Source organism: Saccopteryx bilineata, chromosome 1, assembly GCF_036850765.1.
Source record: "Saccopteryx bilineata isolate mSacBil1 chromosome 1, mSacBil1_pri_phased_curated, whole genome shotgun sequence".
Classification (NCBI taxonomy): domain Eukaryota; kingdom Metazoa; phylum Chordata; class Mammalia; order Chiroptera; family Emballonuridae; genus Saccopteryx; species Saccopteryx bilineata.
Genome location: NC_089490.1, coordinates 58179907 through 58251995, shown reverse-complemented (window position 1 = coordinate 58251995; position 72089 = coordinate 58179907). Strand labels below are relative to the sequence as shown.

Below are 72089 nucleotides of genomic sequence, written 5' to 3'. Positions count from 1 at the left end.
GAATGTCCAGTTTTCCCAATGCCATTTGTTGAAGAGATTATCCTTTCCCCAATGAATATTCTTGGCTTCCTTGTTAATTATTAGTTAACCATATGCGTATGGGTTTATTTCTGAGTTCTTGGTTCTGTTCAATTGGTTTATATGTCTGTTTTTATGCCACTACCATATTGCTTTTATTACAACTTTGTAATATAGTTTGAAATCAGAAAATGTGATTCCTCCAGATTTGTTCTTATTTCTCAAGACTGCTTTAGCTCTAATTAGGGTCTTTTATGGTTCCATACAAATTTTAAAATTGTTTTCTCTATTTCTGTGAAAAATACCATTGGAATTTTGATAGGAATAGTATTGAATCTGTAAACCCCTTTGGGTAATATCGACTTTTAGCAATTCTTCTGATCCATAAACATGGGTACTTTGCATTTACTTGTGTCTTCATCTATTTTTTTCATCAATGTTTTATAATTATTAGCATAAAGATCTTTTACCTCATTGGCTAAATTTATTCCTAAGATTTTATTGTTTTTGATGCTGTTGTAAAAGAGATTGTTTCTTTTATTTTCTCCTAAGATAGTTCATTGTTAGTGTATAGAACACAACTGATTTTTATACTTCTTTCACTTAGCATAATCCTTTCAAGGTTCATCTATGTTGTAGCATGTATCAGTACTTTATTTCTTTTTGAGGCCAAATAATATTCCATTGTATTAATATTTATTTTGTATTCATTCATCAGTTGATAAATATTTTGGTTGTTTTCACCTTTTAGATATTATAAATAATGCTGCTATGAATATTCATATACAAATTTCTGTGTGGAATATGTTTTCATGCTCTTGAATATATATCTAGGACTGGAATTGCTGGGTCATGTGGTAACACTCTGTGTAATTATTTAAGGAACTGCCAAACTGTTTTTCCAAAGTATCTGCAGAGTATTTTACATTCTCACCAGCGATTTTTAGAGTTCCCATTTTTTCAAATCCCCATCAGTTGTTATTATCTGATTTTTTTATATCAAGCATTCTAGTGGGTATGAAATGGTATCTTGTTGTGCTTTTTGATTTGTATTTCCCTGATGTCTAATGATATCAAACAGTTTTTCTTGTACTTAATGGCCATTTATATATTTTCGGAGAAATGTCCATTCAGATTCTTTGCCCAGAGTTTAATTGTGTTGTCTTTTTATAACTAAATTGTAAGAGTAGTTTATCTCTTCTAGATAAAAAACCCTTATCAGATAAATGATTTGCAAAACATATGTAGCTTTTTATTTGGCATGATTTAGTAACCATCTACATAATCATAGTCTTCTATCAGACACATTTTCTGTATTCAAATTAACTTCAAACATGTTTTGTGCCTGACCAGACGTGGCGCAGTGGATAGAGTGTCAGACTGGGATGTGGAGGACCTAGGTTCAAAACCCTGAAGTCGCCAACTTGAGCACGGGTTCATCTGGTTTGAGAGAGGCTCACCAGCTTGAGTTCAAGGTCACTAGCTTAAGCCACAACAAAGATGCTTCTCATCTCTCTTCCTTCCTGTCCATCCCTATCTGTCCCTCTCCCTGTCTTTCTCTGTCTCTGTCACACACACACACACACACACACACACACAAAACCTGTTTTGTAATTAAATCTTTCAAATTAAATGTATTAGATACATATTCAGTATAATGCTTTCCCTCATTAAAAATTTTGTATTGCTTTTTAGAGAGAGGGGAAGGGAAAAAGACAGAGATATACAGAGAGAAACATTGACTTGTTCCACTCATTCATGCCATCATTGGTTGATTCTTTTATATGCCCTGACCAGGGATCAAACCCTTAACCTTGACATGTCTGGACAACACTCTAACCAACTGAGCTACCAGTCCTGGGCCTCATTAACATTTCAATTAGGTTCAGACATAGTGTATACACCAGTGCATGAAGGTGGTAGTAGGTACGAGAGGGGTACTGAGGGACCCCTGGAGCTAGATAGAGAGCCTGACACTACTTACCAGCTATGTTATTTAGGATATTACTTCACCTTGCTGAGGCTTAATTTCTTTCATCTATAAAATGAGGTTAATGATAATATCTACCACATGGTGATGTAACAATGTTTAAATTAGCCTAATGTAGTAATGCCTTGATCATAATTTCAGATAAAAATAGTAATAGCTATTATGATTACTATTGTCGTTATGTTTACTCTCTTTTAAGTAAAGTTTTCATGTATATTATTTCATTTTCTAGAACAATATATAAAGTCAATATTATTACAGATATTTTCCTTGATGTGCAGATAAAGTTTTTAAATATTACTGTTATATAGCCCTAAAAAACACCTTCAATAACTATTTACTACCTAAATATAATTACTGAATTAGAATATTTGTAAGACATATATAAATTTTCTCAAAATCCTGATTCGTTTAACTAGTCTTATGGATTCATTATTTCAACATAGAATGACTTAAAAAATACATTTGTTTAATAAAGAATATTGACAGTATTTACTTTGACTTCCTATTAAATTCTTTAGCAGACATTCACATTTCTTTTTATTTAATTTATTGTGTTTACATCGATTCTAGTGTTGCCCCAAATGCATCTCCACCTCCCCCATATTCCCCTCAACATCTCCTTTGCCCCCTTCCCAGCATCTCCCTCCCTCCTTCCCTTCAGGTTTATCCCATTCTTCCATCCCCTTTTCCTCTGTCCTCTTTTCCTCTGGTCCCTGTGATCCCTCCTCTGTCTCGATTCTGTTCCTCAGTTCACATGGTTTCTTGGATTTCTCAAATGAGTTAGGTCATATATTTTTCTTTCTTTGCCTGGCTTATTTCACTTAACATAATAGTTTCCAGGTCCATCCATGTTGTTGCAAAAGGTAATATTTCCTTCTTTTCTATGGCCCCATAGTATTCCATTGTATATATATGTACCACTGCTTTTTAATCCACTCATCTACTGACAGACACTTGGGCTGTTTCCAGATCTTTGTTATTGTGAACAATGCTGCCAAAAACGTGGGGGTCCATTTCTTTTTTTGAGCCAGTTATATGGTGTTCTTGGGATATATTCCAAAAAGTGGGATGGCTGGGTCAAAAGGCAGTTCCATTTTAATTTTTTTGAGGAATCTCCATACTGTTTTCCACAGAGGCTGCACCAGTCTGCATTCCCACCAGCAGTGCAGGAGGGTTCCCTTTTCTCCACATCCTCGCCAGCACTTATTCTGTGTTGTTTTGTTGATGAGCGCCATTCTGACTGGTATGAGGTGATATCTCATTGTGGTTTTAATTTGCATTTCTCTAATGATTAGTGATGTTGAACACTTTTTCATCTGTCTATTGGCCATCTGTATGTCCTCTTTGGAGAAGTGTCTATTTATTTCTTTTGCCCATTTTTTGATTGGATTGTTTGTCTTCCTGGTGTTGAGTTTTACAAGTTCGTTACAAATTTTGGTTATTAACCCCTTATCAGACATATTGTAGAATATGTTCTCCCATTGTGTATGGTTTGTCTTTTTATTCTGTTCATATTGTCTTTAGCTGTGCAAAAGCTTTTTGGTTTGATATAGTCCCATTTGTTTATCCTGTCTCTTATTTCACTTGCCTGTGGAGATAAATCAGCAAATATATTGCTGCAAGAGAGGTTGGTGAGCTTACTTCCTATGTTTTCTTCTAAGATACTTATGGTTTCACGACTTACATTTAAGTCTTTTATCAAATTTCAATTTATTTTTGTGAATGGCGTAAGTTGATGGTCTAGTTTCATTTTTTTAAAAGTAGCTGTCCAACACCATTTGTTGAAGAGGCTGTCTTTACTTCATTGTATGCTCTTACCTCCTTTGTCAAATATAAATTGTCCATAAAGGTGTGGGTTTATTTCTGGGTTCTCTGTTCTGTTCCATTAATCTATATGCCTGTTCTTATGCCAGTACCAAGCTGTTATGAGTACAATGGCCTTGTAGTATAACTTGATATCAGGAAGTGTGATACCTCCCACTTTATTCTTCTTTTTTAAGATTGCTGAGGCTATTTGAGTTCTTTTTTGGTTCCATATAAATTTTTGGAATATGTGTTCTATATCTTTGAAGTATGTCATTGGTATTTTAATTGGTATTGCATTGAATTTATAAATTGCTCTGGGTAATATAGACATTTTAATGATGTTTATTCTTCCTATCCATGAGCATGGTATATGCTTCCACTTGTTTGTGTCTTCCTTGATTTCTTTTATTAATTGAAATATTTAGTCATTAATTCACCAATATTTGTTACTGTGCAGCAGGCACCATCAAGCACCACATGTTGGGCATACCACAGGAAAAAAATAAACATGGTCTCTTCCCTCAGGAGCAGATATAACTAATAACTGTAAATGCCTACAGGACATTAAACTTTAATGTTCTATAGGCATTATCTCATCATGTCCCGATTTACTAAAATCATCTTTCTCTCTCTCTCTCTTTTTTTAATTAAGTGAGAAGTGGGGAGACAGAGGCAGACTCCTGTATGTACCTTTACCAGGATCCACCCAGCAAGCCCCCTACCACGTGATGCACTGCCTGTCTGGGCCACTGCTCCATTGCTCGGCAACTGAGCTATTTTAGTGCCTGAGGTAAGGCCATGGAACCATCCTCAGTGCCCCGGGCCAACTTTGCTCAAACCATATAAGCCATGGCAGCAGGAGGGGAAGAGTGAGAGATAGAGAGAGAGGGAGAGAGAGAGATAAAGAAGGGGGGAGGGGTGGAGAAGCAGATGGCTGTTTCTTCTGTGTGCCCTTACCAGGAATCAAATCAGGACTTTCACATGCTAGGCCAATGCTCTACCACTGAGCAAACTGGTCAATGCCCTAAAATCATCTTTCTTTCTAACATTGACTTTCCTATGAGTCTGATATCAGTTAAAAGTATCATTACTCATATTGAAACTATCTGATTCCTTCCTGTCCTTTATCCCACATATACAACCAATCCTGCCAAGTCTTCCAATTTCTTCAAACACATATCTTATAGACCCTGGCCAGTTGGCTCAGTGGTAGAGTATCAGCCTAGTGTGTGGATGTCTTGGGTTTGATTCCTGGTCAGGGTTCACAGGAGAAGTGATCATTTGCTTCTCCATCACTCCCTCTTCCTCTTCTCTCTCTCTCTCTCTCTCTCTCTCTCTCTTCCTCTCCCACAGCCATGTCACAATTGGTTCAAGCACATTGGCCCCAGGTACTGATGATGCCTCAGGTGCCAAAAATAGCTTGGTTGCTAACACGGCCCCAGATGGGCATAGCATCAGCCCCAGATAGGGGTTGCCAGGTGGCTCTGCTTGGGGTGCATGTGGGAATCTGCCTCTCTTGTCTTCCCTTTTCTCATTTGGAAAAAAAGAAAGAAAAAAAAACATACCTTACCAGCATCTTCCTCCCTCATGGCCTATGTCTAGGGTACTGTTCTCATCTATACTAGAGTTGATTGAAGTATACATCAATCTTCAGTAGGTTCCTATCTTTTTTTCTATTTTTTTCCATTCAATATATCTTCACAATATTGTCTGAGTTATTTCCCTAAGATTAGATATATTGTCATATTTTTGTTTTGCTTAGAAACACACAAATAAACAAACAACACACTTTAATGGCTTCCAATTGCCTACAAAGACTAAATTCATAAAGGATACATTTAAGGTCCTTCTCAATATGGATTCAGCTTCCCTTTCCAACCATGTGTCCCAGCCACCCTGAGCTACTTCCCCAATGTGCCATAACCTTGCATTCCTCTATGGCCCTCCTGAGCTATACCTCTATGTGGAGTTACTTTATCAACATTCCTTCTCTGGTGTTATCCCACATCAGGCAGGACATAGCCCCAACGGCATTTTTTGTGTGTGTGTGAAGCCTTTCCCACTTCTCCTAACAACCCTGCTCCAAAAATAGGCAAAATAATAGCTACCTCTTTCATACTCCTAGAATATTTTGTTGATGTCACTAACAATGGATTTTAAACAACTTGAGAATAAGGATTATATTGATTCATCTGTGTATACCTGGCATCTAGCTCAGTGCTTGGCACATTAGTAGGTGTTCAATAAATAGAGGTGAAATAGATCTAGCCCATTTTAATATGTTTGGCTTCTATGTTTCAGCCATCTGGAAGCAGAAAAATTTTAAAGAAAAATTGTTCTACCTTCTATACACAGCATATTGGAGTAGGAAGACGTGAAGCTGACAAGAAAAGTAATCTTACAAGTACAGTCCTCACTGGCAAGTAATTGTGGTCTCCTGGATGACAACATATAATCATAGCTTTTCATGGTGATGCTTGTTAATCATAAAAATATTAAATTGAGCACTGGCTCAGTTATAGACTGTTGGCCCAGCGTGTGGACGTCCTGGGTTTGATTCCCAGTCAGGCACACAGAAGAAGTGCCCATCTGCATCTCTACCCCTCCCCCTGTCACTTCTCTCTCTTCTCTCTCTCTCTCTCTCTCTCTCTCTCTCTCTCTCTCTCTCTCTCTCTTCTCCTCCTGCAGCCATTGCTCTATTGGAGCGAGTTGGCCTTGGGCACTGAGGATGTCTCCATAGCCTCCCCTCAGGTGCTAAGAAGAGCTTGGTTGCTGAGCAACCAAGCAATGCCCCAGAAGGGCAGAGCATCACCTCCTAGTGGGTGTACCAGCTGGTTGCTGGTAAGAGTGCATGAGGTAGTCTGTCTCTGCCTCCCCTGCTCTCACTGAATTAAAAATAAGGAAGCAGCAGAAGAAAGTTAAATCACATTTTATATGATTTGCTTAAAGATTAAAAAAAATAGCCTAACCTGTGGTGATGCAGTGGATAAAGCATTGACCTGGAATTCTGAGGTCACCAGTTCAAAACCGCAGGCTTGGCTGGTCAAGACACATATAAGAAGCATATGAGTTGATGCTTTCTGCTTCTCTCCCCCCCACACACACACCTTTCTCTCTCTCTCTCTCTCTTTCTCTCCTCTCCTTTCTCTAAAATTCAATAAACAAATCTTTTTTAAATGATTAAGAAATAAGCTATGCTTTGTTAAATATATTTTAATAAAAATATCAGGATTTTAAAATAGTGCTTATATAGCTTAGGATTGGGTTCAGCAAATAAAGACATTCTAAAGTAGCACTGGCTTTCAAAATATGGAATTTTGGCCCGGGCCGTTTGGCTCAGTGGTAGAGTGTCGGCCTGGTGTGCAGGAGTCTCGGGTTCGATTCCCGGCCAGGGCACACAGGAAAAGCACCCATCTGCTTCTCCACCCCTCCCCCTCTCCTTTCTCTCTGTCTCTCTCTTCCCCTCCCACAGCCAAGGCTCCATTGGAGCAAAGTTGGCCCGGGCACTAAGGATGGCTCTATGGCCTCTGCCTCAGGTGCTAGAATGGCTCTGGTTGCAGCAGAGCAATGCCCCAGATGGGCAAGAGCATCGCCCCCTGGTGGGCATGCCAGGTGGATCCCGGTCGGACGCATGCGGGAGTCTGTCTGACTGCCTCCCCATTTCCAACTTCAGAAAAATACAAATATATATATGGAATCTTACTTTTTTCCCATACAGCCATTCTGACATCACATCAGGGCCTCTATTCCCAAGGCAGCAAACACATAGTGTTGGAGTCCTAGCAATTACTTGCACAGTCTCGTCCTTTCCCTTTCAGGTCCTTTCCCTTTCAGGCTTCCCGGAAATTGTCATATCACCTCTGCTTATATTTTATTGTTCAGAACTTAAGAAAGAATCACACCTAGTTGCAAGGAGGTTGGGGAAATGTAGTTATTATTGTAGGGGTCATGAGTCCAGCTAAAGATTGTGGGTACTAACACTAAGAAAGAAGAAGAAATGAAAGTTGCAAGACAACCAGAATCTTCTTAATCAGTATTTTAAGCTTCTATTTTCTAAAGTAATATGTAGTTTTACAATCTCATTCTCTAATAATTACCCATAATTGAAGTATCATCATAGTTGAAAGATTTTTGACTCTCCTACATGGGCATTTATAAAGTTTCAAAGCAGAAAACAACTTAGAGAGAACATCTACTCCAGTGATAATCTGTAAACTGCTTGTTATTAGTCCATACAGAGTAAGATAAAAAAAAATGGAGACTAGACACTTAAAAATGTACAGTAATTTGACATTTCTGTCACATTAAGCCCATGATCAGTACACTTATCTCACTAATCTGAATGTAGACCAGTTTGTCTGTCATCAATTTACCTGGTAAGTCATACATGGCATAATTTAAGTTTATGTCATATACACCAGGACCATGTGACAGCCCAAAGTCGATTGGAAATTTTTTAAAAAAATGTTCTTTGCAGAGAGTTAAAGAAGCAAGAGTCTACATAAATTTAAAGGAAGCACTGGAACCAGAACTTGGGGTTCCTGACTTTTGGTCCAACATCAACTGCCTTGGTATTTCACTGTACTCAGAAGCTGTCACTGATACCATCAACCCATATCTCTGACCACCTGAGGAGGTTCCAGAACCATTTCTAACCAGAGCCCGAGCCCATTGTGGGTACTTCTGAAACCTGATTGGCCTTTTTGTGCCTGGACTCATAGGATGGGTCTGTACATTTGGGTCCAATGGGCTATTTAACCCTTAGCATTTGCATCCATTATTATCTTATTGACATCATTCTGGATCCTGCTCCAAACTGCATAAAATATAGAAAACTATGAGCCTAACTCTCACCCAGCTTTGAAAATCTCCATTGCCTAAATGGCACCACTGCAAGGTTTTCCTTCCTCAACACACACACACACACACACACGATGGGGAAAGCTATTTAGACCCAACCCACTCTTATTTGAATCAATAGTCACTGTTTACTGGTCTGACCAAGTAGTTGAATGATTAATCCAGAATTATTGTGAATTTTGGTGATTGTTCACACCAGTAGTTCTCAGACGATCTGATAGTGAAGCTCAGTTTTCCATTTCTCATATCACTCACATTTCAGATGCTGAAGCAATTATCCAGGACTCAACATTTTTTAAGATGTGAATGGCTTAGCTTCCTTTAAACACACTTTACTGTCTTCTCTATCTCTGCAGGTGTATCCCCTGCCCAGCTCTCCTTCGACTGGTAAGAAGGTTCTTTACAAATTCTCTTTCACTTGGTAAAAGACCTATGCCTCAACTGGTAAGAAGGTTCTTTACAAATTCTCTTTCACTTGGTAAAAGACCTATGCCTCGTGGTGTGCTGCAATTGGTAATTTGGCAAATTGATTTTCAGAGAACTAATCTGAAGCCACTGAGTGCCACATCCTATGGTAGTTAAATTATTTCCATTCATATAGTAAATGATTTTAGCAGCTGGAATCACACCTTTTTTATGGAGGAAGGTGGGGAAGAACAGTCTTCAGCAAAATTACCATTTTTATATTTACTTGAGGTACCAAATTACATACAGAAAAAACAATCATTTTCACACCACCTCCACCAAAAGTGTTGTTTCCTGTCAGAGTCTTTCCTTGTGCTGCTATGGAGTCACAGTAGTGTGTGCGTGGATGTCAGGTGGGAAAGCGGATAATGCAGGAAGTAGAGAGGAAAGAGTACAGAATTAAGGCCTCTCTTTGCCTTTGCCTTAATGCAGCATTTGCCCATTTTAAAGCACTTTCAAATATACTGTCTCCCCAACCCCCGGGCCACAGACCATTACCGGTCCATGGGGCCATTTGGTACCTGTCCGCAGAGAAAGAATAAATAACATTATTTATATTTTATTTACATTTAAGTCTGAACAATGTTTTATTTTTAAAATATGACCAGATTCCCTCTGTTACATCCATCTAAGACTCACACTTGACACTTGTCTTGGTCACGTGATACATTTATCCGTCCCACCCTAAAGGCCGGTCTGTGAAAATATTTTCTGACATTAAACCAGTCCGTGGCCCAAAAAAGGTTGGGGACCACTGCTCTAACCCACATAATCAATTAATGTATTTGCCAGGGTCCATATTACTCTCTTATTCTGTTGAGGAAATGGAGGCTCATAAAATTGAAAGAACTTCTCCCAAAGTCACACAGACAGTAAATGTACCAGAAACAAACTCTCAACTCTTTCTCTTTCACTTGGCCCTGACTTCTACATGGATTTTAAAAAATATTTCTGCCTAAAAAGATATTGGCCAATTATGTTTACCCAAATCTCCTTTATTTATTTATTTTTTATTTTTTTCAAGTCTCCTTTAGATATGAGTACTGAATTAATTGCCTCTGACCATTCTTTCCCTGCCCTATTTATACAGTTAAGTTAATTTTGATTTTTCACACAGTTTATTCAGCTATAAATTCCTAGAGGTAAATGCCAGGTCTTCTCTGTGGTCAGCACAGTTTACCGGATACATCTCCTGGAATTAATGTATTCCCATTTAATCCCTCTCTTTGGCTAGAGCCTTTCTTGGTTGCTCTGAATATGGCCACTGAACATTAACCAATCATGCAGTTTCTAAGACTCTGGCCGGACTTGTAAGACCTACTCACACACAAAATCAGGAGTGAGAATAATATGTCAGGTTACTTTAAACAATAAATGTAATTGTTCTAAGAATAGACAACACAAAGTTTTTTCTAGTCTCTTTGAAGACTAGAAATACAGCTCACTGAGCAATGTACATCATCCCTCCTAGAAACTTGAGATTTTGAGCATTTTTTTCTCTTAACTATACTTTTCATCTGGAAATTTTGAGTGTGCTGGTGTTGAAACAACTATCCTAAATGGTATTACAACATACTGTTCAGTGAGAAAGTAAAATGCAAGAGCGTGTTGGGAAAAGAACTTAACCAGAAGGCAGCAACCACTTTAGAAGTGTAACCATCCTTCCACAGGGATGTTAAGAGGCTAAAACTTCCATCAAAGCACATGAAAATGACATCAGTGGTCTGTTATCCCCTCATAAATGAACCAGACCTGGGCAAAGATATTTAAGCAACACCAACCTCTGCCAAACCCATAACAAAGTTTGACATCTGTTAAATCATTAAAGACACAAATAAAATGTTAACAGAGACGAAGAAGGAAGGAGAGCGCTGATAGCATGTATTAAGACTAAAAATAAAAGGCCAGATAAGATACAATTAATTCCTGGGTTTTGGAATATCACTACAGCTTGGCTAAACCTTCCCAAGTTCCAAGTCATTGGAATTGACTTTGGTAATAAAAATACTATGGAAATCTGTAATAGATGGATTTAGGGCTTTTAATACTGGGATGGCTGTTTCCTAATAAGTATATATCCTTTGGCTCTTCACATCCTCATCTTTCTCCAGACACCCTGCTTTCATTCCCCAGAATGTAATTCTCCCTGACCTCAAAGAGAACTTTGTCCTTGACCCAGCTCCATAAGAGCAAAAACCAAATATTGCCTATAATACTCATCTTAGTTTTTATACCTAATTACACAGTGGATTCTATTTTCTCTGCACTTTTGAATCTGGGGCATACTAGCTTTGGAAATTCCCTTGTACAGAAAAGAGAGAAGTTTCTCATCAAAATTTGTGACAGAGGAAAAGCTAGGTAATTATCAAATAGTTTTATTTTTATTTCCCAGATGGAGAGGGGAGGGAAGAAATACTACATTTCCCAGATTCCTCTGCAGATATGTGAGGCTTTGGGATTGAGTTCTTCAATAATGAAATGTGAACGCAAGTTACAAGTGTCACTTCCAGGCTGAGCTAATTTAGATGAGCCTGCTCTCCCCGTACATTCCCTCTTCCCTTTCCAAAGCAAACTTGGAAGCAGGGCCTCCAACCTTCAAGGCCTAAGCACATGTGTAGTTAAATGGGAAGTTAAGTGGCATGAAGATGGTATCAATAACTAAGACAATAGGCAAGTCAAGAAACTTGGTGGCAGCCAGCAACAGCAGCAGAAGCACCAGTCTCTGGGAGGAAGTGCAGGAATGCTGTGCCAGCCAGTCCTGGCTGGATCTCTGGGTGGGTCACAGCATACACGGCTGCTTGGAGGAGGCATAGTTTAAGGAGCACATAGAGTACTGAGCTAGGGGCAGGGCTGCAGGCCCAGTGACCTAACTAGTAGAGGAAGCAAGGAAGTGCCTTTTTGTGAGAATATACTGTATCCTTCTCCCACCAGGACTGTCCTAGAAGACAGCCTACCAGTTCTGCCTGCAGCCGTATGCTGAAATCCACTGAAGGCAGAAGAGCAATTCATATAAATACACTTTAACAGAGTGTAGCTGTGTTCTCATTCCTTTTCACCTCATTTTCCCGGGAAAGATTCAGGGAGTGGTCAAAAATATCCAAGAAGCCCTGGCCGGTTGGCTCAGTGGTAGAGCGTCGGCCTGGCATCCAGAAGTCCTGGGTTCGATTCCCAGCCAGGGCACACAGGAGAAGCGCCCATCTGCTTCTCCACCCCTCCCCGTCTCCTTCCTCTCTGTTTCTCTCTTCCCTTCCCGCAGCCAGGGCTCCATTGGAGCAGGGATGGCCCAGGCGCTGGGGATGGCTCCTCGGCCTCTGCCCCAGGCGCTGGAGTGGCTCTGGTCGCAACAGAGCGACGCCCCAGAGGGGCAGAGCATCGCCCCCTGGTGGGCAGAACGTCGCCCCCTGGTGAGCGTGCCCGGTGGATCCCGGTCGGGCGCATGCGGGAGTCTGACTGTCTCTCCCCGTTTCCAGCTTCAGAAAAATACAAAAAAAGAAAAAAAAATCCAAGAAAGCCATGCTACAAGAACTAGCAAACTTTTCTGAACCCCCTTCCTAGGTCCAGCTGGACCCCATTGCTTGCTACACATGACACTGCTCAATACCCTCTACCTACCCTCATTAGGTGAGGAAAATTCCATCACAAAAAGCAATCATAAAGTCTGCCTTCTGCCATATTTGGTGCATTTGCTAAGAAAAGGAGTAGTATATTTGTTCTGGAATGTTCAGCCTATATCCCACGGACACCTTGCACAAGAGTGACTGTGCATATCCCGACTGACATAGAGACAGGACAGCAGGACTTGATAGAGAAGGCCTACATTTACCAGTCCCACACAGTGGCAGAGTGTTAGCCAGCCCTCTTTCTACATAAAATTAATGGATGCTATAAATAAAGGGTCAAATATGATTCAATCAAAAAGATTTATTGAGCCCTGACCTGGCTGTGGCACAATGGATAAACTGTCAGCTTGGGATGCTGAGGACACAGGTTTGAAACTCTAAGGCCGCGGGCTTGAGTGTGGGCTCCTCAGGCTTGAGTGTGGGCTCACCAGCTTGAGCACAGGGTCGCCGCCTTGAGTGTGGTATCATAGACATGACCCCATGGTCACTGGCTTGAGCCCAAGGTTGCTGGTTTGAGCAAGGGGTCACTGGCTTGGCTGGAGTCCCCCAGTCAAGGCACATATGAGAAAGCAATCAATGAACAACTAAGGCATAGCAATTATGAGTTGATGCTTCTTATCTTTCTCCCTTACTGTCTGTCTGTCTCTGTCTGTCACTATCTCTCTCTCCCTCTCACTTAAAAAAAGAAAAGTTTATTGAGTAGCATGGTGCAAAACAGGCTGATCTTCTGGTAATATTGATGTAGGCATTTCATTATTCATGAGGCTTGTGATCTAATAGAGAAAATAAGAAATAGTTTCTAATAATTTTAATGTAAAGTAGGATATGTTACATGCCTGAAAGAGGGAGAAATAAGATGCCATGAAGACTAAGAAAGAGGAGGATGAGATTACACTCAGCTGGAAAGTGGATTGAGGATCATAAAATGTTGGTGCTAGGTGGCACCATTGGGATCATCTTATTTAAATACTTGAGGTAAACAAAGAGTGCAGTACTAAGTGGAACAACAAACGAATGCTTCCCTCCCCCCACTTCTTTCTTTCTGTCCCTCAAAAATCAATAAAAATTAAGCCTTGGCCATAAAACTCAGTTGGTTGCAGCCTCGACCTGGAGCAAAGAGGTTGCTGGTTCAATTCCCCAACCAGGGCATATACAGGAGCTGCTCAATATTTCTGTCTCTTTCTCCTTCCCTCTCTCAATAAATAAATAAACAAAAAATACTTAGAATCAGAAGACAGTACAAGATCATGGGGTCAGCGATCAAACCAACAAAACCCTGAGCTTCTTCCGACTCCAAGTCTTTACCTATCCTGCTATGCCATGCTGCTTCTTGGCATCTTAGTCATGGGACTGCCTCAACCTGCAACAAATTATCTGCTGTTCTAAATTTTATCAGTAAATGCATAAACATCATGAAGTTTACAATCTAGTAGAACAGGTCAAACATGCACATATATATCTTCATTTTTTTTTTTTTTTTGTATTTTTCCGAAGTGAGAAGTGGTGGGGGTTGAGGGATAGACAGACAGACTCCCATGTGTGCCTGACTGGGATTCACTAGGCATACCCACCAGGAGGCAATGCTTGGCCCCTCTGGGGCATTACTCTGCTGCAGTAGGAGCCATTTTAGCGCCTGAGGAGGAGGCCATGGAGCCACCCTCAGCACCCAGGCTAACTTTGCTCCACTGGAGCCTTGGCTGCGGGAGGGGAAGAGAGAGAAAGAGAGAAAGGAGAGGGGGAAGGGTGGAGAAGCAGATGGGTCCTTCTCCTTTGTCCTTTGGCCAGGAATCAAAGCTGGGACTTCCAGCCCTGGCCGGTTGGCTCAGCGGTAGAGCGTCGGCCTAGCGTGCGGAGGACCCGGGTTCGATTCCCGGCCAGGGCACACAGGAGAAGCGCCCATTTGCTTCTCCACCCCTCCGCCGCGCCTTCCTCTCTGTCTCTCTCTTCCCCTCCCGCAGCCAAGGCTCCATTGGAGCAAAGATGGCCCGGGCGCTGGGGATGGCTCTGTGGCCTCCGCCCCAGGCGCTAGAGTGGCTCTGGTCGCAACATGGCGACGCCCAGGATGGGCAGAGCATCGCCCCCTGGTGGGCAGAGCGTCGCCCCATGGTGGGCGTGCCGGGTGGATCCCGGTCGGGCGCATGCGGGAGTCTGTCTGACTGTCTCTCCCTGTTTCCAGCTTCAGAAATATAAAAAAAAAAAAAAAAAAAAAAAAAAAAAAAAAAAAAAAAAAAAAAAAAAGCTGGGACTTCCACACACCAGGCTGATGCTCTACCATTGAGCTAACCAGTCAGGGCCTCCATACTTTTTAAAGATACAAATAATCTTGAGAAATGTAGAAACTTACATACACTCAATTGCTATTTAATCCATTATCAATACACAAGATTTAGCAGGAGGAGAGGGTAAGAGTTTAGTGGGAACTGAACAAGTGAAATATGGAATAAGGAAGAGGGACTAAAGGAGATTTCTAAGAGGCCAGTTGTCTTAAAAATACTCTTTTTAAATTTTTTTTATTTATTCATTTTGAGAGGAGAGAGAGAGAGAGAGAGAGAGAGAGAAGGAGCAGGAAGCTTCAACTCCCATATGTGCCTTAGACCAGGCAAGTTCAGGGTATTGAACCGGCAACCTCAGCATTCCAGGTTGATGCTTTATCCACTGTGCCACCACAGGTCAGGCGAGGCCAGTTGTCTTAAACAGTGGATCCAGGACTGAGAACTTGTTTCCATAAAACCTAGAACCACTACTGAATCCTTTGCAAATACTTAGTTTAGAACAGTGGTGGGATTCAAATAATTTAACAACTGGTTCTCTGCCCTAATGACCCTTTTAAGTATAAAATAATAAATAGAAAGGTAGTTTATTATTTCATGCATCTAATACTTAAATAAGGACAATAAAAGAGATACAGAAAACTAGATTATAAGAGTTTTAAAATATTAAATAATACTTGACAAAAATAGTAAGACTTATTTACGATATTTCCATATTGTTGACTGGCATCCTTAATTGCAATTCTTTCCACCTATGGACAGAATGAACATTACTACAGGCACTTAGAATATGCTGTTGCACTGATGAATGTTTAAAAAGAGTAAGAAATGTAAATTTGTGATTTCCACATTGGGCAGCTGCCCGGGCACCCACCTGAGAGAGAACCCTGATTACAAGTGCCATGTTAACAACTAGTTTGCTGAATTTAACAAAACATCAGGTATAGGTTTTGCCAAATGGGGGCGAACTGGCTGTATCTCAGTGCTGGTTTAAAAGTTCTACCCTGTAAGAGGCAGAGCAAGAGAAACATCACCTTGTATTTAGCTCCTGCTCCAAATCTCCTATACTCAATGAAAATACTGACTTTCTGTAGTGACCTGCAAATCCATAGTGCTCCTGACCCTGACCTAAATAATGCTCAGTGATAGAGCTACTTCCTCTTGAAACTCACTCATGCCTTGACTCATCTCAATATCAAGGTGTCACTCTCACTGATGACTAGTGGTGGGGATGCTGTACAGACTCCCCATGGAGACCTGAAGTTTCAAGAATAACCCACTGGTTCACCACAAGGCCCATCTAACCAATATCCTCTACTGCCTCCAGAAATTTAACCACTTCAGGCAAGTAGGAAGGGTATGTGAACTCACAGGCCTTGCTCATTTAACTGCACTGACAGTCATCAAGTCCAAACCCTGGCATTCTCATTTGCCCTGAGGCCCAGAAGTACAAGTGCCCTTGAATGTGAAGTTTCTTAGTTTTAGGCTCTGGAATATTCTCTCTATAAACCTATGGGATAGATTGTCTCCATTTTATAAAGAAAACTAGGTGTCAGAGAGAGACAGAGAGATTAAGGGCCTTGCCAAGGATTATAGCATAATGCTAAGTGCAGAAGCCAGCAATAAATTCAGGTCTCTCTGATTCCAGAGTTCTTTCCAAATACCAAACTGCCTCTATGAGAGAAGCAGCTCTAATCTAACTATAACAAAGTAAAAATATCCCAGTAGGAATATTATAAATATCTGTAAAACATACCATTGCTGCTGCTGCTCATATCATCCTCATCCTCATCACCTTAGGGAATGTATTGATCACTATAAGGAACTGATATGATTTTTCCTTGGGCTCAATGAAAATCATATTTTACCTTTTACTCTTGTTATTAGAAAGCTCAGAGACAAATTTAAAGTTTCTTTTCAATAACTAAGACTCCACATGCACATCAGAGTTCACTTTTCCTTCCTATTTTGACTTTGGATTGTGATTTCTCTTTTACCTCATTCTCATCTTTTACTCACCATTTTCATATTTATTATATGTATTCTCATGAGACTCCTCAAAACTTTAGGAATAAGGTAAGGTAGGTACGATATTATTTTAAAATAACTTACCTGAGTAAAGCTTCCGTCTGTAGCATCAGATTCTCTAGCCCTTTGAATTCTGTGGCTAAAAATTCTGAAGAAAAATCAAGACACCATCTGGCTGCCTTTAGAAAGACAGAGGTAATTCAGGACTTTGATCTACTGCACATGGGCTGGGAGAGGGAGAGAGGACCAAATGTCCCTGACACAGACAATCATTTGCTTTATTAAACAAGTGTCTTGTATTACACACAGGGAGTAGTGCATTATGTGGATGCACAAGAAAAAAAATATGATGAAAAGTAGATACTGAGCATACTGAATACTTCAGGTTTTGAAATATTAACATCACAGCTGTTTCTAATCATTTTTTTCTAACTCAAGCTTATTTCCACAACATGTACTAATGTAACTGTAACTGCCCCAAAATGTTTTTCATTTTTTAAAAATAAAGTCTTCTTAGAAATAACTATGTAACTGAGAGTCTATAAGTATCTTAGATCACTACCCCATACACAGGTTATTTTGCCTTTAATTTTTGGTCTACTATGATTCATGATGGGAATAGATTGAAATAGCTGACCTACTTATAAACTTGTGAAATGTGGCTTTCTAATCAACAACAAAGCAACAAAACAAACTAAACAGAATCTCACTAATGAGAGAAGTCAAGAAACTTATTAGGTGCAGTGTCCTGAGTTTTTTAATGGAGCAAAGAGAGAGGAACTCATTCATAGACCACTATCTGAGGCAATGATAATGGTAAGTGGGAAAATTTAAGTCTTTTTTGTTTGAGGGTTAGTTTAGTTTGGGGTTAACCTGCTACTTGAGTGAAAAGAAAATGTATATTACTATTCCTTTCTAGTTTCTCCTTCTAATTACCTTTTATTTCTAATTGTCTCTCTCCATCCATATGGATGCCTCCTTTTCCAGATAGTTTTATACGTTTTATAAAGTGTTGGGATACTTCTTCCTCTCTGCAGAGACTTGGCACAGAGGGCAGTGTCTTCTCTGGGGCTGGTTCTGCACGAGGCCGGGTTGCCTCCCTCGTGACCGCAGATCTCCGCAACCTATAGGGCTTTCTTTTCAGCCTGGGTTCCGTGGGCTCGAAACTCAGCTCCTGCTCCGCATAATTGCTACCCGCGACGAGGTGGAGAGATCCACAAGGAGCCGAGCAAAGGGCGCGGGGCCGGCCTGAGCCCGCGGGAAGTCCTCAGCGAGGCTGCTCCGCCCAGGCCGGGCTGGGGCAGTGCTGCCCACGATCCCTAAGGGAGCCCAGTGTCTCCACCTGGTACCCTGGCCCTTCACATCCTTCCAAAGCTTGGAAGACTCAGCGCAACCTAAACACGCACGAGTTGCCATCATCTGGGAGGTCGCAGGCCGAGGCCTGTATCACCTCCAGCTTCCACCCCCCAATCTGGACGGTCAGGGAACAGCGAGACGGTTGTCTCTACCAACTCCTCCTTCCCCCACAGGAATAGAACAGGCCACCACCACCACCGGGCGGACGACCCCGGCAAGGATTAGTATCCCCGTTGTAACTCTGAGGAGGTTAAGGGGGGAACGCGGTCAGGGTCACGAAACAAAGCCGTGCGGGATCGCGTCTTGGGCAAGCTCCGTCCGCCTCCGCCGGTGCCCGAACCCTCTAGAACCGGGCGGGCCGAGGGCCGGCGGGCAGGGGTGGGGTCGGCTCTATGCCCTCGGGGGAGGAAACCCTGGGCGGCGAGGCTGGCGAGGTCCACAATGGCCCGGGACTCCGCGTCAGGGTGAGCAGAGGCGTGCGCCGCGCAGCCCCGGAGCCCAGAGGGGTCCAAGCCCCGGGGGCGCGGCCGCCAGACCCCAGCCGCGGACGGCCGACCCACTCCCCGCGCTGCCGCAGACAAGCAGGGCCCGGCGCCCCTCGGAAGTTAGAGCTGCCGGCCTGAGGCTTTAGGTTTTCACTCACTTTAACCTATTTTGAAAGGAAATTTAATTCAAATATGCACGAGGCAGAAACAGTCTTCTCTTCCCCGACTTCGTCCTCTCGCGCCGTCAGAGGCCGTGATTGACAGCCTGCGGAGCCTCTACGCGGCGGCGCGCGCGCTGCATCTGAGGCCCTGGGCGCCGCCCCGCACGCCCTGGAAGAGTGCGCAAGGCCCGGGCACCTTGTGCGCGCCGGTGCGGGCGTACGAGTCTGCGTCATTGCTGGGGCTTTTTTCTGACCGCAGGAGCCCGGCGCTGCTCTGGGCACCCCTCCGCCCGCAAGGGGAGGCGCGGGCGCTCACACTAGTCAATGAGCCTCAGCCGAGTCTGTACGGCAGGTGGCTGAGGGCCTTTTCAGGACAGACGTCCCAGGAGGTGATGTATTTATTCTTTGCACTTACTGCGCACTTAGCACCAAGAGTGCTGTTCTTTGCACTTATCAACAAAATCCGTGGCCGCGGAGCGCGAGTCAGAGCGCTCGTGGTCGCGCGCCCCCGCCGCTGCCGCCCGCGACCGGCCGAGGCGCTCCCCACCCCCACCCGCCTTGCCCGACCTGCTCGACCCCAAGGCGCAGCTTCGGCTTAGCGCTCGCGGGAAGGGAGCGACTGAGTGCGGGCGCTGCGGGAGCAGGTTCCTACACGCGGCGGTTGCCCTGGGAAGTAACGACGCGGCGGGCTCCGGACAGCGCCGCTTCAGCAGAAAGCTTCCCAAGGCGCCTTTCTTGGTTTCCCCGTAAAGAGGGTGTATTTGTTAATAGCTGAGACGAATATCCCTTTTAAGTGACTTGAGCAATCAGGAAAACTCTTCTGTTTTCCAGAGAGAGTCAGGGGTTGTACTCCGTGTTCAATTCTATCTCCCCCACCCCCCGCCAAGTTTGCCTCTCCAGTCCTCTTTGATTTCACTCAGACATCCCACTGGACAATTCTTGAATTAGGGGGTCGCTTAGGCGTGGCCATGCCTTTCCCACCCAACAAGACCCTTCCATGGATGACTCTGAACCCGGGACCTAGTCAGCTTCCCGCTCGGATCCCTGGGGCAGATCCCCAGCCACTCGGGCGAGGCGAGCCCAGCCACTGCAGAGAGTCGAGGCTGCAGCGGACGCGCAGCTTCGAGCGCGCCGCTTCCCGAAGCCGCCCAGCGCTGATTTATGCTCCAGCCGTTCTGGAGAACCCCAACGCTTTGGCTAGGTTAATTTTTGTCAATTGTTCCTCGTCACACAAGCTGCAAAGATAGTTTGCAGGTTGAGGCGGGTTTTATTTATCACCGTGCACATTTGAAATACAGTCGGACATAAAAATAACTGACTCTGGGACTCTGGCGCAAGACTGGAGCCGTCGGGGAATAATTTGGCTAACTGACTTGGACGTTTCACCTTCTAAACAGAAATGCAACTCTCAGTCAAACTGTAAATCAGATTGTCTTCGGCAATGAAAAAAAAAGAAAAGGCATCAAACTCAAAAGGGAACGGAAACAAATAAAAGAAAACGCAGATATTGACCAAAGCAAAACGAGCTTCAGAAACCCAGACTGGATTTTAATTTTAAGCGTGGAACCACATCGAGAATGAGAATTTCTAAATGTTTTACCAGCCGGATCCGCCCCAGGGATTCTAGAGTGCCCTTGGAAACTGTACTGATTTAGTTTTACTGTTATTGCTGTTTTTGTTATTAACTAATAATGAGTAATAAATGCTATTATAGGAGTTCCCCCTTGAAAATCTCTAATTATAAATGTTAAGCAGGGTAGGAGGCTGGGAGCAGAATGGCCTGGGAAGGTCAGGTTGGGAACTTTCTATGTTTCTAAAACATAGAAAAAGAGGAAATCAGAATTTTCCCTGGCACTTTTCTTGTTCTTAAATGTCTGTGAATAGATTTTAAAAGAAGAAGAAGAAGAAACTGAGAGTCCTATCTGAGCTTCAGGGATTTCTCTCCACCTACCTATTTGGAGGCCTCCAATAATGAAAGCTCAAGTACTTACAGCGCCATATAGATCCAGTGGTCAAACGCTTGGCCAGGACTAGCCTTCACTAAGGCAAGAACTGAAGAAGAGAAAGCCTACACAGGCGACCACTCAACAATTGATCACAAATGGAACTCAATGCATGACTAAATAAAACTTATGTCTGGGAAGAGTACATGTGCTGTTATTTTGCATTACCACCGCCCCCTCCCAAAAAGTAAATGATATTCTAATACAGCACAGCTGAGATAAACCTTGTGCGGGAGTGTTTTGTTTTGTTTTGTTTTTTTCCTGTGCCTCAACAAAGAAAATCTGAGGTTGGTTTTCTTGATATGAACCCACAGCGACCTTACCTGTAATCACCTGCCCCACTCTTAGGGTATTGAAACAAGTATATATTTGTTTAAACTCCTTTTTGACCAGGACCATTCACATAACTTGCTTCTAACATTTCTCCAAATAAACTGAAACAAGAGAGCTGTGACTCTTAAAATCCACAAATTAAAATTAAATTTAAAGATACCACAGGGGGCTTCTGTTAGAAAATTGGAGGGATTATTTAAAAATAACTTTGTAGGTTTAAAGGAAGATACCTTGGCATTAGAAAGTTCTTGGTATCCGTTGATAATACTGAATATGTAATATTAAATTATGATTGTAATCAAAACATAGTTTCAGGATGTTAAATAAAATATATTAAATACAATATTTTGATGGGGAATAGATAAGAAAGTAGTGGGAAATTTTTCTCAAGAGCAGATTGAATTGGTGAGGTTTTGATATTTGCCTGGTCCAAATCTTAGTTTGGTGGGTTTTATATGGGCCCCAAGCTGGCTTTGCTCAAGTTGACATCTCTGCTTCTTCAGAGCGGGAACTCAATAAATGCAGCACTCTCTGCTGACCAGCAACTTCTGTGTTGTGAGTAATCCTTTGCCAGTAGATGGTCTGATGTCCTTTTCAGTATACCAGCTGGGAAATTAAAAGAAAAAAATATTTGCCTCTCCACATATTTATTTTTATTTGTTGTTTTTTTTCTTTATTTCTGAGACATAAAGATGAGTTTTTTCTCTTAGACTCCTAAACCACAAACATCTCCAAAAAAACATATATTTCAAAAATTAAATCTACAGATGTAATACATACTGTGAACCCTATAAAATGCGTTTACAATGCTGACTTAAAGAAAGAAATTTATAACTTTCATATGTACCTTCCTTGTGCAATAGGCAACTGCCATATGTTTCCGACTTCCATAATTCCGTTTTTCTTGGACATCTGTAGCAGGTAGTGAGTGCTTCTTAAAGTACATTTTATGTAATTTGAGAAGGAACCCTCACCAAAGACTAAAGGTTAATATAAAAAAGCACAGTCTTTCTAGAAATGCTAGTTATTCTAAATTTACATCACCAATTATGCATAGAGTGAGACAGTTTTTTTCCCTCCCTCTTTCTTCATGAGACTGAATTTGGAAATGCAGTAATTCAGAAATGCAGTATTGTATGTGCTGAAAATTCTTTACAAGCAACATTTCCACACTAGCTAAATATTTTGGTAGAGTAACTCTTATTACTGTTCTTTAGTCTATTGCTTGAATATTCTCATTTGGCTCTTTCTGAAAACTCAGGTTGGAGGTATATTCCAGTAAGATTATTTTGAGACAAAGTTTAGTGTTTTTATATAGAAAAATGGAGGGGGGGGGCCCTAAGCTCCTCCACTTTTTATTTATCTTAATTATTTGTGATATGCCTCTTAAAGAATGGGAGAGTTATCACAAAAGTAAAAACAAAACAAAACCAAGTCATGAAGAAAAGGCATAGTTTGTTGTCAATATTTTTGCCCATGTGTTTAAATTCAGGGTGCATTCCTAATGCTAATGCTATTTTTCAATAGCTCCCTTCTTTTTGTCCAGTTCCAGTGCTAACTTTAAATTCATCTGTTAAAAGTCCTTTCATTCAGCTGAAACTAAAATGCCTCATCTGTCAGTACAAAAATATGAATAAATTCGAGCCACATTCTTCATTGTTTATACTTTCAGCAGATTATATAAATGTGCACAGAATTTCCACTGTTTAAGAACTGTTGGTATCTACAGATGTGAAATACGAGAGCAGGCCCAATTTACAGCCAATTAGAGGGTGTAATGATTTTTATAAAAAGCTAAGCACCATACCTAGTGATTCTTAAGTGGAGCCTAAATAGGGGCACTTAGTTGCATTTTTAGTTCATTTTATTCAACCAGTAGGCTTAAGATAGTATTTGAGTATAAGGGAAAACAGCACTAGATATTTAAATCAAAGAATATAAAGTTGCATATTTTAACACAATTTAAATATATTATACAGTAGAAGTTTATTTAAACACTCATTTAACTATGTAGAGAATATTATTTAATATCCCTATTAATTGTCTCAGTGTGATTTATGTTGGAATCGACTTATGCAACATTGGTATCAGCAATGTCCACCTACCCATCTTTGGGTATTCATTAACATCTGGTGTTACTTCCATTACCTCCTTCAAGACATCTTTTAATTGGATCAGGTATTACTGATAACCACTAGTGTGGCCTTCTTGAACATTTCTATTATTAACCTCTAACTGTAGAACCGTTTGTGAGAGAAACGCGGGTCAGTGAATGAGGAATTAATAGAAGGCTGCGGGTTTTCACGCACTGGGTGAAGAATGACTGCAACGTTATCTGGAGGCAGAGCAGGTACTGCTGGGAATTGGACATGAGTGGGGAAGCTCATTCGCTCAGCTGAGTGAGTTTTCTTCTGAACACTTCGCAGATTCATCGCTTCCTTGCCGCCCCTCGAATCAGAGGCCCCTTCCCTTTCTCGCCTCTTTTCCTTCCCCACGTCGGAGAACTCCAAGGTGGGGCGAGGGAGGTACGAAGGAAATCTCACCTTCAAAGTGCTCTGCCCTTTGGCTCTCCCCAAACCTCGCACCTCCCCCAAGACCCGGTAAGAAATAAACATTGATTGAAAAATCAGCACTAGAGGAGAGCTTCTCTGGGCCAGAACCGAATTGAGGCGCTCCAGAGCCCCGAAGAGCTTTTCGGTGGGCCGCTACCCGAGTTATTTTGTAGGGGGACTCGGTCGCAGCTCGGATAACAGTCTGGAAGAGACTGGTTGTTGGAAGAGAAGGAGAGTCGACAGTCGCCAGCACGTGGGAAGACGCTGTCTGGCTGTGCGAATCCGCAGCAGAAGCGTGCGGCGGAGAACTGCGGTTCTGGATCGCTGTCTACAGGGGGCTTCGGTTTGCAGCTGCAGCCGGCCATCGGCAGGGAGGAAGCCGAGCGCGCAGCCGTCCGATTTACTCCCGTAGCCTTTGTAAATTTCTACAGGCTATAAGTTATTGTTTTTATTAACCCATATGAGAAAGGCGAGAACAGTATGTATAGATAGAAGAGAGGGGAAAAGGGTAGGAGAAGGAAAGGCGGCGAGAGGGAGCCCCAGCCCGCAAGCACAGCGCTGCCCTGGGGCTCAACGCGGCTTTGGGTGTCCACGGCCCCCTACCTAGGATGTGGCTCCTTCCCCGATCAAATTCCGAAGTAACGCCGCCAATATGTACCTGTGCTTGGACTGGGTCCTTGCTCACCTCCATCTCCCCGTCTATTTCTGTATGTCTCACCGGGCTAATCTTTTAGCTCCCAATAAGCGTCTGTCTATGCGTGGGAAGAAGCCTAGACCTTGCCCGTTTGGAAATTCCGGGACGACCTGGTCCGCCTCAAGCTCAGGGGCCAAGAGCAGACTCGTGCGCGCCAGGGCTTATCTCCTTGTGTCAGGTCTTGCGTCTGGGAAGTCGAACCTAAAGGTTAAAAACTCTTTCCGCGATTGTCAAGTATAAAAGAAAAAAAAAGTCTATTTAGGGGATGAAATCCTAACGCGTATGATTTTTTATATTTAGAAATAAACAATTGCTTATAAGGACAATACAATTAGCATATGTCAGGTAATTTGGAATAGCAAGCTCTCCAACAGGCACTGGGCTGAGAAAGCACAGCGGGGGGTGGCAGAGGATGCACTTTAAAAAAGGATCTTTTGAACTGTCCAATTTTAAACTGCACCAAGTAGAATGTGGAAGAGGAACCGGATATGCTTTTTAAAAACTCCCCCACTCCTCACAGTTAGTTTTGCTTTCTGGCTGCATATGGATTTATTCACGAGGTACCATTCTTCCAGACCTGGACCAGTAAGGCTTTTCTGCCCTGCCCTTCCACCCAAGTAGCTGAGACACACTCTGATCAAGTTCTTCCCTGGGTGACTTTTATTTGAAATGGAGCCGGGCTAGTCTTGCCAGAGGCCTGACAGTTTAATTCAGTTTTAATTGTTTCCTTAACGTAGCTCATACTGAGAGAAGACGTTTTCTCTCAAAGTGACGTGAGGCACGCGCTGACCGGTACATGCGCCCTCAGCCACATTTACACGCGCGCAGGTGCACACACGCGCACCCACACGCACACGCACACACAGACACGTGCACACCCGCGCACGCGCCGAGCTTTTCTCCTGCCAGTTCGCGTTCTGTCCCTGCTCCCTTTGCTCTCTCGACTTGCAATGCGGAGGGCCCTGGCTCAGCCCCTGCACACACGTGCCACGCTCTTGAGAAAACGCCTTGTTAGGTCGATGGCTTTGCCTTCACGCCAAATGCCAAGATTCCGCCCGCTTGCAGTCTCCGACCTTCTTTCCCTCCTGCTCGCGGGAAAGGTTTGGCGCCCCTCCTTCCGGAGCGAAGGTCGGGTTGCGGTGAGGTCTGAGACCCTCCGCTTTGCCCGCGGGGCAGCTGGTCCCGCTGGGTCCCCGGGAGCCTGGGCCAGATTCAACCCCAGCCTCAGGAGCCGAGCGGCGGTGCAGATCCATCACGCTGGTTCGCAAACTCCAGCCTGGACCTTGACTAAGGCGAGCCGCTCCTTCGTCCTGCTCTCAGCGCCCAGTGTACACCTGGATTATTTCTAAGGGACACATCCTATCTGACACCGTGTGTGTCAGCGAGGCTGGGCTTTCCAGCTTGGGGTCTATATGGACACAAATGTCCGGGCGTTTGCGCATTCCGAGGTCTGCGCCCCTCGTTGCCCCGGGTAAAGGCAAAAGAAGTGGTGGAGGCACAGAAAAGGCCTTGGCCTGTGTGATCTTGAGAAGGTCCTGCAGGCCAGTACAGTCTCTTCTATGGCAGTTGAGCTGCGGGGAGTACAAATGGACAAGAACCTGTCTACCAAGTTAGCTTCGCCTCCGGAAACCGAGTCAGTCCCTGGCGGCCGCGGGTTTCTGCGGACCAGCAGCTCCTCCTTCCCTTGCCGCGGGGCCAGAGCAGGCCTGCGCCTCCTCCCCTGGGCCTCAGCGCCTCCAAGTCTCCGGAGCCTCAAGAGCGGCTCGCGGGAGCCATGGGTCGTTCCAGCTTCGGGTCTATGAGATCCTGGGCCTAGAGCGGGGCCCTGCGTCCCGCCGGCTGCTGACACTGGCCACAGCCGCCTCTGCGCGCACTGCTCCGGGGACGGACGTCCGCACGAGCTGTGCGAATCCTCCGCCCTCTTCTTAACCCACTCCCACTCCCGGGCCAAGCCCTTCAGGCGTCCTCCGCTCTCGAGACCCTGGCCCACGCTCGACCAGGCTTCCGAAACCCAGTTTGGGCTTCCTCCGAAGGCTGTAATACCCGCCTGGGCATCGCCGAGCTCCGAGGTTCTCGGGTTATCTGCAAGGCTTCTCTTTTCCTTTTCTCTTTTTCTTTCTTTCTTTCTTTCTTTCTTTCTTTCTTTCTTTCTTTCTTTCTTTCTTTCTTTCTTTCTTTCTTTCTCTTTCTTTCTTTCTTTCTCTCTCTCTCTCTCTCTCTTTCTTTCCTCCCTCCCTCCCTCCCTCCCTCCCTCCCTCCCTCCCTCCCTCCCTCCCTCCCTCTCTCTCTCTCTCTCTCTCTCTTTCTTTCTTTCTTTCTTTCTTTCTTTCTTTCTTTCTTTCTTTCTTTCTTTCTTTAACAAATGCAAAACAACCCCTCCCTGTTGAATCCATCTCTCAAGCGTTTAAAAGGGCCTCTTCAGCAAGAGTGTTACAGAGTTGTTTTTGACCCTGAGGCCGTCGGACCTCACCCGGCGGCGGGTCCTTGATGCTTCTTGGCACCGCCTGCACGGGTTCCCGCTCTCCCGGGTGTCTTGGAGGAGCCGCGCGAACCCCGAACTTCGGTAAAAAGAGCACAGTGGCGAAAGCACTTTCTCAATCGCCCTACTGAAAGCTTAGAAGTCAGAGATAATAGGGCAGCCAACAGTTGTGGGGGTTACATTGAGCTAGAGAGAGGAAAAACAATCCTTTGTCGTCTATTCTATTTTATATAAAAGATTTAAGACTAATATGCATCATTAATTTTATTCCACAAGAGATTTGCTCTACTCACACCACAACCTTTTTTTGTTAATCCTGACAAAAAGTCGAGTTGAAATTATAAAACTGTACAGATATATGTTCAGCATTATTTGTTTGAAAAGCGTTGTTCTTTCTAAAAATTTTGTTTTAAAGAAACAAGTTGGCTCTTTAAAAGCCTGTGGGGGGAAATGGCCAACTGTCAAAAGCAAGGCAAATATGAAGTTGGGGTAAATCACAGACATTTAAAAACACGACAATGGGAAATTTTATTGCATCTTAAAATTTATTTCACTGTGCGAAATTTTTAGGGGTTTTAAAACTAAGTCCTCATCATTAAAGACATACAGAATTTAAATTCCACGACCTACATTTTCAACTATCAGGCTTATAAGAAAAGTTTAAGTCTCCAAGAAAGGGTTTCCTTTTACCCACTAGTTCATGGGGGGCTGAGTTTATTTTATCCTCCTAAATATAAAGGATTTAAATATGTTAATTCCCACCCCGCCCTCCCAAGAAAAAAATCACTGTACAAATATCCACAAACAAAAAATAAGCAAGCCTAATGCAATGCCAGGTGCAGAGTGGACGCAGGAATATTTAAATGAGAAAAGATGGGCCTGGTGGATGTGAACTCTCCCTGCTTTTGTAAATGCTCTGAGTTGTAGCAATATCAAGTGATAAGGGAGTTTAAGGTTTCTTAAAATATTCTTGATAGTTTAACTTGGTAATCATCCGATTTAAAGCCAGAAACAGCTTCAGCGGTTCTAGGTCCTGGTGAGGAAAGCTGGAGACTGGAACTGGACTGGGCTGGAGGAAGCGAGGAGATGAAGAAGCAAGGAGACAGACCCGGCCCAGCTCCTGGGGTTGGCACGTCTAAGCCAGACGGCGGCGCTTTTCACTCTAGGTTTTTTGCAACCTTGTAAGGAAGTGGGCGCGGGCTGCCCGGAGTCGGCGCCTTCTGATTGGCCGACCTTCTCGGTGATTGACAGGGCTCCGTACTCCTCCCCCGCCGCTTTATTGACACTAATGAGCAAGTTCTTCCCACCGCTCTCCTGACTGGAAGTGCTGACAGATCAAGGCAACAAATTTCAATTACAATCCCTAATTTGTGTCCGCAGAGTGTTTTTTACCCATGTTATTCCTCTTTGGCGCATCAGTCGAGGCAGATCTTGGAACAGCAGGAAGAGGTGGAAGGGGTGGGAGCGAAGGAGTACATCAGTGAGAGAGCGCGCGCGAGAGACCGAGGAAAGGAAAGTTGGCGGCCGCACCGCTGGTTCCTCGGATCCCAACACAAGCGAGAAAGAGGAAACGACAATTTTACTTTTGCCCGTGGCGGGGAAGGGGGGCAGATCTTGGCCTGTGGAAGGCCCTAAGAGTCGTTCAAAGTTTTTAGTGGGAGAAAGAGAGCGAGTGTGAGCGCGAGCCCGCGTGAGTGTATATGAGCGAGAGGCGGGCGGGCGCCGGGCGGCGGGGATGGCGGAGAAGCGGAGGGGCTCGCCGTGCAGCATGCTAAGCCTTAAGGCGCACGCCTTCTCCGTGGAGGCGCTGATCGGCGCAGAGAAGCAGCAACAGCTTCAGAAGAAGCGGCGAAAGCTGGGCGCGGAAGAGGCGGCCGGGGCGGTAGATGACGGTGGCTGTTGCCGCGGCGGCGAAAAGGGCTCCTCTGACGGAGACGAAGGCGCTGCGCTCCCGCCGCCGGCTGGGGCGGCATCCGGGCCCGCCCGGAGCTGCGCGGACCTGGAGCTGAGCTGCGGCTCCCGGGGAGCCGCGGGTGAGTCGGCCCCTTTCCACCCAAGTTCGCGGCGCGTCCCCTCCTGGGTCGCGCGGGCCGCGGAGAACCTGGACTTTTGCAAGCCGTGGGCGTGCGCGAGCGGGGTGTTCCTGCGCGCCGCTAGCGCATTAACCTTGAGTGTCGGGGCGCAAACCTCTCCGTCGCCCTGGTTGCTTTCGCCGTGCAGCTCGTGTCACTCTCCAGACGGTTAGAACGCCGCTCCCAGCCTCGCTCCTCGGGCTGCCGCCGCCCGCTCGGCGATCCGCGCCCTCTGCGGCTGCTGTTTGCCGCTCCCCGCCGCGCACATCTGTGCTTTCCGCCTCACTCGGGGTGCCAGCCGATGGGTGCTCCTTTTTCTTTCCTACTTTTTCTTTCCTAGTTTTTAGAAGCACGGAGGTGGAGGGAGCGACGGCATGCCCCCCCCCTCGCCCCCCAACCGGAACAAATGCCCTAAAGCATTTGGGCAAACCAGGAAGAGGGCGGTGTGTTTGCTAACGTGGTTTCCCGAGGGGTAGCCGAACCGCTTCCCTTCCCTTCAGCTCGCGATCCCCGCTGCCAAGGCGGCCAACGACCTCGGGCTTGCTTTTCGCGCTCTCCTCGGCCCTTAGCTGTTTGACTAAGAAGCTCAGGCCGACCCGGGAGTTGGGCGCGAGCGGAGTATGAAATGTTTCTAGTGGATGCCTGCGGCCCAGCCCAAACCCAGGCGCTTCGGACTAGGGGCTTTCGCTGTGTGCGCTCGGGGGCGCGGGGTGTGTCGGGGTCTGCGCTGGGGACCTGAACGCGGGAACCCAGCTCAGGCTCCACTGGGCACGCATTCCAGACCCCGGTGCAAAACTTATTTTGGGGCCTTGACCGCTCTGAGACTGGGAGGTTGGGTGGACTCGGCCCGCGTGCTTCTGGAGGACTTAGGGACTTTGGGACGAGGGGCCCTACTTGAGCGTCGAGCGTCCTGTGGTGTTAAGTGCCGGAGACCTGTTTGTTAGAAGGACCCGATGACAGGAAAGTTTCCCCTTTTCTCCTGGTCCCTTACTTCTTCTCCCCAGCCTCTCTCTCGAAGTCAGTCTCCCGTTTAAGATTCTCGACTTGGGCCCTCACGGGTTACCCCTCTCTACTTTTTGCTGCCCAGGAGGTTGTGAGGACAGCTTCCTGCAGGGCGCTTCCCCACTGGCGTCCCCCGGAGGCTCCCGGAAGGGCTCCCCGGCGCCCGCCCTGGCCAGGCCCGGGACCCCGCTGCCCTCGCCGCAGGCCCCGCGTGTGGATCTGCAGGGAGCTGAGCTCTGGAAGCGCTTCCACGAGATCGGCACGGAGATGATCATCACCAAGGCAGGCAGGTAAAGCACGAGCTGGCGCGAATGGCCCCCAGCCCTGGCCTCACCGCATCCTTAGGTGGGTTAGGAAGAGGGGTCTCTGGTTAACTTTTTCGTATACACAGGACATGGCCTCGGTAGTGGTTCACTTTTGAGGTTGTCTTTGCCTACCTACTCTGGAGTGCAGTCGGTGAGGGGAATAGTCCGGCCGCTCTCTTTTTGGATGCTCAAGAGAAAATCACCGCCACCGCCAATATGGTAGCTGTTTCGATTGATACTCTGCGTGTAGGGTAGTTACAGATTCGTGGTCATATTTACATCTGTCCAGGCATCTATTTAGTCCCTAGTTATCACTTTTGGTACTATGGAACAGAATACACCCCTCTCTTCTCCCTGACTTAAACAAAAAAAAAAAGCAGTTTACTCTAGCAAACTATAGCTTTTTTCAGATTTGATACCTACATATTGGTTCTTTATCAAAAGATTTTCTTGCATTGTGAGAACGTGGTGTGTTGCGCTATTTTGATATTAGGCTAGGATGAAAATTTACTAGAATCCCCGGTTATACGTGCTTAATTCCTGCAAAAATGGTTGCCCTGATTTTTAAAAACCCACTTTGTAAACCCAGAGTTACATAATTTAACATTATTTCTTTTTTTACTAAATGAAATCTAACACATTAGTCTAACTTTGCTGAAATACTATAAAAAATTGTAAGGAGTTATATCCGCTTTTTGAAAGTGAAATTTGCACATCCTTCATTTAATAAAATAAATGATTTTTTTGGTTAAATCATATTAATTTGAAGCAGGCACAGAAATATATTCATTTTAAAGTTTTTAGTTCATTTAGTACAGTGAAATCTATGAATAATATCTTCCTTAAAAGGAATGTAAAAAGCACACACAACTCTTTCAGGGAGTACACATGGCGAAAACCTGGATAGCATAAAAGTATCCGAACTTATTAGAAATTACAAAAACATATTTTATTGAATCCATATGCTACCTTCTACATTTTCACAGAGCTATTATTAATGATCCAAATTCAGTCTTCAACAACACAAAGCAACAGTTGTCTTATAAAGGATGTAGTTAAAGACCTTTACTCTTTATCTTACAGGTGCACTGAAATAACACTAAAACAGCCAGCATATTAAACTGTTCTCATGCCTAGTAAGGAATAATGGACTTTCTTTTTGTGCAAGAGGTCTTTAATGGTATTATTGTTATAGAAAAAAATTGTAAATAACTGTACTAAAATTTGTGTTATATGGTAAATTAGCAAAAATTAGATTAACTGAAAAGGTCCTAGACATCAATCATTAAAGTTTTTTCTTAAAGAAAGAACTACTCTATTTTTTTTTATATACAGTAATTTGCTATTGTATTCCTTGCTACTGTGTGCTTTAAAAAAAGATAGGTGCATTTAGGTTAGCATCTCTTATGATATGATTTTCTGGGGAGCCAAGAGAAATTTGGATTTTCATTTGTCTTAAATAGCAATGTTTTGAGTAACTGTGGTTAAATAAGAAAGTATTTTCAGGTTATGGTGGGGGAAGGAATGGTTTTGTAAATATACATTGTGTTTAGTTTCTGCTTTCAATAAAGAAGTTTTACTATACCTTTCAAATTTAGAGCAACTTTTGCACTTCACCTTTACCATGCTGCAGACAGGAAGTCTTGTCTCAATAAAGAACATATTGTTTGGTTATAGCATGGCACATTGGCTCCTTGTGGTTTTTTATAACCCTTTTAAAATTTCACATTATAATATATTTTATCACTTTTAGGAATTCAAGTTTTCTATTTCTACCATTTGGAATATTTTGTTATTTGTATTAAAGTAAATATGCTTATTGATTTTTAGAAAGTGCTTCCTTTAGTGCATTTACTCCTTCAGTGTATAAAATTCTTTTGCTCTTAGCTTTACTGACATTTCAATAAACACAGGATCCAAGTATAGGGTATAACCAATTACATTTAAAAGCCTCAGTTTTTTTTATGTCCTGTGTTCTGATTCTTGAATTAAATTATCAGTCAATGCTAAAAATTTGTTTGTGTGAAAAATACAGACTCTAGAGATTTCTTTTCCTTAAGCACGTGTAGTCATAAACAAAAACAAACCCCAAACCCTTTTTCCTGCCCTGCCTCGTACATAGGCGCATGTTCCCAGCCATGAGAGTGAAGATCTCAGGATTAGATCCTCACCAGCAGTATTACATTGCCATGGATATTGTGCCAGTGGACAACAAAAGATACAGGTACGCTGATTGGATGGATAAGGAGGAGAAGAAAACACTTGAATTTTACAGTCTATGTTGCTTTGATCTATGACTATGATGTTTGTTTCCAAAAACCTGTAGAATTCGCACATCTGTAATCCAGTATCCTTCATGTCCAGTAGCTCAGAGGATGCCTTCTCATACAGTAAATGTGGAAACTTAATGTATTGTTTTGCTTTTCATCGACACAGAAATATCTTTAAGTATTGAGGAGTTTTAATAGGGGCCAGTTTAGTGTTACTAAACCAAGTGTGTCTTTTATATTGATTCTCATTTTGATTAGAATTTTGAGAGGAAATGTTAAATAAAATTTCTACATATACATAATACTTAATGAAATGTTTTGTTTTCCTTGTGGTTGTTACCTTTAAATAAATTTTCTTTATCTGGGTACATTTAAAATTGTATCTGTGTGCAGGCTCTTCCCTTTAATTTGAGAAAATGAAGATTTTTCATAATTCAGAAAAATAAAACCTCATAATTCATTACAATTTTCAGATCTTTAAACTAATTATGAATTAATTATCTTAGTGTTTTTTTTTTTTTTTTGCTTGGTAGTTTAAAAATCTGTAGTACTTAGATTTTGAAGAGAATATATTTATATAGACATCAAGTAAAGTTGAAAAAGATACACATTCTTCAATATCAAGCCAACCTTTACTCTTTTACTTCTGCAAGTAAGCAAATCAATAATTTTAAATGATGATGCTTTTTTATTTTTCTGAGGAGTTAAAAATGCTAACAGTTAAAGAAAGAGATTTTGAGTGGAAAACCAGAAAATGCTGCTCTAAGTTGTTGTTTTCTTTGTTTTTGTTATATATATATATATATATATATATATATATATATATATATATGAACACCAAGAGCATTTAAGTTTTTTAGTGAAATCAAATTTGTTTTTTTACCGCTTTTTAAAATTTAGAGAGTTGCTTTTTGGAAACAGATTTATAGTGTCAAAGTATACAGATTTAATTAGTACAGGCACATATGGAATACTAAAAATCGGTAATAAAAAGGACAGTTTTATTATTTTTGTTTGTGTATAACTTATATTACTTATTTTAATTAAATAACTCATTAGGAAGTTTTGCTGAAATTATCTACTGCATGACAGAAGTTAGAAGGCATTGAAGTTTACTTTTTAAGTGTGCTTGGTTTTGTGGTGAGGAAGAGAATGTAGTTCTTAATGAGCCTAGAAATTATTTCTTTCTTTTTTAAGTTTGTCTCATATTTCTTTCTCCAAATCTCTTCCATATATTTTAGATGGTTTGTTTTACCTAACTGATTCTTATCATTTTCACAGAAAACAAGAACAATTTCAAATATTAGTATTAAGATGCCAGATTTCAAATGATTAAATCGTAAAACAAATTTGCTTTCACTTATATTGCTTCTCAAGAAATTTGTGTTTAGTATTTGTTTTTAGGATGTTTCAGGAAGAATATGTAGCATGCAACATTTACTCTCTTAGTGGGTGTGGATTTTTGAACTATTCGATGTGCACACTTTTTTAAGGTTTTGATAGAGCATATTGCTGTATTTTGGTAATAACTCTTTATCCATAGTGCAGTATATATATTCTCTGTTATCAGAGAGTGGTATTTGGTCAAGTTAAAAATAATTGTGACTTATTAGAATGTAAAATTAATATTCACAAACTCCTGTGCACTTAGGAGCTTATTTATTGAAATTATACTACAAAATAAGGGACTTTTAAAAAACTGTTTTTAATTTTGTGATAATGTATTTTACCCAAGAAAAAGAATGAAAGAATAGAAGCCATATTGAGCTGAAAGTAGAGTGAAATTTGTGATGATAGTTGAAACTGAGGGTCTCACCAGAGATATTATGAAAATGTTTCATGCTGTTTTAAAAAAAAATATGTGTACTACACAGGTAGTTTTCTCTGAGATTTTGTAAATTGTTGCTTTACATTGTTGGTCATATTTTACAACACAAATGAGAGAAAAACATCTAATTATACACAGTAATTTCATTTTCTGTCTTTTTTCTAAGTCATTCATTGACATGCTGGTTTCTAGTGTTTGAATTAGTGTATTTTAAGTTAACCCTTATAAATAATAATCTGAATGTAGGATAAAATATTATGATTCTCTTACATTTACATTGTGATTTAAATGTATTATTCTGAGTCAATATTTTTGATACATATAAACAAAAAGACTAGGATGTTTTGTCTCTTAATTAGGAGAGTAATATTAATTAGATATACCATAATTATCAAAGCTTGATTTATATTTTAACTAGTAGTATTTAAAAACTATTTACAGAGTTTTCTTAAAACAGTCAAGAAAGAGAAATACAGGAGATAAAATCCTACATTTTATGATTATACAAACTTTAAAAATTAAACATTTTATTTTCTTAATCAATAGAGTAATAGGATTAGAAAATTCTAAATAATGGGTAAAACCTTTTTTTGGTATGAAACTAAAGTTTACTGAAACTTCTCACGGTCTTGCCTTTCTGCCATCTGTCCCATCATCAACTTGCACATAAGCCTAAAATGGGAAGTGATAATGGAAGTGGGGCACTTTTAAATATAACTCTCAAGTAGTTCTGAGATTTACTTAAAGGTGAACTTGACAACTTAATATTTTGTCATGTCAATTGACTATCCAGATGAAAAATGGAAAATATCAGACAGAATACAGACAGAACGTCTAACATGAATAGGTGTGATTCACAGAAATCAGTATACTTGCATTTATGGTGGTGATAGTATGCATGTTTTCACTAAACCCCTAACACACCACTCTGAGTGGTCAGGAGACCACGGCAGCCTCAGAGAGTTCTTTAAAAGTTGTTGAAATTTTATTTTATATGCATTTGATGTAAAGAGCAAATCATTGTATTTTAGACTTAAAAATTTTTTTTTTGGTTCTACTGAGTTGGAAATTCCAAAAAAAGCAATAGTCCACATATTGAACTTTGTCATTGCCTTCTAGGTATGTTTACCACAGTTCTAAATGGATGGTAGCTGGAAACGCTGACTCCCCTGTGCCACCCCGGGTGTATATTCATCCAGATTCGCCTGCCTCAGGGGAGACCTGGATGAGACAAGTGATCAGTTTCGACAAGCTAAAGCTCACCAACAATGAACTGGATGACCAAGGCCATGTGAGTAGATGATGACTTTCATAATTCTCCATCCACCCTTGCATGAAACACCCGTATATACTGTGCTGGACTGAAGGAAATAAACTTTTCTCAGATCATACTATTACTCACCTGGTTGATCAGCATGAACCTAAGCTGTACAAAATCAAGATGATCTTTGCATTGGAGACTGTGCCTGGGGCTGGAGTATCCTATGAAGCGTTTAATAGAGTAAAACTAGATACTGCAGTTTGTATTGGAATGAAAGGACCCCAGACAGACTGTTTAGGCAAAACATTTGTTGAAATCCCAAGAGGTGCTAATTGTTATACTTGAATATGAGTATAGTTGGATTAGCTGGAATAATGAGTTATTGTGTCCTGCCTCCATCCAGCTCTTTTCCCAGCTGAGGCTCATTGCTTCTCAATAATGTTCCATTCTCAAGCTCCTAATTGTTTTGTAATGACATCTAATGTGTCAAAATATGTTACAATAATCATTTCTTTTAGTCTTAAAAACTGCTGAAATATGATATGTAAGTCCGAGTCAGCCATTTCAATAATATAGTCATTTTAACACCTTATTAATTTTTATGCAGCATGTTCATAGGCAAGGTTTCTACATTATTTTACTAAGTCAGTCTGGATACATGCTGATTTCTGTTCAAAGCTAACATTTCTATTAGGTTTCTGTTATTTGAGAGGGTTTTGATTGATGCAGGATTAAAGTGCGTTTTAACAAGTACATCATACATAAAATGAATACCAACTAGTTCATTTCTGAAAGGGGCAACTTAGAGATAGCATATTTATGAGCAAATCTTTTTCAAACAAAAATGCAAACTGTCATAAACTAGAGGTACTGTGATGACAGGATATGATTTGCAAGTTGCTAAACAATAACTTAAGCGCCTTGGCCTGATAGTTCGGTTGGTTAGAACTTTGTCCTGAAGCACAGAGGTTTTGGGTTCAATCTCTGGTCAGGGCACATAGAGGAACAGATCAATTTTCCTGTCTCGTTCTTCCCCTTCTCTCTCTAAAAGAAAAAAAGAAAGAGAGAGAGAGAAAGAAAGAAAGCACAAGAGAGAGAAAGAAAGAAAGAAAGAAAGAAAGAAAAGAAAAGAAAACAGAAAAAAAAGAAAGATTCCCAATAACTTTAGCAATTAATCTTAATGAAAACATTCAAGTATAAGTTTCATCATGGTATGGACACAGTATCTAGAATGTAAGATGCATCTCTCACTTGTTTTAAAACAGAATTCAAATGGCAGCATAGTAGATTTCATCTCTGAATCCAACTTTATGCCTTATATTTCTAAATCTTAGTACATTCTTTTTTTTTCTTTTTCTTTTTTGTTGATACAGTCAGGTTGTACCAATTATTTTTCACTTCACTTCAGTGAAACAACACTAGTTACTTCTGTCTCACTGAGGGAGCTGACTGGGATGCATTGCTAGCATGTCCATTGGGAGATCTTTTATTCTTTTTGGAATAGAAGATTTAAAAAACAAATGACAGGAAGTATTACTTGTTATAAAAAAGCTTAAATATAATCTACTTCTCTGCATTCAACAGTTTGACAATATAGTGTCACCCCAATAAATTCAATAAAAAAGAATAAAAACAGTTTGAGAATATATTTTTTAAAGAGATAATTGGGTCTAAAAACAATATATTATCATAGGTAAGGTACAAACTTCTTTTAAAAATTTAAATTGATATAGTCATCTTACAATTCTGATTCTTTCAGATAAGATTGCTGGCTTTATATCTAATATCTGACATCTGTATAATACTAGATATAGATCTAGTAATTTATGTGATTTTAAGTTTATAAATTTACTCGACTTTATTTAAAAACAGTACTCTCTAGAGAAACAGAAACAATAAGGTGTATATAAAAATATATAGGGAGATTTATTTTAAGGAATTGAGTCATGCAATTTTCTGGGCTGGTAGGTTTAAAATCTGCATTGGTAGGTGGGCAGGCTAGAGACCCAGGAAAGAGCTGAGGTTATAGCTTGAGTCTGAAGGCAGACTGGGGGTAGAATTTCCTCTTCCTCAGGGTCCCTCAGTCTTTTTCTCTTAATGGCCTTCAACTGAATGGATAAAACCCACCCAAAATATGGAGGGGAATCTACTTACTCAAAGTGTACCAATTTAAATGTTAAGTTTATCTAACAAATACCTTCATGACAACATCCAGAGTGGTGTTTGACTAAATATATTTATAGCTACCATGGCCTAGCCAAGTTGACACATAAAATTAATTATCACAAAGCGTTTGTTTAAAACACAAAAGAATACAAAGTGAAACTCAGTCATTTATAACTAAATAATTATTATATTTTACTATTAGGAAAAACAAAAACATAGCAGAAAATAGGAAAAAATCCATAAAAGTCTGTGTCATCTACCAGTGAAATTTTCCTTATAAGGTTGTGGTAGATGTTGTACTTTAATAAAGGGAAGTAATTAATATGTGTGGGGAACAGGGAGAGAAAGATGTGTTTCTGTGCATTTTGGAAGCAAGTAAATTGCCTTCTCAAATGGTAGAAATGTATTCAACAATTGATACTAGATGGAAAGTATAGGAGGGAAAACGCTCTTTTTTGTTATTTATTTAAAAAACATATTGTTGAAGACTTTGAAAAATGTAGTACAAGATAAAAAACCATAGTCTCTGCCTTTGGTGATCTTCTAGCCTAGATGGGGAGAGCAGACACCCACAGAGATCATCTGTCAGCTCAGAGAGGTACAGATGCCACATTATTATTCTAGCTAGAAGAGACTGCGGAGGCTTTATGAAGAAAGTAGATTGTCTGTTGTATTTATTTGCTCAGTTTAGTGACCTTAAATGAGTTTAGGTTAGAGATTAGGAATTTGTTTCTTATTCTATTATTGATGTGATTCAGGTCTAGGAAGATAGTAGTACCATTATGGTGGAATTTTCTAATTCATTAGTCCCTTGCCTCATGCAGAGACCTTGCAGGGGTCGTCAAACTTTTTATAAAAACCGCCCACTTTTGCAGTGCTGGTAGACCTGGTCCCTACCCCCCACTAATGGGCGTTCCAGCTTTCATGATGGGCCAATCGTGGCTCTGTTTGGTTGCACGGTAGGGACCAGGTTGACCGGCACTGCAAAAGTGGGTGGTTTTTATAAAAAGTTTGACGACCCCTGCCAGGGATTCACCCCTCTGCCCTTATATGGTTGAAGTCCTCTCGCCCAGTTGTAAAGAAAGTGATATCAGTCTCTAACTAATCAAGCTGTAGACTCAAATGAGAAATGATTTTCTAATTTTTTTCTAAGTTGCTTTCTTAATTTTTGTTCTTTCAGTTCCCAGTTTTACTCTTCTAAAGATGTGCAGGTGTTCAACATAGTGACTTGAGAACTCCATGTAGATTTGAAACTTTTATTGAACCCAGAGTGATTGCAAGAATCATTCTGCCAGGGCTGTGACTAGACCTATCTGCATGAGATCTGTGATTGTGTTACTGTGGTTTTCCCCAGAGTGACTTTTCATCTTTCCAAATACTAGGGATTGTTTAGAGAAGAATATTGGTGAGAATCTAGAGTGGAAATATCCCACTGCTCCACAGCTAATCTTTAAATGTTGCGAAGATTATAGTCCTTACTTGCTCTTTGGGGAGTCTATAGTAGGCTTTATGTTGGATGGTATACAAGCCGAGACTGGTCCTTGGGCTACCCATGTGTAGGTGGTTAGCATGCCTGGGTAGGGTATTTCCTTCTCACCATGTGCATGTTTCCCTATTCACCTGGAATTTGCTGCCTGGAGGGAAATATTTAGATGAGTATTTTTCGGAAGAATCAGAAGACATTTAGCAAGTGCACCTTAATCCTTGGCAGGACTTGTACCCACAGTGCTAGGGAGCTTTGGAAGAAGGCACTGCCAGGCAGCCACAGCCAGGCAGCCACAGCCAGGGTACCTGGGAAAGGGTCTGTTTTCCCAGCTACTGAGGATTCAGTGCTCCCACAGCACCCTAGCTCTAAGTTAGCCCTCACCCTCTTCTCCTTCTGCTTGGGAATACGGTGGGAAGCAAGATATACAGGGGGGATTGATGAGATCTCCTTGATGGAATGAACTTGCAACAGTTTAGAGGTTCAACACATTCATGTTTGTGAGAAAGTCACTGTGGCTCTCTAAGGCTTTTGTTCTCATGGGTTACGTTGAAATGAGAGGTTTTTGAATGAACCAAATGAGCTGATGAACGTGAAAGTAAATATTTGTAAGTAGTACTTTATATACAATGTCAAGCCTGAAGAAAAACCTAGGTTGTCTTGTTATGGAGCTTGCAACTTGGTGTTAGTGTTATCGACCCCTACCATTTAATGTTGAGTCAATATTTTGTATCAACAAAAATACAGGGAGCCAGATTTTTGTTATCTGCATTTCCTTGGTGCTTTGCTGAACTTGTTCCAGCACTGGCATTTAGATCATCTAGAAATTTCCAGAGTCAGCAGGTAGTGTTTCCCTACTGGGCTGTTTTATAAGGCACAGCTGGCATGTCTGTCAAACTACAGGCACTTTAGGCCAGGGGTAGTCAACCCTTTTATACCTACCGCCCACTTTTGTATCTCTGTTAGTAGTAAAATTTTCTAACTGCCCACTGGCTCCACAGTAATGGTGATTTATAAAGTAGGGAAGTAACTTTACTTTATAAAATTTATAAAGCAGAGTTACAGCAAGTTAAAGCATATAATAATAATTACTTACCAAGTACTTTATGTCGGATTTTTGCTAAGTTTGTCAGAATAAATCTTTATAAAACAACTTACTATAGTTAAATCTATCTTTTTATTTATATTTTGGTTGCTCTGCTATTGCCCACCATGAAAGCTGGAACGCCCACTAGTGGGCAGTAGGGACCGGGTTGACTACCACTGCTTTAGGCCCATCAGATCAGAAATGACTAATATCATGCTTCGTTTGACTCTAGCCTTTAAAGTTGGAAAAACATGTATTAACTTGCAAAGCTGCACTCTATTATGGACATAGGCCCATGTGATATCTGTGCTCCTAGATAATGCCAAAAAGGAAAGAAATCCTCCATCTAAACAGAACAGGGAGCATGGAACATGCAGATCAGATGTAATTATTTGAGTTTCAGTGATGGGCATTATCGTTGTGGTCTCCTGGTTTACAAGGCCAGTGTTCTCCTTGCTCTTCTTGTTCTTTTAAATAAGCAAAATGTTATTGACCACTCATCACGGGAAGTTTGGTATTTTGTTAAAAATCAGTTAATGCTATGTTATAAAGAAGAACTGAGGCTTGTTTAGCATTCCCCCCCCCCAAATTTCCAGGGATATATTAAATATCTATAGATAATATTGAAAATAATTTTGCTTCACTAATCTTCAGATTATTATTGGCATTTGTCCTTTAATGTGCAGACATAGGCATATAGAGGCACGCATCAGCTATTGCTGTACCCTACCTCACTATACCTTAGCTTAAGTCATTTTGAAAATTCGGTAAGGATATAGACAAATAAATATATGTAGCTATGTGGAGGAATGTGCTTGAGACAACGAAGACTTCGTAAAGCAAGAACCTCCTTTTCATTGACTGGTAAACAGAAACTCAGATAGTGTTTGTGTTCTTCATTTCAAGTCAGTTCATTCTAGTCTCCTAAAATTAACTATGTATGTATTTATTATTTGTTTTATGTGAAGTAGCATTCTCCAGTTTTTCTTCTGCTCTGGAAGTTGCTGACCATTAGAATCATTAGAATTAAATCTTGCTTCTGTGTTTTTCAGACTTTTTGCCTGACTCACAGCCAGACATACATTTTATGTTATGACCTAGTATGCTTTCACATGCAGAAAACGGTTTTGTGAAAAAAAAAACACAAAACTTATCCTTACTAAAAGCAGCACAGTCTGTTTTCTGCTTTATTTCATAATTTTATTTATTTAAAAATATTGACGATAGCAACCTTTTAAGTTAATTTTGTGAATCACTCATGGGTTACTGAAATTCTGTCCTTTTTTTAAACTTGGATAGAGACTTTCCCAGAGGTTGCCAGGCATGTGTGTGCCCCAGGGGATGATGAGGAATGCCATACCCTCTCTCCTTTCCTCATACTTATTCTGCCTCCCCCTCAAGCATGTCTGCTATCCAGACATTTTCTCCAGTAAGACAAAGGACATTCTAGGGTAAAAGTAAAAAACAAAACTAACCACCACGCTGGTTGTTATCAGAGTGTAAAGACATCCTCTTGTAATTGCAATGCACTCTCTGGGTAGAAGGCTATTTGTATTTGGGCTGACCAAAGATTCTGATTTGTCATATTAAACTACCTGATCCTGAAAAACATAAGACAAGTCAACTACTATTTTTCTAAGACTTTTATTAAAGCATTCTCCTCCAAACTCCTAACAATCCAAAACCCGAATTCAAATCATATTGCTCAGGAAAGATAGAGGTTTGTTAATGAAACTTATTAATGAATATTTGAATGGAGTTCACCCTATTGGGTGAGTCTATTTCTTTACCTCACCTCCTCAACCTTGAAAGCATAAAACATAAAGAAAAAGAAAATTATCCCTTAATCCCATCATTCAGAGATGATCACTGTTTATATCTTTGTATGGGTCCTTAATACTGTCTATTTTTATATAGTTGTGGTAAGTTTATAAACAACTTGGATCCTTTTTTTTTATCATGTAAGATATGAAAAGAAGCATTTCATTATGTGGTTAAAAATGTCCTAAACAGCATTAGTAATGGCTGAATAATACCTTATCTAGTTGTGTTGTCTTTCATTAACTAACAAATCTACTCACGTGAGTGGTTATAGCTTTTCCACTGTTACAACTGGTGCACTGCACATCTTTGTACATGAAATGCCTTTCTGGATTTTGAATATTTCCTTAGGATAAATTCTCATAAGTGGAATCATTGGGTTGAAGGTAGTTGAAGTATATTATCAGGTTCCCCAGCAGAGTCTGAGAGTGCCAGGTTTTCTATCCTCGGGTGTCTGGGTTTCGGAGGCTTTGCTGTGATGGAGTTATGGACACTGGGATCACCATACAAACCCAAGACTTCATGAGCCACATGTAAGGCAGACCCTGGGGTAGCTTTAAAATTCCCTTTGCCCCTGAGTAGACATGTTGCAGCCATTTACAGAAGAAGAATGTTCTCTGAAGAAAACCTTGGTGTGCAAATACTTATTTTTTTAAGGGATGGGTGTGGTGGAATTTAAATAATCACTTCAATCTCGCTTTTGGTTTTATTGGTTTGGACTCTCTTGTTGCATTCAGCTCATTTTAAGTAAAATACTTGTGAATTTATTTTTATATTTTTAGAAACAGAACACTAGATGTTAAGTTCACATGGCTGTACATGGGGTTTCACTTATATAATGATTTTTTAAAAAATTTTTGTGCACATTTTACAAATAACTTTCTAGCCCCCCCTTCTCCAGTTTTGATATGCTTTATTACCTTGGCATTTCTGCATTTTTTGGAAATTTTTATTTCCAATTAGAATTTCTTTTACATATTAAATATTTAGCTATGGTGTTGAGATTGGGCAGAGGTTCCTGATAAATTTGGCTTTTCTTTCCTTGACATAGATTATTCTTCATTCTATGCACAAATACCAACCACGTGTCCATGTCATTCGTAAAGACTGTGGAGATGATCTTTCTCCCATCAAGCCTGTGCCATCCGGGGAGGGAGTGAAAGCATTCTCCTTTCCAGAAACTGTCTTCACAACTGTCACAGCCTATCAGAATCAGCAGGTATTGTTCCCGGAATTGGTATCTTTGCAGACTTTTCATTTCATAGGTATATAGCAGGTTAGCTATCCTTTTTACTGTATCTAAACATTATGAATTGTCATAAAGCATTTGTCATATGTGATGTCCAAGGTGTATATATTGTAGTAAAAGTTCTTTACCCGTGATTCTCTAAGTAAAGCCACTCTAGTGAGGATTTTTTTTAGACAAGAATGTGTCTCAGGACTGACAGTGTAGGTTTACTTTCCACTTTGAGATAGTGAATTATGATGTCATAGTAAAATTATAAAGTGTGTGTATTGCCCAGGAAATAGACATGTGGAATATGAAAAGAGAACTGTATCATAGAACATGGGATTTGGTTTACTTTATTTTAAAACTACAATCCATGTATTATAAGAAATATCTCAGAATTACTTAGTCTTTATAGTCTTTCTATAAGAAAAAAGGGCTGTTTCTTTCAAGATATACTTTGTTATAGAATGTGATACATATAGCTTGAGAGATGAGCAATTGTGGAATAATCCTATTCTAAAATTGGAAATAATTTGAGAAATGAAATATTTCTTGTCTATATAGATAAACGTATATTTATTTTTAAAGCTGTGCCAAGTAGGTGGATAATTAAATCAAGCCAATTATTTAATCCACAAAATTCTGGCCAGTTTTCATAAGAAATAAGGATGTAGTTGAGGCTGATGTGGTCTGAGGTACATTTTATTAAAAATTTCAGTTGTCAGCAGATTTAAGTCTCCATTCCTCTTTAAGTTTATATACATCTCAGTTAAAAATTTTAAGACTTTATAATCTCTCTGTTGCGGTTTCTGTTCTTTTAAAGGAGATGTAGATCCTGTCCCATGCGACCTCCTTTAAGGCTGAGAGGCTCATCCGCTCTCAGCTGTGTGGAGACACGAGTCCCACGGCTGGAGCTGCCCTGTCCTCTCACATTCCCAGTGTCATGCTTTTATACAGGCTTTCAGGAAGTAACAAAAAATTAACCTTTAGAAGGGGTGGAGATAATATGGAAGAGATAGTCTTAAAATATGGTAGGTGCAGAAAATGAATTTTTTAAAAGGAAAATGTAATGCATGAGGAGAAAAAGCAGAGTCTTTAAGTACCTTTCAAACAACCTGATTTATCTTCCTTTTGTCTCTGCCTTTTTCTCTTTCTTGAACACAGAAATTAACTGTTTTAAATATGCTATTTTTCTCCTGGCCTCTGTGATACAGTAAGAGGGTAATTGATAATGATAAAATGCAATCTTGTTCATTTTTAAACTTCCCAGTTACTATTTTGAAGAACTTATGGAAATTTGGTAAGCAGCCTAGCCTGCTGGTTAACAGCATGGGTCTAGAGCCTGGGGTCCCAACCCAGTTCTACCACCAAGAAACCTTATGATCATAGGAAACTTAAGCCCCAGTTTAAAAGAAAACATAAAGTTGGGATAATAACTACATAGAAGTTGCTATAAGGATTAAACACAATAATAGGCATAAAACTTGAGTACGGCATACATGGTATGCACTGAATAGATGAGATGTCAGTAATGAAAATAGTAATCATGCTATATAGCTCTGTTTAGACAAGGCACTATTATATAAATCTGTACTCTTTTTAAAAAATACTATTTTAAATAAATATTTAAGTTATTTAATGCTTTTACAACATTATTTAATGAACAGAGAATTGAACCATAATGAATTACCATAAAGAATTACTTTGGCCCTGGCCAGTTGGCCCAGGGGTAGAATGTCGCCCAACCTGTGGATGTCCTGGGTTTGATTCCTGGTCAGGGCACACAGGAGAAGCACCCATCTTTTTCTCCACTGCTCCCTCTCCTCTCGTGCTCTCTCTCTCTTCCTTTCCTGAAGCCATGGCTCTATTAGAGTGAGTTGGCCCCAGGCGCTGAGGATGGCTCTATGGCCTCCACCTCAGGCATGAAGAAGAGCTCAATTGTTTAGCAATGGAGCAACACCCCAGATGGGCAATGCATTGCTTCCTAGTGGGCTTGCCAGGTGGATTCCGGCCAGGGCTCATGTGGGAGTCTGTCTCTGCCTCCTCTCCTCTTAATGAATTAAAAAGAAAAGAAAAGAAAAGAAAGAATTTCTTTAATGAATGAGTGGCAGACACAGTAAATTCATTATCAGAGCCTTACATTATATCATCTACAATGTAGTTTTATCCACACACTAAAACCCTGTCATGTGGAATTCATGTATCAGGTATAAATGGCTGATGGGAAAATGGATGAGAACAAGCACAGGGGTATTGGAGGTGGATTTCCAAAGATGCCTTTCTTTGCCTTAGTGTTATCCACAGTGTTTGTCCTCAACCAAAATGGTATAATCAGAAGTATGTTAATTAACTATAGAGTCCACTAAACCAAGGAACTTAGGACATAAAGCATGATGTGCTTCTTACAAAATCTTCACCTCTGGGTGAAGTGAAGATGGGGAAAGAAAAGATGGGGATGTTTGTTTACTTGTTCTAATTTCAAGATGATATAATGTTTTTAATGGAGATGATTAGGCTATTTGTAAAAAAAATTTTCCCCAAATTTTGGGGTCTTAGTGGGCAAAAAGCTAACTCTGAGTCAACAAATTAGAAAATTAAATAAAATTAAAACATTTATTTCTACTACATGTATAAGGTTTAATCCTATTAGAACCTTCGAATAGGAGTTACCTCTGGATAGGCATCATTGTAGTACTCTGGCGAGGTCAGAATTCCACAGATAAAAGAAGAACAAAGAAAAGTTTCAGATGAGAGTCATAAAGATGGTTCAAGGAGAGACAGGAAAACACAGAAGCAATACAGTAAAGGAGCGTATTTTGCCCAACTCTGAAGAAGAAAAGGATATGTAGGAACTTAACAACATTCAAGCATATAAATGGCTGTTAAGTTGAAGTTGGACATTAGCTGTTTCCCATCACCCCTATTGTAAGAGAAACGACTAACCCATATGGCAGAGTTAAAGGGAAGAACTTTAGTTCAGAGATATTGAAAAACAAAGGGCAAGTTATCAACTGGCTATTCAGAATCTCTTTCTTTTGGCCTATGAAAAGCAAAGGAAACTTTATTTACAGAGCTTGAATTAGATGTGGGGGGAATGTCTTTTCCATAGCAGATAAATGCCTGGATGATTTCTGAAATTTTCTTCTACGTAGCTTTGCTGAGAAGTGAGAGAGGAACATAATAGAATCTTCTGACACTTAATTTTGCAATTATTTGTAGTTCTTCCATCATTTCCATTTTTAATAACCTTACTTGACACTTATAATAAGATCTGAAGTGATTTTTTTCCTACTCTGCAGATTACTCGCTTGAAGATAGATAGGAATCCATTTGCCAAAGGCTTCCGAGACTCTGGGCGTAACAGGTAAGTGTTAGTGAGAACATTTTGACTGTGATAAATTTATTTGATTGTTTTTATTGTGAATTGTCCATCACAAATTTTTCATTACAAAGTAAACAGTTAAATTTACTGACATGATTTTGAAATCATTTCTGATGAGGATTTAAAAAATGTGTTTGTATACTGGGGCCTTGGTTATAACTTATTTTTAGGTGCAGTGTTGTGTGTGCTTGCCCATTCTTTTTTTTTTTCTTTATATTTTTCTGAAGTGAGAAGTGGGGAGGCAGACAGACAGACTCCCACATGCACCTGACCAGGATTCACCTGGCATGTCCACTAGGGGGCGATGCTCTGCCCATCTGGGGCCCTTGCTCCATTGCAATGGAATCATTCTAGTGCCTGAGGCAGAGGGCACCCAGCCATCCTCAGCGCTCAACTTTGCTCCAGTGGAGCCTTGGCTGCAAGAGAAGAGAGATATAGAGAGAAAGGAGAGAGAAGAGTGGAGAGACAGATGGGTGCCTCTCCTGTGTGCCTTGTTCAGGAATCAAACCCGGGACTTCCACACACTGGATGATGTTCTACCGCTGAGCCAACCGGCCAGGGCCTTGTTGTGGCATGCCCATTCTTTTTTTTTTTTTTTTTTCTGAAGCTAGAAATGGGATAGACAGACTCCTGCATGCGCCCAACCGGATCCACCTGGCACGCCCACCAGGGGGCGTCGCTCTGCCACGACCAGAGCCACTCTAGCACCTGGGGCAGAGGCCAAGGAGCCATCCCCAGCGCCCGGGCCATCTTTGCTCCAATGGAGCCTTGGCTGCTGGAGGGGAAGAGAGAGACAGAGGAAGGAGAGGGGGAGGGGTGGAGAAGCAGATGGGCGCCTCTCCTGTGTGCCCTGGTCGGGAATCGAACCTGGGACTTCTGGACGCCAGGCCAACGCTCTACCACTGAGCCAACCAGCCAGGGCCTTGTTGTGGCATGCCCATTCTTAAGGTGAACTTTGATGTGTGGTGCTGGGGTGAAAATGGAAGTTCTCAGGGTATGCAGCACATGCTGCCTCTCAAGGGGCCTTGAGGAACCTGCCTTACAGGCCCAGAAGCTTCAGTGTCCTCTCTGCTTCGGCCCTTGGTTTAGAATTTGCTCAGTGATGTCACAACTATCTATTGATTCTGTCTTCAGAATATGGCGGGGTCTCTTGTTCCTTCAGATTTCCAACTAGAATATGGAACTGCTTCCCATTGCCAAGAAAGCTGATGTTCTTTAGTTTCCAAATTTGTCTTGGCTCTGCTGATAGCCACACACTTGTTTATTTTTTCTGTGTCGTGTTTTATGGTGTTTGTACTAAGTGGGAGAGCTACAATAATGAATTCCACTCTATTACTTTTTATCAAAAAGCAGATCACCCTAGTCTGTGTGCCAAGACTTTTTTAATTTATTGATATGATTTTATTCCAATACAGTTCAGTGCAACATTTTCTAAAATAACTGTTGATAGTAGTGGAGAGTAATAACAGACTAACGTTCTCCAGATGCCTTTTAAGGGTAAGGCTTTGACTTAAATGTTTTTAAAAGCATTTTGTTTTCAAAAAAAGTATTTGAGAAATTTTTATTACTGTACTCCAGAAATTATTCTAATACTCTTTGAAAACTTGGTATTGATAGGTTATGTCTACATGAAATCAAAATCTCCATTTATCTTATTTTAGGGACAATTTCATTTAAAATTATAGAGAAGACAATCAGGTAGTAGTCCAGATTTTTAGTTCTTTCAGCTGATTAATTGGGCAAGGCAGGTGTAGACAGAGACCTTTTCTCAGAATACATTCAAGTGTTTGCAGAGATTTGATTTCATCTTTCTATGCAATGGTGTTGATTTAACACCATGCAATGTGAGGACTAAAAGGCAAGTAAAATACTATGACAAGAGTACGTGGTGCAGGTAGATCAACATGATTAATGACAGGGCTTCCCTCTGAAATTCTTCAATCTGTAGGAAGATTTTCATCTGTTTCTGTGCTACGATATTTGTGCATTGAAATTATTCTGTTTTTAGATGTCTGTTTCAATGTGGAGAAGAAATTTGCTTGACTTTTATTATGTTACATTAGCTCCTAGTTAGCTTTGCTTTTCAGAGGAGTTTCTGAAAGTTGAATAATATAGTAACTAGATGGTTACTGGTGAGGTGACTGAAGAGAGCCTTTGAGAAGACTCCTTTTCTACTTTGACAAATACTTTCATGAAATCTTCTTGTGGTTTTGGTTGTAGCAGAATAGTATTTATCCAGTTAAGAGTCTTATATAAATTTTGGGTCATTTATATATATTTTAAGCAGAAAATACATGTACTAAAATTTAAGCACTGAGGTTTGAGAGTACACAGCTGGGAACTAGGTCCAAACTCTCCAGCAGGATAGCTCTAGCAAGAAGACCTTACTGCTGTTGACAGTGAGTGGGGGCAGTCACATTGCTTACATGCTGTTGATTCATTCTTGAAGCAATACATTTAAAAATATTTTAAAAGGTATATTTTGGCTGGACAATAATAGTGAATAAACTGACAAGAAGAAGTGAGATGATAGGATGCATATGACAAGTTTTCAGGAAGATTTCTAGAAATGTCAGCATAATGAAAAGGCACCTACCTGTTTTTTTTTAAGTTTGATCAGTAAAGAAAATCAGTGGCTTCGGTCAACTACTAAGTGTATTGTTTGGTGAGGTCAAAATGCTAGGTTTATGCTGAATATTTTTTTCCCTTTGACTGTTGCAGGAGTATATAGGCATGGTATCCACAGTGCTTACTACTCTTTCTTTCCTGACTCTACACCTTTTAGAGTTTTGAACAGATATACAAAAAATAATGAATTATATTTTAACACTTTCAAATTTTGTTAAAACTTTAAAATTTTAATTTTGCTTCAAATGTTTAAATAATTGCTTAGTACAGGGAAACCATGTTGAGCCTATACATAGCTTTCTTGTTAGTGAAATGAATAGTTTCACTTTTCTTCTGAGTAAAATTATTTCTTCTTCTCATATATAAGCTCTTCCGTGCTCGTCTTGGAATGTTAAATAGCTATAAACCAATATTCCCCACTTAAAAATATCAGATTGTAACATTTTCCATTGAGAAATTCAAAAGACACTGGGAAGACAGTGAATTTGATCAGCTTTAAAGCTTTCTAATTTATGTATTATTTTTCATTAAAAATAATAAATAACCTGAGTTATATTTAAAACTTGGAGAGTACATTGATGCTGAGGGCTTGGGAGAGGAATGACATTTTTTTACATATTAGTAGGGAAAAAGCCCATGAGAAAAAGTTCAGTATTTTTCTTTAACACCCTTGGTTCTATTGTTCTGTTGTTACTGCTTTTTAATGCAAATTCTATTTTTAATTTTCCCCATATATGAAATAAATGAATCAAGTAGGACAAGAGATAAATATGGACTTGTGATTTTTTTGAATTTTATAAAACAATTTGCTTTAATTAAAAATTATCCCTTCCTGGCTATTATGATTGTACAACCTATTTTATAGGAATCAGTAGCTTCAGCCCTTACAAGCTCTCCTGCAAGACATTTGCTACACGAAAGAGAATTTATGTGCTGAGAATAGTTACATTCTTCAGTTAGGCCTTAACTTTGACCCTATAAAATCTTTTACTCAGGAAGGTACAAAAATTTCTTCTCTTTAAATACTTCAGGAGAAACATAACCAGTTTACTAAATAAACTTGGCCATTTGATAGCATAAATTAGAGTGGTGATAAAATGTGGAAATTGTTCAAAGGCATCGTGTATAAATTATCGCCTTCGCTATACTCCTGCAGGAGGTGCCTTTTATCTTTTCTTTAACTAGATGGGAAAAGTCTCCATTACTGGAGAAAAGGAAGGCTTTAAAAAAAAAAGTCCAGATTCAGCTAATAAATATTTTATAACTATTTCCTGCAAAATATCTGAAATCCTTTCTGGAACTTGTAGTGTGAAACAGCAGCCTCAAGAAAAATATCAGTACCTCCAAATTGGATCACTTGTAGATATGTCACCTTCAGAACCTCTTTAAAGCTTAGGGTTCTATGCGTGGGATGATCAATAACTCCTCCCTAAGAATTTAGTTTACAGATTTGTATTCAAAACATAATAAAGTTTCCACTGCTAATGCAAGTAATACAGCAATGCTCATCTCTATAGTTAATAAATTGCTAAGTTCAGTGGCTGCTCATTAATTACCTTTTAGTAAATTTCCTTTGAGACCACTTCATGACCACTTTGGTATCTTTAATATTTAAAACTATAATTACTAAAACTAATCAGTGTGGTAATAAAAAAGTAGTTTTATACAAAACTGTGTCCTAACATTCTTTAGCATTTAAAAAAGCTTCTTTCTAGAAAGCCATGCAGATTTAGTACAAGCTCAATATAGAGTAACTGGCTAAACAGCACCTAGCATTCGTTAGTGGAGTATTACATGACATGCACACTACCAAACTCACCCCAGATTAAATTTTAATGTACATAAAACATTACTCAGTAGAGGTTCTGAAGGTGATATATCTACAAGTGATTTAATTTGGAGGGATTGATATTTTTCTTGAGGCTGCTGTTTCATACTACAAGTATTACAGGCTGGCTTGTGGTCAGCCACAGATACAAGGCCTGGTTAGGGAAAAATCACTTAGTAGCAAACAATTTTAGAGCTAGGACAGGATTTATAGCTTTTGTATTCTAACCCTCATTTTGTGGGAAATGTAAGTCCAGTTACTTCAATTACTTAAGATCAGATAGTGAGTTTTAGTGAGTTGTCACAACTCAGTTCTCCTGACCTTCTTTCCAGGGTCCTTATTACTGAATAGTTCACGCCCTGCCCTCTGGCACATTGACTGCACTTGGAGCCAGGGTCTATCCTCCACTCCCAGTGCAGCCCAGGTGAGGCACGGGCCGGCCCACTCTGCCCTGCACTCCCCTTTGGCAGCCCTGTTCCAGCACCTGTGCGGCACGGGTGACGGCTCTTGGAAATACTCCCAGAGCAGCTGAATCTGGTCTTCTCTGAACCTGTGAATCCAGAGATGAGTCAGGTCCATGTGTAGTTTCTTATGAGGATGGTTCATATGTGCAAGCCTGTCCATGTACCACCACACACACACACACACACGCACACACACACAGCTGTCTCCCGTCGCTAAGATGGGAGAGTCATACTCTTTATGGAGTCATGACAGAAATCAGCATGTTAATGGGTATGTACCCTGAACACTCTAATGAAACAAGTTTAATGTGTAAAACCTTAGAAGAGAAGGGCAGGCTGTGTGAGATGATTTTATCCACACGCATCACTTACCATGGGTGTTGCTAGGTGTTGTGACTCTGGTGGCAGAGGGGTTTCCTGCAGTCTCACTTCATAGTTCATTTCTTAGAGAATGCAGAGAAGGCAGCACATTGATTCTAAACTATTAAAGGTAGGTCCATCTTTAATATCAGCACTGAATAAAGATTATCTGTATTAAGTAAAAATCTAAATTGTCTGAATATTGTTTGACACTCAGGTAGCAGCCATTTCCTACAGTGGAGCTGTATATTTTACGAAAAGCACAATGTTATCTAGATTAATGAGTTGTTTAAGGCTGAGGTGGTTGAGGGAAGAGTGGTGAGGTCTTGAGAATGGGCTTGTTGAATAAAGGGCCTCATTTCCAGAACCTAGAGGACTTAGTTATTGATATAAGAATGGGAAGACTTTAAATCATCTATGGTAGGAGATACATACATTTATGCATGTTTTTAGAGTAGTTGCCTTTTTAAAAACATATGTATATGTCATATAAACAGTCCATAACCAACTAGTCTTGTCTCTTTAAGTATCCATCCATTAAGGGATTTAAAAATAATGTTTGATGCTAATGCTAACTGCAATCCTTTGCCACCCTGTGAAACCACTTTCCTGTGATCCTCCTGCACAGTGGGCTGAGAGGCTGGTGCTCCCCCTCAGACCCCCTGTAGCTGAAGTGAAAGCCCACCCTGGCCGCAGTAGGTGTGGTGGAGATCGAGAGTGCTTTTCTCAGCAGGCTGCCGAGGCAACAGAAATGATGGGCAGAAATGCCTCTTAGGAAGGAGGTAGCTTCACAGGGCATGCTTTTGTGGCAGACGCATTCTTACTGGAGGGAGACGTAATCTAACAGGGAGAAGGCGTGAGTTCCAGATCACAGCAGAGGCTTGGAGTCACAGCAGCTAGGATGGTCACTGTTCACCTCAACCTCTCAGCCCAATGGGCAGATTTTTATCCTCCGAGATTGGCTTAATTTTCTAACATTAACAGGACTTCTTGGGTCCATAACAGGTTTCCATCCTGTTATGCTCCTAGTGACGGAATGGCAGAGCATCTCTGAAGCATTTCCTTCTGTCCGTGCCAAGCCTCTAACCTGCCCTTGTGGGGGGCACTGTCAGCACCACCGCTGTTGCCTGAGCTGCTTATTACTGAGGAAAGCTCCAACGCCCCTAATGCAGCTTCTTTTGTCCACCCCCATCTTCACCCTTCCATTTAGAATGGGTTTGGAAGCTCTTGTGGAGTCATATGCATTCTGGAGACCTTCACTACGGACGCTCACCTTTGAAGACATTCCTGGAATTCCCAAGCAAGGTAAATCACAGAGTCTTCCAGTCACATGAACAGCCAGTTCCTGCCTAGAAGGTCAGGCATGGGAAAATGTGCGAGTCATCCTTTACATCTGCAGTGGCGACCTCCTCACCAGCACCCTCCTGTGACAGGATCCATCTTTTCCTGTGTGGTATGGCAGTGGACCGGGAAAAATGACTGCCGTGGTCTTAGGTTAAGTCTTCTATGTGTTTGTTTGGATGGTTATATATTTCATGACCTTTAACCTCACCTTATATCTCTTATTAAAATTAGAAATGGACCAGGGGGCACTGGTGCCGCATGCATCTCTCAAGAAAGTGCCGTTGCTGGTTCTAGTTCACCCTTTCTTGCCAGTTTCTTTCTTCTCTTACTTCACCAGAATTGCTTCTTGACAAGGTTCTCCTGTTGGATTTCTGTTGAGAAGGTCATGCACGATTGGGCAGAATCCCCTGGCCTCACCTCTGAGTATTTCTCGCAAGCCCAGAGCGAGTGTTTCCTTAGAGGGAGTGCACAGAAAGGAACGGTGCTTCCTTCCTTGCCCAGTGTAGGTAGGACTCTCAGCCTACTCCCACATTCAGGCTGCTCACTCCTGATCCTGCCCAGCTCCCTAGTGAGGATTTAATGTGCTGTGTTTTAGATAATTATCATTGGTTGGGTTGGGCTTTTAGATTATTTTGAGAAGCCGTATAAAACACTGTCGCTAGTGCAGTGAAGGTTTTACAGCCTGTCTAGTCTGTTGGAATTCTCTCTCCCTAAGTTCTGTCAAGTTTGAAAACACCAATCTGCCAGAAAATCCAGAGAGGAGAGTTAGCCATCATCACTGTTCTAATTGGATGGAGGGCTAACCACCCTCTCTGTTTCACAGGACTGTTTGCTGAATGTCTGCTCTTATGTTAGCATGTAATTCACCAAACCTGTTTCTGGTCGGAATAGAAAATTGTGATATTCTAGACTGTTGCCTGTTGTAATAGCCAAGCCCTGCATATTACGGTCATTGATGCACACAGACTTTCAGTGGCCAACTGGAGGCATGTTTGAGGCAGGAAGTGCCTTTGACCAGTTCGGCTCTTTCCTTTGAATTCCTTCTTTTTCTTGCGAGGAAACATATTGATCTAGAGCAAGCACTGCTGAAAGAAATGGTGAAAGGAAAGATAATAGAGAGGCCATGGTTATACTTTTGTAGCAAAATACAGAGATGAAATTTATATTTGATTTCTCCAATAAAAAAGACATCATTTCCTGAGAAGATAATTTGCCTTGAAGATATTGAGAGGTACTGTTTAAAGTAGTTCATCTGAGTTCGGTTCAATTCTGATTCTTTGGGAGCTGAAACTGTCCCTTTTTCATCTTTGTAGCATCCCTTGTAACAAGCAGTGTCAGGCTCCTTTTTGCAAAATTGAAAGGAAAAAATGGCTGTGGAGTCACTGATCTTTACATTTCATCTTCTTTTGTAGGAAATACAAGTTCCTCCACCTTACTCCAAGGCTCTGGCAATGGCGTCGCTGCCACGCACCCTCATCTTCTGTCTGGCTCCCCTTGCTCCTCTCCTGCCTTCCATCTGGGGCCCAATACCAGCCAGCTGTGTAGTCTGGCCCCAGCTGACTACTCCGCCTGTGCTCGGTCCGGCCTCACCCTCAATCGATACAGCACGTCCTTGGCCGAGACCTACAACCGGCTTACCAACCAGACCAGCGAGACCTTCGCCCCGCCCAGGACTCCCTCCTATGTGGGCGTGAGCGGCAGTGCTTCCGTGAACATGTCCATGGGTGGCGCGGATGGGGACACCTTCAGCTGCCCACAGACCAGCCTCTCCATGCAGATTCCGGGGATGTCCCCCCAGCTCCAGTACATCATGCCTTCACCCTCCAGCAATGCCTTTGCTGCTAACCAGACGCATCAGGGTTCCTATAACACTTTCAGGTTACACAGCCCCTGTGCCTTGTACGGATACAACTTCTCCACATCCCCCAAGCTCGCGGCCAGTCCTGAGAAAATTGTTTCTTCCCAAGGAAGTTTCTTGGGGTCCTCACCAAGTGGGACCATGACTGATCGGCAGATGTTGCCCCCTGTGGAAGGAGTGCACCTGCTTAGCAGTGGGGGTCAGCAGAGTTTCTTTGACTCTAGGACCCTAGGAAGCTTAACTCTGTCATCATCTCAAGTGTCTGCACATATGGTCTGATGAAGCCTTTAAGTTAAACTACATTCAGATTGATCTAATGTATTTCCTTTCTTCGTTTTCTTTTTCTATTTTTGAAAGCAATGTGAAAAGAAACTATCAGTAACTTGTAAAATATACATATAATGGAAAATGAAAGCTCACTGAGTTTTTTTACTTTCTCATGGTGAGATCGTAATTATCTGTGCTATATATGTATACTGTACATAGCATGTGGAGTTTTGAAGCCTACAAAACCACATCCTCCCTCTGTTTTTTTTTTCTCCCCTGTTTCATCCAGTTGCACACGGTATTGGCATAAATGTAGTGTGTTTAACCAGAGTTCTCAGACTGTTTCAAAAACCAAAACATTAGTGATACTTAAAACTTGGCAATGCCACTAACTAGACTAAGACTTATAACAATTTATCCAAAAAAAAATGCTCTATGCAGTTTCATACTTGAGTGTTGATAACCAGCACACAGAATCTTGTGATTTCTGTTATTATTTGGCTCAGTGTGAGAAACTAAAATGCAAAAGCCAGTTGAAGTCTTAACAAGAGTTCTGAAGTAGTTATAATCATGGAAGATTACTTTTTTGTGTTCCTGCTTGCCCTTATCACAGATGTTAGATGATTGTAATTCTGTAAAAATCCATAACCCATGATAATTATTTTCTTAAGGAAGGTGGAAGAGAGGCGTGCGATTTTTTTTTTTCCATTGGGCATATAAGGATAGTTATTCATCGACAGAGAATAAATTCCTAGTATTTTGGATTTTTTTGCTCATTTTATTTAGTTTATCAAGTAGACCATTAAAGAATGTTCTATAAACATTTTTAAGTTCCAGTTTTCAGTAGGAAGGTAATATATGAGTGGAATGGAAAAAAGAAAATAAAGCCACCTCAAATTTCCTTTGATTCCACTGGAAATGTCTATCTTTTTAAATCAAGAGGAATAATATTGTCAGCCATCCCTTAGATTTTTATAGCGTGGTTCTCTATTCAGGATGTTTTTTCTATCTTGCTTTGAGATCCCTGATCCATGATCTATAAGTAAGGAAAGAGGCATTTATGCTACTTATTTATGTTTGTAACTCCTACAAATTGAAACCTCTTCCCTCCTTAACCTTGCCCCTCTGTCTGAGTCTTTCACCAAAACAGATAGATCCTAGACCTTAATGGTGTTAAATGACGCTGTGAGGAATTTCAGGGGGTTATCTCCAGCTATCTGTCTTTTGGGGGCTGTAGTGCAAAGGCCAAAGCCCATTACTCTGAAGGCCCTCCTGGAGGACTAAGGCGGAAGATACTAATTATGATAAAGGAGCTATAAAACTTTTAACCTCAACAGCATTTTAAACCTTGAAACTGAAAACATGAGAATACGTTGATTTTTTAAAAATCCCTAAAATAAAGTATATATGATTCAAAATTTCAAAACAATGAACCTTGCTAGCTCATTATGAGATGAATAGGAAAGGCTAAGAATGCATGGTGAGGAGCGTTACCTTAGGTCTGTTGAGAAGACTAAAACAATGTGTCTGTCCATCGACTCATTACAGTTCATATATTTTCCCAACTAAAGCGGTGTTCCTGCCTTTCAGTGCTAAACAGAGTTGCTTTAACTCATTCCTCATCTAGATGGGGAAACGGAGCTCCTGATTTTCTTCACTTTAAAACAGCACAGGCTGTTAGATGTTTTGGGGATTACTGTTTCAACAGGATTTGCACAGGATGTGACTCTTGATAGATATCAATAAGTTTTCTCATGCATTCTATAACAATTCATCAATTTAATTTTAAATTTAGGATTGGCATGAAGGGATGTGAAATATTTCCAGTGGGTATATCTGTATAAGATATTTGTGAAGGATATTAATAGCTTGACAAAGATTTGGGAAAAGTCCTCATGAGTACATCTCAGCCTTAGTGCTTGGTATAATTCAAGAAGAAAAAGGGTTTTCCATCTTCAGAAAACATAGAAGTAATGATCTATACCTATGTATATTAATAAGGAAAGCACTTTCCTTTTTGCTGTTGGTGATTTGAGATGAAACCACAATATGAGTATTAATCTTTTTTTCTGATTTAGCAATAATGTACAAATGTTTCCTTTAGATTATACTAAAAATATTAATCACATGTCACTTCAATGACTAGGCTTTTATCATTATATTAAATTACATACATGCATTGATTATAATTATATATCTGTATTTTATTAAAAAATGCTTAAGAAATTATATATTAAAGTATGTTACTAAACCCTATGACTTTGGAGGATAATCATTTAAAATGTGTATAAATGTTGCTTCAAGAATAAGCACACACATGCATATCCCAAACACAAATTTTGTAACTTTCTATTTATAAGGCCTGGAGAAATGAACCTCTTATTCATTTTTCATGTGTTAAATATAACTTCTTGGTGCTCTGACCATGTCATTGAAGGTGAAGCCCTGACAAATGTTGAACACATGAAAATTCAAATGTGAAGAGAGCAGTGTGGTATGTTTTGTTTCAGGTCCAGGGGAGAAGGGTAAGGATACAAGAATTAGCTGCTTGTACCACTGACCAGTGATGACAGATCACTTCTAGACCCCTTGATGAGAAAACATTCCAAGGGACATTGTGATGAGGTGAGGTTGCTGCTATCACAACCAGTCACATTTTGAAAATTAACACTTGCTTCCATACAAGTTCCCTCCCAGAGGTCAGCAGCTTTTCATAAGCAGGGCACCCAGTTGTTGACCCCTATTTCTGGAATGTAGGGGGTCAGGAGACTCCAGTGGCCCTCAGAGGAGTTGGGGCACAGTGTTGTTGATATAGCAAAGGATCACTATTTACATTAACTTACACTTGCTCTTTACATTAATTAGTGAAATTTTGGATGAAAGGAACCTCACTTTAAAAATGTTAATTCCTTAAGGTAGTTCCATTTTTAATTTTTTGAGGAAACTCCATACTGTTTTCCACAGTGGGTGTACCAATCTGCATTCCCATTAACAGTGAACAACTGGTTCCCTTTCCACCCTCCCCAGCAGTTATTTGTTGATTAACTGATGATAATCATTCTGACAGGTGTTAGGTGATATCTCATTGTGGTTGTAATTTGCATCTCTCTGATGATTAGTGATGTTGAGCATTTTTCATATGTCTGTCAGCCACCTGTATGTCCTCTTTGGAGAAGTATAAGTTCTTTATATATTTTGGAAATTGACCCCAAGCTTGTCACCCCAATAAATTCAATTAAAAAATTAAATAAAACTTAAAAATGAGAATTTCTCTCAAAACATCACTTCAGATTTACACCTTACTACTCACAGCTTCATATGAAATAGATAAAAGCTTAGGAGGTAGCTGGAGGTTTTATTAGGATAAATGAGTAATTTCTGGAACAGATTAATTCTAGGAAGATTTGTATGGTGGGAAGAAGGAGCAAGAAGAGGGATCTCTAACCAAACCAGGTGTAAAGCCATTAGAAGTAATTATTTCATGAGCTTCTTTCAGGAGTTATAGTAGAGCTAGTCTAGTGGATGCTACATTAATGAATTCTAATTAGACAGGTGTGTAAACAAACCTTTATTTCAAATAAAGAATCCTTTATTTCAGATAAAACCGTGCTGGGTTTCCTCATGGGGAATTTATGGACTCATCTACATTGGAGGTTTTTAAGCTTTCCACTGGAAATTAAATAACTATTAAATTATTACTACTATGTGAACAGTTACATGGACATACATGATTGCAGCCTTCTAGGAGCTCCAAGTTTAAAAACATTCAGTGATACAAATGAACAAATATGTACTTAAGTATAGAAACATCCAACAAATATGTAAACTTAGTTTCTATCTACATGCTGATAGAATTTCAAATAATAAATTTTTTTTCTTTTTTTGTAGTTTTGCTATAGCAAGAACATCATTTTCTTGGAAATTAGGAAACTTGGTTTCAAACCATGAATTTCCCCATCACTATTTTGGACAGAAACATAACCACTTTAGGTCTCAGTGATTTTATGTATCAAATGAATAGCTCATATAAGAATCTTTATATATATTTCTTTCAGTTTCAAAGTCATATGACCTTAGTACAAAAATAACATTCAGCTTAACAGTAGGAAAAGAACTTTATAAAATATATATCTTTTGGAATATGGAATATATATTTACAAATAACACCACCAGGATTATTTTAAATTTATTGGACTACTTTGAATTTATCTTTTAAATGGAACTGTGCATTATTTAGTTACAATAGGTAGTACATATTGTAGTATTTTACTATTTAAAGAAAACTGAACTTAATATATTTCCTACCTTATAGTGAACCAAAAAATATATTAATAAAACTTTCTTTTCATGATGCTCTTAATTACATGGCATAAAAATATTTTACTTTGGAATAAATATGCCATCTAGTAAAATATCTAGAGAGCATTCCAAGTTCATTCAAAATACATTTAAATCCTCTTCGTGAAAACATTTGTCATTTTGAAGGGTTATTATGTTGAAACTCAAATACTATAAAATGAAATAGTGGATTATGCTGCAATTCACTGAGTTTATAAAAGCTGGATCAATATACACATTCTATGTCTATTTTAAATTGTATTAATATGGTCAATAGAATAACTTAAGAAGTCTAAGGCATTCTTCTAAAGAGCTTTATTGAGATATAATTCACAAACCATACAATTCACTTATAGTGAATATTTCAATGGTTTTTAGTATATTCAGAGTTGTGCAACTATCACCATAATCAATTTTAGATCATTTTCATCACCCTGAAAGAAACTTCATGCCCATTAATAGTCACACCCTATTTACCCTCCATCCCTACTTTACCCTAAAGTTCTAGGCAATCACTGATCTATTTCCTGTCTATAGATTTGCCTATTCTGGACACCTCATGTAAATGAATCACATAATATGGGGTCCTTTGTGACTGGCTTCTTTCACTTAACATAATGGTTTTAATATTCATTCACATCCTAGCTCATATCAGTATTTCATTTATTTTTATTGCTAAATAATATTCCATTGTAGGTATATAACACATTTCATTTATCCCTTTATCAATTGATGGACATTCGAGTTGTTTCCATTATTTTTGGCTGTTATGAATATGCTTTTAAAAACATTTGTATGTTTTATGTGGATATATATTTTCATTTCTCTTGGGTATATGTCTAGAAATGATATTCCTGGGTCCGGTTGTAATGTTCTGTGGAAATTCCAGACTGTTTCCCAAATTGGTTGCACTGTTCTATATCCTTACCAGCAATGTATGGAGGCTCTTGTTTTTTTTATATCTTAACAGTTGTTATTACCAGTCTTTTTTTTCCTTTTTTTTTCTTTTTTTACAGAGACAGAGAGAGTCGGGGAGAGGGATAGATAGGGACAGACAGACAGGAACAGAGAGAGATAAGAAGCATCAATCATCAGGTTTTTGTTGCAACACCTTAGTTTTTCATTGATTGCCTTCTCATATGTACTTTGACCGTGGGCCTTCAGCAGACCAAGTAAGCCCTTGCTCGAGCCAGAGACCTTGGGTCCTAGCTGGTGAGCTTTTGTTCAAACCAGATGAGCCCGTGCTCAAGCCGGCGACCTCGGGGTCTCAAACCTGGGTCCTCCGCATCCCAGTCCAACGCTCCATCCACTGTGCCACCGCCTGGTCAGGCACCAGTCTTTTTGATTATAGTCATCTTGGTGTGAAGTGGTATCTTATTTTGGTTTTAATTTTCATTTCCCTGATGATGTATTGTAGAGCATCTTTTCCTGTGCTTTACTGGCCATTTGTATATCTTCTTTAGAGAAATATCTGTTCAAATCCCTCACCCATTTTCAATTGGGTTCTCTTTAATTATTGAGGTGTAAGAGTTCTTTATATATTCTAGATACAAGTCTCATCAGATATATGATTTGCAAATATCTTCTCCCATTAAGTAGGCAGTCTTTTAATTTTATTGATGATTCCTTTGCATCACTAAAGTTTATAATTTTGAAGAGATCCAATTTACCTATTTCTTTTGTTGCTTGTGCTTTTGGTGTGAGGGCCAAGACATTTTGATGGACTTTTTTGAATTTGCCTTTTCACATTCTTAGTAGAAGCAGTAGTAACAGAAGTGCATTTTTAAAGTGATTTTCAGGTGTCTAAGTTTAGTAGTACTTGATAAATTACCCCTCCTCCCAACATATCTGAAATATTGTTCTTGGGTAAATAATTAACATGTTTCAGTGGCTTAGAAGGAAGGTGAAAGGATCTAAAAGGATCATCAAATTTTTATTACCATAGAAGAAAGTTGGCACTTTCAATCTTTATTCAACTAATAAATATTTATTGGACATCTATTTGCTTGGCATTATTTTAGATATTTGGGGTACAGCAGTGAGAACAATTTTTGGTGTCTTCAAATGCCTTGTAAAAGTTGAAATGCTAGTTTCCTGGAAAAAAGCCTTCATACTGTAATATATCACAGTTGGCAGGAAAAAAAGTGTTGCCTCTTGGCTTCTCTGTGAGTTGGTGCCCTCACCCTTATTACGATGTTATACATCCCAGATGGTCACTGCAACATGCTTGCCCCTGTACCAAGATACAACAGGGATGCATTATCGCCTTAACTCTGAGTTTGCTTTGTGGTTTTTTTTGGAAACTGTAACATCATTTAAATGCAATTTTCTCAATTTGGCTCTGTTTACAGAACTGTAATAAGATATTTCTCTATTAATAGCAGGAAGGAAAACCTTGCTTGTTTAGGGTTTTGGAAAACTCATACACATTTTTCTTAAAGGTATTTGGTGAAATGGATTGCAGAGATTTGCAGATTCCTGTTTTTTAATTTGCCTAAATGCATTTCAAGGGAAAATTAGTTGAACCGTATGTTTTTCAAACAAAATAGCAGCTCTCACTCAGCAACAATAAAAAGAGGCACCTCTGTCAAGGAACATTACAAAGTTCCAGTAGTCCTTTGCCTCAGGGAAGCTTGGCTCAGAATGAATGAACATCATGGTGGGTCCCTTGTAGCTTCTGCTCATTTTATGTTCTGAATTTGATGACTTGCTGTGTGGAGAAGAGAGGAACTAGAAATTGTATGCATGTAAATGTTTGCCATCTACTCAGTTTGACCTTGAGGATACTGGGAGGGTGGGGAGACAGAAATTTAAAATTTAGAGCTAGAAGATCCTGAGAGATCAAGTCAGAGAGCTGTGTGTGTGGAGAAGCAAATGACCTTCAGAGGTAACCATCTGAACCCATCTACAAGCTTCAGACAAGATAGTCAGCAAATTCAGTGATAGTCTCCACTAATCTTATCAAGTGTTTTCAAGCTTTCATGTCTTCATGTTTTTCTCTCAGGCCTATGTGTCTTTCAACCCTACATTCTCATTTTTTTCAAGGACATACTCAAATAATCCCTTGGTGAAACCTTTCCCAGTTTCCATCTCTTCCCTTTTCCTTTCCTATGGAAATACATTCTCCTCTAAAGTGTTGTTGCAGCTTCTCTTAAAAGAATATACCTCAGTATATGCTTTTCATTTAAGTCAACCAGCCCAGCTACAATAGGAGACCCGAGAGGGAGAGAGCTGGATCTTGTTTATTTTCCACAGCATATGGTAAAGATCAAAAGTGATTAATGAAGGAGTGCATACATGCATAAATGTGTGAATAAATGAATTTTTAAAATCAGTAAAATTTTGTAGGTCTAGGATGGAACCTCAAATTTGATAGGTCTAAAGGTTTTGCTTGGTTAGGAGCCAATTTGCCATTTTTGGTAGACACAGAGAAATGTAGCTTCCTCACAAAAAAGACAAAATCTCTCTCTCTGTCTCTCAGCTAAGTCTTATGAACAGAGGATTGTGGTTGGCATCCACATAAGATGCATCTCCCCAAACTGTAGTTATTTTATTATGAAAATCTTCAAAAACTGTTAGGATGTTATGTGATTCAAAGGGGAAATACTCCTAAAGGAAAATGTAATTACATGCAACTTGAAGATCAGTTAATTTGGGGAGCTTCAGGAGGCTAAGCTATAGTTTCAGGAATTGACTGTTTCTGTTGCAAGCACCCCCTAGAATCTAGTCTAGAAATAACAGGAGAAACGTGAGGCTTTGTCATCCTAGGTGAGTTCAGCTGTAAATGTTGGACATCCACAGATATGTTGCTGATTGCAGTGAGATAGTGATGGTGATAGAGAAGCTCCGGCCTCACAAAAGATGGGAATATTGTGTCCTGAGAGTTATGGGCCTAGTGACTCTAAAGGGACTGTTGTATTAGGGTACTAATATAGTTACTTCTAGGTTATTAGTTGTACATTTGTACAAGAGACTTGATATTGCAATTAATACTTTATCTAGAAAAAGGACTTATTTTTATAATAAATTACAGAAGAGGACCTAGAGATCTCCCCAATTCCTATGGATTAGGGATACTCTGTCAGGGGAAAAAAATGTTTTCTCTCATGGTGGAGACCCAAAACACTTTGGAGAAAAACTTTGCTGGAGAAAAATCATAAGGTGGCTGTTGTCCCAGCAGTTGGTGCCATCTCAGGGGTAGCAGCTTGGATGAGTGAGCCCTCACATGTTGGGCACATGTGCCCCTTCTTGCTATCTGTCCATTTCTTTCACCTGGAATACAAGCGAGTACTTTGGGTTGATTTTTCTTCAGATTCCGGTGATGAGGCCCACCTAAAAGTTGGATGAGAAATAGGCATAGCAGGGGGCAAAGGAGTATATCTCACCAGGAGGCCCCATTGAGTTCACAGAGTATCTTTCACCTTCGCTCCCCTTTGGGGATACCCATATTGATAAAGCAGCATTTTGTTATTTTTATTTTTTATTAATTAATTTATTTAAAAAATTTTAATTTATTGTGTTGACACCGTTTCAAGTGTCCCACTCAATATAACACCCGCTAGCCCTGCATCGTGCCTCCCATGCCAAGTCTCCTTCCATCCTCATTTTACCCCCTTTGCCACCCCTCCTTCTACCTTCATCCCCCTTTTATTTCTGGGACTTGCTACCCTGTTATCTGTTTCTATGTGTTATGTATATATAATTTGGATAATCCCTTCACCTTCTTTGATTCCAGCCTCTTATCCCTCTTCCCTCTGACAGCTGTTTGTCTGTTCCTTGTGATCTTGCCTCTGTGTCTATTTTGTTCCTCAGTTTATTGTGTTCATTAGATTCCACATATAAGTGAGATAGATCGTATGATAGTTGTCTTTCTCTACCTAGCTTATTTCACTTAGCATAATAGTCTCCAGGTTCATCCATGCCATTTTAAAAGCTAAGATTTTCTTCTTTTTCACAGCCATGTAATATACCATTGTGTATATGAACCACAGCTTTTTTTAATCTATTTTCCCACTGAAGGATACTTGGGCTGTTTCCAGATATTGGCTATTGTAAACAATGCTGCAATAGACACGGGGGTGCATATCTTATTTTGAATTAATGTTTTGGGATTCTTAAAATATATTCCTAAAAGTGGAGTAGCTGGGTCATAAGGCAGTTCCATTTTTAATTGTTTGAAGAAATGCCATACTTTTTCACAGTGGCTGCACAAGTCCCACCAGCAGTGCAAGAGGGTTCCCTTTTCTCCACACCCTCACCAACACTTGTTTGTTGGTTTGTTAATAAGAGCCATTCTGACAGGTGTGAGGTGGTATTTCATTGTGGTTTTAATTTACATTTCCCTGATAATTAATGACATTGAGCTTTGTTTTCATTTGCCTATTAACCATCTGTATGTCCTCTTTGGAGGAGTGTCTATTCAGGGTGTTTGCCTATTTTTTCGTTGAATTCTTTTTCTTCCTGGTGTTGAGTTTTATAAGTTCTTTATAAATTTTGTTTATTGGCCCCTTATCAGACATATCAGCAAATATGTTCTCCCATTGAGTAGGTTGCCCTTTTATCTTGTTAATGGTGTCTTTTGCTGTGCAAAAGCTTTTTAGTTTGATACAGTCCAATTTGTTTATTTTGTCCTTTATTTCACTTGTCCACAGAGATATATTATCAAAAGTATTGCTACAAAGGTTATTGGAGACTTTATTGCCTATGTTTTCTCCAAGATTTTTATGGTTTTGTGACTTACATATAAATCTTTTATCCATTTTGAGTTTGTTTTTGTGGATGGTGTAAGTTGATAGTCTAGTTTCATTTTTTTGCATGTACTTATCCAATTTTCCCAACACCATTTATTAGAGAGGCTGTCCTTACTTCATTGTATACTCTTGCCTTCTTTACCAAATATCAATTGACCATAAGGCGTGGGTTTATTTCTGGGTTCTCTGTTTTATTCCATTGATCTGTATGTCTGTTCTTATGCCAATACCAAGCTGTTTTGATTACAATAGCCTTGTAATATAACTTAATATCAGGAAGTGTGATACCTCCCACTTTATACTTTATTTTCAAGATTGCTGAGGCTATTTGGTTTTTTTTTAGTTCCATATAAATTTTTGAAATATTTTCTCTAGATCTGTGAAGTATACTATTGGCAATTTAATAGGAATTGCATTGAATCTATAGATTGCTTTGGGTAGTATGGACATTTTAATGATTTTAATTCTTCCTATCCAGGAATACAGTATATGATTCCACTTGTTTGTATCTTTCATGATTTTTTTTAATGTCTTATAATTTTCCAAGCATAAGTCTTTCACTCTTTGGTTAAATTTATTCCTAGGTACTTAATTTATCTATCTGTCTATCTATCTATCTATCTATCTATCTATCTATCTATTGTTTCAATAGTGAAGGGATTGTTTCCTTAATTTCTCTTTCTGACAGTTTATTGTTGGTGTATGAAAATGCAACTGATTTCTGAATATTAATTTTATATCCTACCACTTTACCATATTTATTTATTAGGTCTAGTAGCTTTATGGCTGAGACTTTAGGGCTTTCTATGTATAGTATACCATCAGAAAATAATGATAATTTTACTTCTTTTTTTCCAATTTGGATGCCTTTTATTTCTTCTTCTTGTCTGATTGCTGTGTCTGAGACTTCCAGAACTATGTTAAATATGAGTAGTGAAAGGGGACACCCTTCTCTTGTTCTTGATCTTAAGGGGATAACTTTTAATTTTTGCCCATTGAGTATGATGTTGGCTTTTTTTTCATATATGGCCTTTATTATGTTGAAATATGTTCCCTGTATTTCTACTTTGCTGACTGTTTTAATCATGGTGCTGGATTTTATCAAATGCATTTTTTTGTTGTTGTTGCATCTATTGATATGATCACATGATATTTATCTTTCATTTTGTTTATGTGATAAATCACATTTATTGGTTTGCAAATATTGTACCAGCCTTACCTCCTCAGAATAAATCCCACTTGATGTTGATGTATGATCTTTTTAATGTTTTGCTGGATCCAGTTTGCTGGATATTTTGTTGAGAATTTTAGCATGTATATTCATCAAAGATATTGGCCTACAGTTTTCTTTCTTTGTAGTGTCTTTACCTGGTTGTGGAATTAAGATAATGCTTGTCTCATAAAATGAGATGGGAAGTCCTCCCTCCTATTGAATTTTTTGGAATAGCTTGAGAAAGATAGGTATAAATTCTTTGAATGTTTGGTAAAATTCACCTGTGAAGCTATCTGGTCCAGGACTTTTGTTTGCTTGGAATTTTTTGATAACTGTTTTATTTTCATTTGTTGTAATTGGCCTCTCAGGTTTTCTGATTCTTTAGCTTGAATTTTGGAAGAGTATGTTTCTAGGAATTTATCTATTTCACCTAGGTTGTCCAATTTTTGGCTTATAGATCTTCATAGTATTTTCTTACAATCCTTTGTATTTCTGTCATGTCAGTTGTTATTCCTCCTCTTTCATTTCTAATTTTACTTATTGGGGTCTTCTCTCTCTCTCTCTCTCTCTCTCTCTCTCTCTTTTGTATTTTTCCGAAGCTGGAAACCGGGAGAGACCGTCAGACTCCCTCATGCGCCTGACCGGGATCCACCCGGCACGCCCACCAGGGGCAACGCTCTGCCCACCAGGGGGCGATGCTCTGCCACGACCAGAGCCACTCTAGCACCTGGGGCAGAGGCCAAGGGCCATCCCCAGCGCCCAGGCCATCTTTGCTCCAATGGAGCCTTGGCTGCGGGAGGGGAAGAGAGAGACAGAGAGGAAAGAGGGGGGAGGGTTGGGGAAGCAAATGGGCGCTTCTCCTATGTGCCCTGGCCGGGAATCGAACCTGGGTCCCCCTCACGCCAGGCCGATGCTTTACTGCTGAGCCAACCGGCCAGGGCCCTCTCTTTTTTTCTTAATGAGTCTGGTTAAAGGTTCATCAGTCTTCTTTGCCATTTCAAAGAATCAGCTCTTGGTTTCATTGATCTTTTGTATTTTTTTTTAAACCTCTATGTCATTTTTTACCATTCTGATCTTTATTATTTCTCTCTTTCTACTTCCCCTGGACTTTATTTATTGTTCTTTTTCTAGCTCTTTTAGGTGCAGAGTTAGCTTGTTTATATGAGCTTTTTCTTGCTTCTTAAGGTATGCCTGTAATGCTATGAACTTCCCTCTTAGGGCTGCTTTCACTGTGTTTCATAGATTTGGGGTTGTTGTATGTTCATTTTCATTTGTTTCAAGGAAATTTTTGATTTCTTCCTTGTTCTCATTGTTAACCCATTATTTAATAACATGCTATTTAGCCTCAAAGTGATTGAATGTTTTTCAATTTTGCTGTTGCAGTCGGTTTCTAGTTTCATTCTATTGTGGTCAGAGAAGATGCTTGATATAATTTCAACCTCCTTAAATTTGTTGAGACTTGTTTTGTGTCCTAACAAGTAGTCTATCCTAGAAAATGTATCATGAGCACTTGAAAAGAATGTATATTCCACTGCTTTGGGGTGAAATGTTTTGAAGATACAATTAAATCCAGTTGACCTAGAATATTATTTAAGGCCACTGTTTCTTTTTTTATTTTCTTTTTAAAGGACCTATCCATTGATATTAGTGGCTTATTAAAATCCTCTACTATTATAGTATTGCTGTTGATATCACCCTTATGTTCGTCAAAATCTGCTTTGTATATTTCAGTGCTCCTATATTGAGTGTATAAGTATTTACAATGGTTATATTCTTCTGTTGGATTTCTCCCTTTATCGTTAGGTAGTGAACCTCTTTTCCCTTACTATAGCCTTTGTTTTAAAGGAAGGAAGAGAGATGAGAAACATCAATTTTTTGTTTCAGCTCCTTAGTTGTTCATTGATTGCATTCTCATATGTGCCTTGACCAGGGGAGTGGGCTATAGCAGAGTGAGTGACCCCTTGCTCAAGCCAGCAACCTTGGGCTTCAAGCCAGTGACCTCTGGGCTCAAGCTAGTGACCATGGAGTCATGTGTATGATCCCATGCTGAAGCCAGTGACCCATACTCAAGCTGGTGAGCCTGCACTCAACCTGGATGACCCCACACTCAAACCAGCAACTTCAGGTTTCTGAACTTGTTCCTCTGCATCCCAGTCTGATGCTCTATACACCTCGTCACCTCCTGGTCAGTCTAAAATATTTTTTTACCCCTTCACTTTCAGTCTATGTGTATCTTTTTTTCTGAGGTGGGTCTTTTGTAGACAGCATATATATGGGTCTTGTTTTCTTATCATGCAGCTACCCTATGTCATTTGATTGGAATATTTAATCCATTTACATTTAAGGTTATTATTGATATGTACTTATTTGTTGCCATTTTATTCTTTAAACCCATTGTCCTCTTTCTCTTGATTTCTTCTCCTTTTTTTTTTTCTTCTTCTTCTTATAGCAGGTCTTTTAACATTCTTGCAGTACTGGTTTGGTGGTAATAAACACCTCAAGCCTTTTTTTCCTGGGAAGTTTTTTATTTCTCCTTCAGTTTTAAAAGATAGCTTTGCTGGATAGAGTAGTCTTGGTTGTAGGTTCAAATTTTGCATCATTTTGAATATTTCTTGCAATCCCTTCTGGCCTGAAATATTTCTGTCAGATGTCAGCCTTATGGGGACTCCTTTGTAGGTAATTAATTGCTTTTCTTTATTTTTTTTTCTTAGTAAGAGGAGGGAAGGAATAGAGACAAACTCCCACATGCGTCCTAACCAGTATCCACCTGGCAAGCCCAATAGGAGGCGATAATCTGACCATCTGGGCTGTTTCTCCATTGCTCAGCAACCAAGCCATTTTTTTACCACCTGAGGTGGAGTCTTTGGAGCCATCCTAATGCCCAGGGTCAGTTTACTCCAATCTGAGCCATGGCTGTAGAGGGGGAGGAGAAAGAGAGAGAGAAAAGGATGGGGAGAGTTGAAGAAGCAGATGGTCACTTCTGTATGCTTTGACAAGGAATTGAACCTGGGACATCCACACACTAGACTGATACTCTACCACTGAGCCAACCAGCCAGGGCTTAATTGCTTTTATTTTGCAGCTTTTAGTATTCTTTCTTTGTCTATTAACTTTGGTATTGTAATTATAATGTGTCTTGGTGTGGGCCTTCTTGGGTTCATCTTTAATGGGACTCTGTGCTTTATAAATTTGTGTGACTTTTTCCTTCATCAATATAGGGAAGTTTTCAGCTTGAATTTCTTTAAATAGGTTCTCTATCCCTTGTTTGTTCTCTTCTCCTATAGAAATTTTTATGGTTCAGATGTTGTTTCTCTTCATGTTGTCACAAGAGGTCTCTTAGAGTTTCCTCAGTCTTTTTGAATATTTTCTTTTTGCTGCTCTGCTTCTGTGCTTATGTTTTTCTTGTCCTCTAAATCACTAATTTGATCCTCTGCTTCATTCAGCCTGCTGTTGATTCCTTCTAGTGCAGTCTTCATTTCAGATATTGTATTTATGTTTGCCATTTCTTAGTGGTTCTTTTTTTATTATTTTGATGTCCTCTTTGATGCTTGCTATCTTTTTGTTTAAGTTCTCATAGTGATCATCTAAACTTACTCTAAGATCCTTGAACATCCTAATAGCCATTATTTTAAACTCTAAGTCTTATTAGTTTGGTTACTTTCATTTAATTTCACTCTTTTTCTGGGGATTTCTCTCATTGATTCAATTGGGTCATGTTTTTTTGTCTGCCCATTTTGTCTGTGTATTAGGTGGCTCTACTCTGACTTTCGAATTTGTTGTAACATCTTTGTGAGGAAGATGGGCTCAGTGGTACTAATTTCCAGACCACCAGAGTCCCTTGCTCTAGGAATGCTTCTTAAGGGTTATATTTACTCTCCTGTTGTATATGAGTCTTGAATGCAGTTGACCCTTTTGTGGGTGGGGTTATCCTTATGGACTGGCTGGCTCTAAGGGCCAACTGTAATCATGTGTATTAGATGGTATGCTGTATCTGTCCTGCTGAGTATTTATTCTCTGCAGTGTCTGGTGCCTACTAGACTCCTCCTTTGGGCATGCCACTTGTGTAGTTCACTAGTCTAGTGTTGGTGTGCTCTGCCACCCACTACTTGCATTGGTTCTGGTTTCTCTTGGGCAAGGTTTGGGTATTGGTTTGCATCAGCCATTGTTTGTAACCCACTGTTTGGAGCTACTGATCTGTTCACTGTTTTTATTTGAGTTTTATTTGCCTGTGTAGTGTGGGAGGGGCCAACCTGTGTATCATCAGCTTCCTCCTGCTTAGAGCTGACAGTAGCTCCATAAAAGGATCCAAGCTCATGGAACCAAAAGAGAACATGAATAGCCTCAACAATCTTAAAAAAGAAGAATAAAGTGGGAGGTATCACACTTCCTGATATCAAGTTATACTACAAGGCCATTGTACTCAAAACAGCCTGGTACTGGCATAAGAACAGGCATATAGATCAATGGAACAGAACAGAGAACCCAGAAATAAACCCACAGTTCTATGGACAACTGATATTTGACAAAGGAGGTAAGGAAATACAATGGAGTAAAGACAGCCTCTTCAACAAATGGTGTTGGGAAAATTGGACAGCTACCTGCAAAAAAATGAAACTTGATCACCAGCTTATACCACTCATAAAAATAAACTCAAAATGGATAAAAGACTTAAAAGTAGGCCGTGAAACCATAAGCATCTTAGAAGAAAACATAGGCAGTAAGCTCTCGGACATCTCTCGGAGCAATATATTTGCTGATTTATCTCCATGGGGAAGTGAAATAAAAGACAGGATAAATAAATGGGACTATATCAAACTAAAAAGTTTTTGCACAGCTAAAGACAACAAGAACAGAATAAAAAGACAAACTACACAATAGGAGAACATATTTGACAATACGTCTGATAAGGGGTTAATAACCAAAATTTATAGAGAACTTGTAAATCTCAACACCAGGAAGACAAACAATCCAATCAAAAAATGGGCAAAAGAGATGAACAGACACTTCT

The 72089-nt window shown here is 40.1% G+C and overlaps 1 protein-coding gene across 1 annotated transcript; it reads left to right on the top strand.

The window, feature by feature from the left end:
* The first annotated feature begins 28613 nt into the window (after positions 1 to 28613).
* On the top strand, positions 28614 to 57914 carry TBX18 (T-box transcription factor 18). The gene is made up of 8 exons (XM_066254218.1): positions 28614 to 29156; positions 30283 to 30487; positions 32625 to 32726; positions 35720 to 35891; positions 43470 to 43637; positions 46949 to 47013; positions 53522 to 53616; positions 55068 to 57914. The coding sequence occupies exons 1-8, from the start codon at positions 28859 to 28861 to the stop codon at positions 55790 to 55792; spliced, it is 1830 nt and encodes a 609-aa protein (XP_066110315.1). The 5' UTR covers positions 28614 to 28858; the 3' UTR covers positions 55793 to 57914.
* The last annotated feature ends 14175 nt before the right edge of the window (positions 57915 to 72089 follow it).

Excerpts from the sequence above, each read along its gene's own strand:
- TBX18 (XM_066254218.1), top strand. The coding sequence starts at position 28,859 with ATGGCGGAGAAGCGGAGGGGCTCGCCGTGCAGCATGCTAAGCCTTAAG. Across the intron at positions 29,157-30,282 it reads CGGCTCCCGGGGAGCCGCGG|GAGGTTGTGAGGACAGCTTC; the intron begins GTGAGTCGGCCC and ends TTTGCTGCCCAG. Across the intron at positions 53,617-55,067 it reads TCCTGGAATTCCCAAGCAAG|GAAATACAAGTTCCTCCACC; the intron begins GTAAATCACAGA and ends CTTCTTTTGTAG.